General features: G+C 32.2%; 3 long non-coding RNA genes across 3 annotated transcripts; 2 read left to right on the forward strand and 1 right to left on the reverse strand.

The window, feature by feature from the left end:
• The first annotated feature begins 1,097 nt into the window (after positions 1–1,097).
• LOC143074527 (uncharacterized) lies at positions 1,098–15,931 on the forward strand. Its single transcript, XR_012977912.1, has 6 exons — positions 1,098–1,232; positions 5,454–5,619; positions 6,177–6,479; positions 10,617–10,671; positions 12,076–12,149; positions 15,749–15,931. It is a non-coding gene; the product is annotated as an uncharacterized LOC143074527 (long non-coding RNA).
• A 2,831-nt stretch (positions 15,932–18,762) lies between these two features.
• LOC143075851 (uncharacterized) lies at positions 18,763–36,332 on the forward strand. The gene is made up of 4 exons (XR_012978435.1): positions 18,763–18,819; positions 23,510–23,800; positions 25,113–25,250; positions 33,979–36,332. It is a non-coding gene; the product is annotated as an uncharacterized LOC143075851 (long non-coding RNA).
• A 27,477-nt stretch (positions 36,333–63,809) lies between these two features.
• Positions 63,810–66,055, reverse strand: LOC143074528 (uncharacterized). The gene is made up of 4 exons (XR_012977913.1): positions 65,985–66,055; positions 65,227–65,366; positions 64,551–64,689; positions 63,810–64,303 (listed from the first exon to the last, which is right to left on the reverse strand). It is a non-coding gene; the product is annotated as an uncharacterized LOC143074528 (long non-coding RNA).
• Positions 66,056–72,089: the final 6,034 nt, after the last annotated feature.

A 72,089-nucleotide genomic window follows, 5' to 3' on the forward strand; every position in this document is an offset into this window, starting at 1 on the left:
AAATTATACGGATGGTTGATGATGAAACACGACCTATTCGCTGTGCATACCATGTCATGGAACTGTTTTGTGTTATACAGTCATGTATGTAGGTTCTAGCAATGTCTGAAACTGTCATTCGGTCACAAATCCCTTTACATTTGGCATACAATTCATTAATTGTTTTAACTTCTGGTTGTCTGATGAATACAAACTGTTCAACGGTATTGGCATTTTGGCAATATTGGGGGTTGGTCTTGTCTCAAAGAATTAGTCGGAAACCTCATTAAATGAGAGAAAGCAACTGGCCTTGTTGAGCATGAGTAACGTGTATTTAAAAGTTTTTGCTGCTGGTCAACTGAGGACGATGAAAACTTTATAACTGGTCTTCTTTTAGTTTCTTTGGCTTTCTTCACTCTGGCTGCTTTATAGAACTTGGTTTTACTTAAAGTTTTTGGGACATCTTTTTTTACGAAGTCTGCATTCCACTTGCATGGTTCCTCCGTACATGCTGTCTTGGTGTAACCAAGCTTGACAGCTGCCTCTATTTTGAAGGGCAAATCACCTATGTGTGAGAAGGACTCTGACAACCTGATGTCAAAAATAATATCATAAGATTTCAGTATCCCAAAAAAAGAATTATGATCTATTTACAATTGTATTGGTGGAAATATTTTAACACAATCAACATGAATTGTATTTACTGTAAAATAAGAAATATTCTGATGTTTATATTATTGTGAAAAAGGCGACGGTATACTTTAATCGAAGCAGGTAATAGTCAGTCTCCATGGAATAGAAACAATTTCTTTGCGAGGATTTGTTTTCTCTCAATCGATTTTCGACTTTCGAGCAGCGGTATGCTACTGCTGTTTTTATTCATCGATGGAAAAGCAGAAAAGATGTAACAAAAATATTTAGATTACAAAGTGATAAAATGCACAATCTATATGATTTAACGAAATTGTAAGCCTCTTTAAAACTAAATTGTGAACTTTTTTTTATTTCATACTTAAGCTTGTTCTTACATTGTGTTATTGTTTGAATAGAACATATCCAGGGAGGAAACACTTATTACATGAAAGCAACAAATAATGAACACATTGTTGGTATATGCCAGTCTCTGGAATAGTTAATGGTATAATTACTGTACATATTTTATTGATCTATTTTAGATGGCATGCATCAAGTAAGCCCAGATAATGTCTTGCCTAATGTTCAAGATTATCTTTGTTTTTTTTACTGTTTCTCAGGTATGTATATTTGACTTTACTGTAACAGGTAGGGTAAAATCTATTACAGTTATGCATACATGTAATTAAACACATTAATGATCGCAAAAATGTATATGATAATTTGCTTACATATAACAAGATATCCGATTCTTGAATCCTATTACTGAGTATGACAATTTAACTAAGTTTGAATTCGCATGGAAAAATGACTTATACATAGCAGGAGAAATTTACCATGTCGTCGCTCCTTGTTTCATTTATTTGGAGTGTATATAATTCCCTCAGTGTCTGCTTTTTATATTAGAGAGAGAGAGTTACTAAATTCATATATTTGCATCATGTACTTCAATTTGCGACTCCCGAAAATGATGATAGTGGCTTTGAAAATTCTATCAATACAATATTCCTTAGAAAAAAAATACACGGCTCTCCGAAACCTCATTTGTCCTTTTGTTTTTTTCACTTCAAACTCGTTGAGTGGACCATGCAAACGGGGAAACCCTTACTCTGAATTTACGCTCGGTTTATGGTGAGGTTTTGTTAAGCTTAATCTTTGTAAAAGTATCGTTACATTTGTTTGTTATGGTTGTTTGTATTTTGTTCGCTTCTTTTTTGGATAGATTAGATTGTTTAAATTGGACTTTGTCAATACAAGTGATACAGATATGCTTGGTTAAAATTATTGGTCTTTGTTGATTGCGAATTCATCTTAGAAACAAATAAAAATTCATCTTTGAAACAAATAAAAAAAACTTATATTTCATGTGTTTCCCTCAGTTTTAGTTTGGAACCCGGATTTGTTTTTGTTTTTCTTTCTCAATCGATTTATGAATTTCGAACATCGGTATACTACTCTGGCCTTTATTGTATAACATAATTAGTTATCTAACGCGACAAACAGTTTAAAAAGCGTATACTGATGGATTGCACTTGGTAAGTAAAGCTGTTCCACAAGCATTTTATCTTAGGACATATTTATTAAAGAAACATTTTGCCTCGTTCATCAAATTACGACAGCTGCAAACAAAATCCTTTGTTTGATTATTTAATTTTTGGTTTAAAACCACTAATTCATAGCCCCATTACTTTCTAGTGCGTCTAGTGCGTCGCAAATACAAAATGTCACTCCTGGTATCTATGTTGCGGTTATTGCCTAATTTCAAGAATTAGTGACTTTGTTGTAATATGTTCAAATTTATACCTTATCCTGACTTGTGCTGCAGAATTCAACATACCTTGAAATAAAATTGAGAATGAGAATGGGGAATGTGTCAAGGAGACAACAACCCAAAGGCCACCAATGGGTGTTCAAGGCAGCGAGAAATCCTGCACCCGTTGGCGTGCTTCACCTGGTTTCTACAAAAATGTATACTAGTTCAGTGATAATGGACGTCTAATTAACTCCGAAATATACATAAGACACTAACAATTAAAATCATACAAGACTAAATAAGGCCAAAGGCGCCTGATTTAGGACAGGCATCAAAATGCGGCGGGGCTCAACATGTTTTTTTGATATCTCAACCCCCTGTCCTTCTAGCCAATGGAGATATCTTACATGCGAGTGATTTGGTAATAAACAAAACTTTTATGCATAAACATGAAACAACAAAAGCAATTTTTGTATCTTCAAGCTATACAACTTATCATGTCGTCGCTACTTGTTTAATTTCTTTGAAGTCCATGCAATTTCTTCAGTGTCTGCTTTTTATATTAACTATATTTGAAAAAAACAAATTAAGAAAACTCAAACCTTTGAAAGAAAGAGAAAGAGATTTTGATATATTTGCATCATGTAAATTAAATTGCGACTCCTGAAAATGATGATAGTTGTTTTGAACATTCTATCAATACAATTTTCCTAAGAATCATCAGTTGTGTATTTGCTTTTTGGTATTGACCACTAATGCATAGCCCAATTACTTTTAAGTGCGTCTGTCGCAATTGTGAACTTTCCATTACTATGTAGCAACATTCCAGCAGCGCCTTCATACGGAGTATATATCTCCTAATTGATACGATATTCCCGGGCTTGTATTTCCTATCATGATTTCCTGGATAGAGAATTGCTGCACACAAGGAAACTACTAAATTAAAAGTTCCAAATGGTTAAGGTGAAGTCATAATTTCTTAAATTTGACGTACGCAATCACGAGTTGGTTGACCGTAATGGAATATCAGTTTCACAGATGTGTCTGATGTTGTAAATACAATACTCTTACCTTTCCAGGGATGTGACCTACCAAAATAGACATAAGCAACATGCCTACACTTCCGGAGCACCTGAGATCAATTCCAGTTTTGGTGGTGATCGTGTTGCCTAGTCTTTAGTTTTCTATGTTGTGGCTTCTGTGCTTTTATTTGTCTGTTTGTCTTTTTATTTTTAAGCCATGTTGTTGTCAGTTTATTTCACTCTAGGAGATTGGCTGTCCCTCTGGTATCTTTCACCCTTTTGTTACTAAACTGGCTATAAATCGTATTTCAAATGAGATTTTGAAATACAAAATATATGTATACAACAATTTCCTTTGACATGAATGATACCAAAAAATACAATGAACATTGACCAAAAGCTATAATTATACTACAGTGTAACCTGTGTTATCCGACACACTGGGGTAACAGAAAAAAGGCGGAATAAGCAGGATGTCGGAATACTCAGGTGGTAGATTAGGCAGGTTACACTGTATATGCCAGTCATAATATAAATATTTTATTGGTTTCAGTCTAACATTATGCAAAACGTTAACCTTTAGGTAAGGACTTAAAACATAGAGGCAGAAGTACCCTATTGTAGCAGTTTTATGGCTGTAATTTGACAACAATATATTTGATGCTGTACAGAAAAATGAAACATGATTACAAACAAAAAATATGACCAATCATCAATGTAATTGGTAAAGCTGTGGTCACACCTTACCGGATAGCACCGACGGACGACTAACGGATAAAAAAAACTTTTCCATAGACAAAAATGTTATCCATTGGAAGTCCGTTGAAGTACTGAACAAATAAGATTGACGCGTAACAAATGCATAAAGGACACACACAGGATATGCAACGTACGAGAAACGGAAACGTACCGGATAGAACGGATATCGAACGCAAATCCAACGAACGAGTATCGCACAAAACGGACACCTAACGGAAGCGTACCAAATAAGATGGATGAACCAGATAATGCAGAAAAATTGATGGCGACAATAATAATACATTTAAATCGCATAAATATTCAAAAAGTTTCCGTTTAACTGGTTTTGGTTGGTTCTTCAAAATACCTCGTAGTGTCTGGCCTGAATAAGAGCTGCTTGATAGAGTAGACGTGCTCTCGCTCTATAATTAATTCTGAATAATAAGCATTCATGACACTCAAGAGATCTGACATACAAATAATTGGCATTTCTGACAAGACATTTTCCATTGGCATTTATCTGTTTCAGATCCATTCATGATCCGTTCCATACGTTATACGTCCGGTAGAAGTCCGTTTTAAATCCGTTCAACATCCATTTTATCCTTTATATGTCCGGTAGAAGTCCGTTGGGTAATTTGTCTACCGAACCTCTAACGGATAAATAACGGAAAAGTAACGGATACAAAACGGAATCGGAAAGGACGAGTTCCGTGATAAAACGGACGCCTACCGGATGTACAACAGACACTTCCTCCGTTGAACGTCCGTTTAAAGTTTTGAACATGCTCACAATTTTTCACTGGACAGAACGGACGTCGACAGATAAAACGGTCGCTAAACGGACGTGAAACAGAAATGAATGGACGTCTAGCGCATAACAACGGACGTCTAACGGACATGAACGGATTGAAAAAAGTTATCCGTTTGGGGTCCGTTTGCGCTATCTGTTAAGGTGTGACCGCGGCTTATGATTAAAAAAAAGCCTTTTAGTAATACATGTAATAAAACCACTAACTAGTAGCCCAATGCTTTGAATGTTAAATTCTGGATGTCAAGCATAAATGACTACTTTGTCAATATTCAAATAAAGTGGCAGTTATTTAAGGTGAAAATTATACGTTATCCTCACTTGTGCTGAAAAAATCGACAACTTTTAATTGCATATAAGAGCGCACTGAATTCTTGAAGTTTGATAATACAAAAACAGGAGCATGTATATTCAAGTCAAACTAAAATAAAGAAAAGAAGGAAATAATGTTTGCTTTGAACTATTTGGTATAATTTTTAAACACATTTACAACTCTAACCGTCTACTTTTCTTTCAGGAGTTGTTTTTGAATTATGCCTACGAGTTTTTCTGTCCAACACAGGCACTTTGGTCACTCCGGGCAAAATCTATGTGTATGACTCAAAGAAATTATTCGTGCTTATTCGATGTGAATGTTGATGTTTACAGAGATAAATGTATTCGACCTAGAATTCTAGGACCTGGTAAATAATCTGTTATATTTGATTTGAACGTATGAACATGTGTTTTTATAAGAATCGGAGACCATTATACAGTATATTCACATATGTGATATATTAATTTAAAAAAAAAGAAGAAAGTAAGGGGGCACTTGCAATCATAGGTCCAATCAAAATGGTCAACACCACAGAAAATGATAAACAATTAAAAAAGGACCAACAACAAAAGCAAAACATTACATAGAAAACAACAAACACAGATGCTTCGACTTAAACATGTTAAAGTGAGAATTATAAAAGCAAACCAATTTATGCAGGTTTTTATTATTACCCTCAAAATAAGTAGCAAACATGGTTTTGGATTCAGTTTTCCTCTTTGAATTTTCAATGATCATTTCTTTTAAACATTTAACACCTGTTTATCTCACTTGAACTATGTCAAACTTAAGAGTTACTGTAGTTTTTCACTGAAATCTAGAGAAGAATGTCACTATATTAATGAACGCTACAAATAAGAGCATGGTTTAATAAGCTTTTCATTTATTATGTCACAATTCATTTTTACGTATTAATAATTTTAGGTTATCAATATGTATTTCAACCAAATCCAAACAGAGAGAGTTGCAGTCTGTCACGATATCAACCATTTATTTTCAAAACAACTGGTTATAGCAAGTGCGTTTTTCTAAAATCACTTTGTAATAGCGAAGGTCAGACAACGTATTCAAATGGCACGACAAGGTCTAACAGAATATGCACCTGTAATTCAAAATCTGGATTTCACTTTGTCAGTAAACTGCATCATGAATGTCACTGTAACCCCGCAAGTGAAGATTGTACCTGTGTTATTGTTTTCAATTCAAAAAACAAAACAAGCTGGAGAGGTAATTTATAAAAAAGAAAATGTAAATGTATGTAGCACGTTTGTGTTCAAGACTGTTAAACGTTTCATTGAGCAAATAATATTTTCAAAGCGACAAAAGAATGTTGGTTGTTAAATTGACAATTTATTGATTTGTCTTTCATTTTATTTAAATACCTTTTATTTCATACACTACAGTATACAATGAAATATATATAGAAACTTTTACACAAATATCTAAATATCAATATATATTTGATCTAAAATATGTATCCTTTAAAAACATACAAATATCAAAATATTGAAGACAAAACATACCACTGTGTCCTCTGCACACGATGTTCATATCAATACCTTTAACAAGAACAAAAAAGATATCCGACGTATTTAAATTTGAGTATACATGTTTGTATGTTTAAAACTATCATTTCGATAACCTTCAGAAGCACAATGACTTAATGATGCAGGACCTCTTTAATTAAATCTCCATCTGAATGTAACTACAAGAAGGCGATTGCAGTGTACTGAAAACCTGCATAGTTTGACACAATTTGTCCTTGGTGGCAACGCCCGTTCACTACCTTCATCTTGTGAACAACAATGCTCTTACTATCTAAAAATCAATGAATTACCAACAAAACAACGTTACAAATTGTTTTGTGAATATTCCGATGATATTTAAATAAGTGATTTACCATTTGAATAACGTTTTCTCTGTTTGCGTTCAGTATTCTCGGTCCTCGTATCTTTCTGTTTACATTCACCAAAACCCCGCGAAAATCTCACATGCGTAGGTGCGTTCTAAAAGTCATGTACGTTCGTACAACAAAGTTTACATTAAAAATTATATAATTTTCCCGAATAAACAGCTGTCATGGATGCAAAGAGCTATTGGAGAAACAATTATTTTAATAAAAATATAAATCTTTGTAAGATCTAGTTCAAATATTTATAGTTTTTCACTTGCTTTCCATCACGATATAATTAACGAGACGTTTTTTCAAACACAACCAAATCACATACCATGACAGCATTTTGTCCAATCACAGAAAGGATTTTCGAGCATGCGTATTCTGTTGCCATAGTTAAGCGTCCTTAAGTTCAAAGGGCACAAACCGAAACTATACCGACTACGTTGGAAAAACCAAAGTTTCGAAACTATTTGAATAGAATACTACAAGAATATCTTAAGTCTTTGATACTAAACCCCTAACGGGAAGGATTGTGCCTGATGTTCATATGATGAAATCATAATCTTTCAGTCAGTTTAATTGAAGTATGGAGCTGGCATGTCAGTTAACTGCTAGTAGTCTGTTGTTATTTATGTATTATTGTCATTTTGTTTATTTTCTTTGGTTACATCTTCTGACATCAGACTCGGACTTCTCTTGAACTGAATTTTAATGTGCGTATTGTTATGCGTTTACTTTTCTACATTGGTTAGAGGTATAGGGGGAGGGTTGAGATCTCACAAACATGTTTAACCCCGCCGCATTTTTGCGCCTGTCCCAAGTCAGGAGCCTCTGGCCTTTGTTAGTCTTGTATTATTTTAATTTTAGTTTCTTATATACAATTTGGAAATTAGTATGGCATTCATTATCACTGGACTAGTATATATTTGTTTAGGGGCCAGCTGAGGGACGCCCTCGGGTGCGGGAATTCCTCGCTACATTGAAGACCTGTTGGTGACCCTCTGCTGTTGTTTTTTTATTTGGTCAGGTTGTTGTCTCTTTGACACATTCCCCATTTCCATTCTCAATTTTATTTACTGTGACGTCAGCTTACTTATCTACAATGGTGTCTTTTTTCTGGAATCAACAATTCCCAATAAATCTGTTGAAGTAATAGACTCAACAAATTATATTCAATTGTGTCCTATGTGTGCCTAATTTGATTAAGCTTTAATTTGCTATGTCTGATTCTTTTGTTAACACATTGTTGTTCATGTTCTTCGGTTTATCACCTTTATCATGTATGTTATTTTCGATATTTTAATAATAGCGGCCTTTCTCATTAATTCCCTGATGATTATCATATTAAAAAAAAAAGATGTGGTATGACTGCCAATGAGATATCTCTCCACAAGAGACCAGAATGACACAGAAATTAAAAACTATAGGTCATCGTATGGCCTTCAACAATAAGCAAAGCCCATACCATGAGAGTACTTACAGTTAACTGACAGCTTGTTCAAAGCCACTTACAACTAATAAAAAAAAAATTATGCATCTAAGACTTCATTAGCAATCCGTACTCATCCAACTTCCAATGGATTTAGTGTAAAGACGTCAAAAACAGTCAGAGAAAAGCATGACCTTGTGCAATGCCAAGATACAGGTATTGATATATTGTAGATCCATGAATGTGTATATGTATAAACCATACTAGTAAAACTTAGTTTGCTTTTAATTTACCGATTACAAATTTTGGTAACCATTTAGAATCAGTTTATTTAAAGGAGCGATAAGTTTACCAGGATCATTTCTAAATTTCCGAGCACGGTTAACATCCTTTAAGTAAAAATGAGGATGTGCTATCCCGTTTGAAATAAGTTTTCTACAGGTACAACCAAACTTCAAAACCAAATCTTTATATCTATGGAAAAATTTAGTGAAGGTTTTACGTAATTTATGGTAACGAAATCCCTGGTTTAACAATTTACCAGTAATAAATAAAGTACGTTCGTTAAAATCAAAAACGTCACAACAGACACAGGCATAGCGAACGAGTTGTGATATATAAACACTGTAAGATCGTGCCAATTAAACATCACTATCTAAGAATGGAAAATTAACAAAAGGGAACGACAAATTGTCCCTTTCGTCGTAAATTTTAGCGTGGAGTTTCCCGTTTCAAACCGATATATCTAAATCTAGGAAAGGACAGTTATTAACTTTTTAATTATAATTAGTTGAAGTAATTTCCTTTGGGTAAATTGCAGCAGTATATTGAGAAAATTCTTGATTTTTTTACAAAAAAAATATCATCAAGATAACGGTAAGTGTTTTTGTTTTTATCAATTAAATACAATTTGGACGTTTCTTTACGGAGTTTGGTAATAAACTGTGATTCATAACTGTACAAAAACAAGTCTGCTATTTAAGGGGCGCAACCAGTTCCCATAGAACATTTCACGAATTTGAAAAGACAATGATTACATTCATTTTCCCATGAGTATAATAGTAGTACGATTATATCTGTTTTATTTAATACATGTGTATCTTTAAAAATATTTATTCACCAAACCATATACGAGCGAATCGTGGTGTGCTGAAGGTTTCTTGCTAGAAATTTCGGAAACATACTTATTAGGTTTTGTAAATCTAATCACTGGTATTATTGTAAAAGGCCCTTCACTCCAGAATGAAAACATTGTAGCTGCTGGTGTAAATATTTTTATTGATAAAAAGCGAAGTTTTACTACAAATGTAATCCTTTAATACATGATAAGATGACAAAATTTACCAAAACTAGGCAATTATTATTTATACAATAATTCAAACACTGCAGCAAATATAGAAAAAAGAAAAACAAGAAAACAATAATAAATAAACATGCAACATGCAAGATGAATAGAAGAACGTAATGTATTATTTGTATTACATATATAAGAGCCGATGTTCGGTTCTCTACATTGCAATTTTACAAAATAATTCAAGCTTTTCAAGTTATTTTTACCTTTATCTATAGATTAGCAGGTTGAAACAATCTTAACATTTTAGTGCAGACATGTCGTATGTTATTTTTTTATGACATCATAACATATGAATATTTGCATTATTTTAAACTTGAATTGTGCAATCATTTTTTAGGTACTAGCTATAAATATAGGTAAAAAAAAAAACTTTGCCGAAAACAAAACAATCATTGACATAATATTGTGAAGGATACTGTCATATCAATGAAAGCCTTTGTTCATTTCTAAATTTAAATTTTAAAAATGAGGCTATTTTGTTAAATAAACTCCTTACAAAAAAATATGCCCTATCATATGAAGCAAGCATGTAAGATACAAATGAAAATGTTATACTGATAATACACAGTCGTATGTCTTATTCACATCCGAAGTATATCAAATTTGATTAACGGAATCAAGAATAAAAAGATTGACTGATCGTACATTTTCCATTCAAACTACATGTTTTGATGTCTTTTGCAGATCTGAATTGCTCCGACAAAATGCAGAAACCACGAAAACAACTAGAAGAAAAAACGTAAGTCATGTACTCTTCAATTTAAACTGTAGAACTTCTCTTTGTTTATAAAATAGAAGATATGGTAAGATTGCTAATGAGATAAATTCCCGCACGAGACCTAATGACTCAGAAATTAGCAACTATCGGTCACTGTTTGTGTACTTTATTCGATTATTGTGTTTTGTGTGTTAATATCAATTTACAAATACAACTTTTAATAATTTCAATACCAAAATGTTACATAGATGTGATCATTATTCTAAAATGAAAATTACACCTACTTACACACCAAAAAAAAAAGGAAAATGACGAACCAAAATTGCAAATCACTTACCAAAAGATCAGTATTCCTCATCACAAGTACTGAAATGTAAATAGCTTGGAAATGCTGCATACATAGCTCCTCTTATACTTTGGATTCATTTATTTTCGTTATTATCATTGTTCGTAAAATTGTTTTCGTTGAAGTTTTCTTGGTGCTGTTAGCCATTCTGCATACCATCGTATAGAAAATATTAACTGCAATGAACATATAAATTTGAGTTACACCGGTAACGTAAAATCCACGAGCATCTGAAACCCACGAATAATAATGAATCCACAGGATATCTAAACAAATTATCATACCAATTTCACATATTATGTCTATTTTGTTTACATTTTTTTGTCAATATAAAAGAATTTTATGTGAATGTCGAACAAGTGATAGGTTTAGCTAGCTATAAATTAATCGACAATTTTCTACATAAGAAAATACCTATACTAAGTCAGCGGATATGACAGTTGATACCATTTGTTGATGTGTATGATATTTTGTTTTTGCCATTTGTTTATGATTTGTCCGTTTCAATTTTCCTCAGAATTTACTATTCTTATCATTTCACTTTTCAGTGCACTTGATTAATATGAAAAAAGGATTTACTTAATTTGCGGAAAATGAAATGTTTGAGATATGAGATTCACAAATCATTTGATCGGAATACTATGCTATGATCTATAGACGGATGTACAACTATGTTGTCTCTTGAACTGAATTTTAATGTGCGTATTGTTATGCGTTTACTTTTCTACATTGGCTAGAGGTATAGGGGGAGGGTTGAGATCTCACAAACATGTTTAACCCCGCCGCATTTTTGCGCCTGTCCCAAGTCAGGAGCCTCTGGCATTTGTTAGTCTTGTATTATTTTAATTTTAGTTTCTTGTGTACAATTTGGAAATTAGTATGGCGTTCATTATCACTGAACTAGTATATATTTGTTTAGGGGCCAGTTGAAGGACGCCTCCGGGTGCGGGAATTTCTCGCGACATTGAAGACCTGTTGGTGACCTTCTGCTGTTGTTTTTTTCTATGGTCGGGTTGCTGTCTCTTTGGCACATTCCCCATTTCCATTCTCAATTTTATTGATTACTCTTGTTTTAATAGGTTGCATGTATCAAAGGTATTACATATGTATCAGTTCGACCGCTACAAATACAACATTGCTCGTCTTCCTACAAGTAAGTTTACAATAAATAAAGTCAAAAACATGCAGACAGTGTAGCAATTTTTTAAAACCTTTCTGTAGATATAGACAACTCAACTGTCTATAGGAACTCCTTTAATGACTTAAAAAGGTCAACCTTTACTATGAAGTTTCGTTAATTGTGGACATTTTATATGCACTATTTTTTTTTAGATGTAAATATATGACGATGCGTCAAATTTGGAGCTTCGATTATATTGAATTCAATTTGACCCATTTTCACGCATAGTTATACTGGTAACATGTGTAAGTTGTGTCTTTAACCGATGAAGCATAAATACCAGATCTCCGAACTAGTAGGTAAACAAAATAAAATACAATAACTATAATTATTACTTCAGTTGCAATGAATTTCATTGATTTCCATTTAAATAAAAACCGATAATTTCACATGTGAAATAAACATGGTTATTTCACTCTCCTCTGATGTCACACAACAATATGCGTTGTCAAGACGTCGATAACGGCGGAGCGAAACAAATTGTGAATGCGTAGAAAAAAGATATAGTTCCTTACATGTTTTATATTAATTTCTTTTAAAAAAAGCCATTTGCCAATTTAAAAAAAAGAATAACTAATTGAAGAATTCAAATATCGAAAAACTCGAGACCAAACAACACTGATAACTAACTCATGCGCTACGTGCATTCTCGAATTAATGTGTTGTTCGGTCACTCGTTGAATATTTTTCTCTATTTGAATTCTTCGATTAGTTATTTTATAAATATTAAATTATTCTCAAAAAGAGGCATAGTTTGTTAACAGCTGTATTTACAAAGTGCAACAGGCTTTCTCGTTTCCTATTGTTAATTTCCCCCTTTTTGGATGGTGATTTTCCTTTGGCACCATCTTACGGTGAATATGTTTCACAACTCGTTTGCTATGCCCGTGTGTTTGTTTCATTTTTTATTTAAACGAACGTAATCTTTGTATTACTGGTTAATTATTATGCCAGGGATTTTGTTACCCTTTTCAACTGATTTTTATAGTTCGTTCATATGTTGTACAGTTACACCACAGTCCCAGGTTAGGTGAAGGGTTGGGATCATGCATAACCCCGCCACATTCTCTATGTTTGTGCATGTTCCAAGTCAGGAGCTTGTAATTCAGTGGTTCTCGTTTGTTTACGTGTTACATATTTGTTTTTCGTTCATCTTTTTGTAAATAAATTAGGTAGTTAGTTTTCTTGTTTGAATTGTAATACATTGTCATTTTATAGCTGACTATGCGTTATGGGTTTAGTTCATTGTTGAAGGCCGTAGTGTGACCTATTGTTGCTAATTTGTATGCCATTTGGTTTCATGTGGAGAGTTGTCTCATTGGCAGTCATACCACATCTTCTTTTTTTATATCTGCATATAATTTGCATGAAAAAAATTGCACAAATGGTAACATGACAATGTATTGTTTCTAAATCCTACAAAAAATTAAATAGGGGTGTAGGGTATTAAATGTACTGTAAAAGAAAGGTTAGAGTACATGCAAAGTTTTATTTTGGGCTGTTGTTCTGATATAAAATTCGGGCTGTGAGAAAAAGGTGTTTTTCAAGATTTAAATGTCGTTTGAGGAATTTGTAGGTTTCATATTTTGCTTCTTATATCAAAACTGATTAACTATCAAGAACAACTATTCAACTATGAAGCAAACTTTTGAATTATGTTGGTATCATTGATGTCAAGTACACTGGTATAGATTTGATAAAAGCATCGCAAGTAAGAGCTTTAGCTGGCTATAAAACCAGGTTTAATGCACCATTTTCACCACACGAAAATGCATGTACTAAGTACGGAATCTGACATTCGTTTAATGTATTTGAGCTTTTAATTTTGGCATTTAAGTAGGGACTTTACGTTCTGAATTTTCCATGGGGCTCTGTATATTTGTTACTTTACTGTTTTAATGTGCACTGTTTCCTTATTAAGGCTAAATAAAGGCAACAGTAGTATACCGCTGTTCAAAACTCGATGGACAAAAAACAAAATCGGGGTAACAAACTAAAACTGAGGGGAACGTACTAAATATAAGAGGAGAATAACGACACAACATTAAAATGTAACACACACAGAAACGGACTTAGTATTTATAACATCAAAACCAAATACATGAATTTGGGATAGAAAAGTACCGTGACACGTCTTATAGTACTAAGGGTATTGTTTTTAGGATGTAAAACTACCAGTCCACTTTGAGTTTTGCTAGATGTATTTTTATTTGTCTTCATTGGATAAGTTAAGCCTTTTTCACAGATTTTTATAGTTTGCTTTTATGTAGTTCTGTTAAACAACCTTCCCAGGTGAAGGGGAGTTGGGGGACCAGTTCTCATGAATATGTTTAATCTCGACACATTATGTATCATCCTGTCCAAAGTCAAGAGCCTGTAGTTTTGTGGTTGTCGTTGGTGCATGACTGTCATACTTGTTTTTCGTAAACTGTTTTGTTATAAATAAGGTAGTTTGCTTTCTCACTTGAATTGTTTATATTTTAATGTCAAAGCATTTATAACCGAGCACACGTTTTTCATTTTTAGCTCACCTAGCCCAAAGGGCCAAGTGAGCTTTTCTCATCACTTGGCGTCCGGCGTCGGTCGTCGTCCGTCGTCGTTAACTTTTACCAAAAAAATTCACCTCTGAAACTACTGGGCAAAATTTAACCAAACTTGTCCATAATCATCATTGAGGTATCTAGTTTTAAAAATGTGTCCGGTGATCCAGCTAATCAACCAATATGGCCGTCATGGCTAAAAATAAAACATATGAGTAAAATATAGATTTTTGCTTATATCTCTGAAACCAAGGCATTTAGAGCAAATCTGACACGAGCGAAATTGTTTATCAAGTCAATAGCTATCTGCCCTGATATTTTCTGATTAATCGGACAACTGTTTGTTGAGTTCAGTTGGTGTCCCTGAAGGAAATTTTGCCGTTTTTGGTTATTATTTTGGATATTATTATAGATAGAGAAAAATGTAAACAGCAATAATGTTCAGCAAAGTAAGGAGTTAATGCCCTTTATAGTCAAAGAGAAAATTGTAGCAAGAATGTTCAGTAAAGTAAGATCTGCAAACACATCACCATCACAGAAACACAATTTTGTCATGAATCCATCTGTGTCCTTTGTTTAATATGCACATAGACCAAGGTGAGCGACACAGGGTCTTAAGAGCCTTAAGTTCTATTTGTTCACTTCATTTGAACTTGGGTTAATAGTTGTTTAATTAGCAATTGTACTACATATACTTATCTTTATACATAATTATTCACTTTGGATAAGTCCAACATTTGAATTCTGATAGCTACTTTTGTTAAGTGTCATACTTATAGATGGTGACATTAACGTTGCATTTAAGATTGTTTGTTACGGAATTGACAAATATATAAATTACCACTTAACTTGGTGCTTCCTCTTTTTTCCGTGATGAGTTATGGAAAGAGCCTTTTACCGTATGAATATGTGGATCTTTTTGTGTTACCATTTATCTAGAATATGTATATCACATAAGCCTTTACAATTTTTTATATAATTTAAAAGTCCATTCACAATAATATATTTTCAATCTATTTTGTATAATTTCAGATGAATACCGTTTCAAAGCAGGTGTACTTGTTCTTTTATTGGTTTTATCATACCCTCGTAAGTAGATAAAAGGGATGTATACTATAATAGAATTCTGTTTATTTATTATTCTATTCTTGAATTTTAAGAGATACCTCTCATTGCATAAGCAAAATGTAGTAAAGTTAAGATCTGTTCAATAATGTTCAGACTGTTTACCTGAACACAGCAACAGAAAACGAATGTATGAAACGCTACTTAGTAAGAGTTAACTGACTGCAAGCAAATTGCTAAACAGAACGTGATCCATTGAGGTGGGTTAATGAATAAAAGGCTGACAATAAATTTATGATTTTGTAAAACTTTTCATATGAAGTTAGGGTCGATATTTCAGTTTTGCTGGCGGATAGAATTTGACAACACTAGTAAAAATTTGAAATCTTCAGTAATATGATAACTCGACTGTACTGAATGAATCTAATTTTAATTAAAGTTCATATTGGGAATATGTCAAAGAGACAATGACCTCATCAAAGACCGGAAAACAGCTGACGACCACCAACAGTGAAAAAAATCCTGCACTAGAAGGCGGGCTTCCGTCGGCCCCTAAACCAAAAGTATGTACTACATGTACTAGTTTAGTAAAAATGGACGTCTCTTAACTCCAAACATATCAATACTCTTGATAAAGTGTATCTGATGTTTTCTTCATAAAACTGATAAGGAGGAGGGGGGATGGGGCTTGGATGAAAGTTTTAAAAAAGTAGGACAGGAGTTTTGATAAAAAAAAAAAGGCAGGGCCGAAAAGAGTGTAAAATAAAAATGCAGAAAAATTATTTCACCTAAAACAATGCAGGACAAAATTATTAATCCTAGCCCCCTATTCTTAAAATCAAATGGTAGTCTAAGCGTAATTTTAATATACCTTGTTTTCATTCCGGGTAACTGTTTTTCACTAGAGAATTTTGGATGTAAATAGTGTAAAAGCGTTAATCTTGATGTCAGTGTTTTGTTTACATTGTACCGGTTTATTGTTAACATAAATAAATAGGTTAAAATTAGAATAGTTTGCAAGGAACCAGTTTGATTTAAAAACATATTGACATAATATATATTTTTTAATATCGAAGTCTACCAAAACCCAAATGCACAGAAAAACTTCGGCAATCCAGTATATGTGGATATTACAATATAAAGTGACAATTCAAAAGCATATGATTTGATCGAGGTGATCAGAAAATAATAAAACAATAAGTTGTAAATAAAGCATTATATTGTGTATTCATGTGTTCAAAGTGAGTATGGTTCAAAGTATTCCAGAAACAAAATAACTAGCGTAATAATTTCTGATTCGAAACCACTAGACAAGTGTTATCATTCCTGGTTCACAACATTTGTGTGTACATTCCATGGATGAAAAAACACTAATTTACTTTGTCCATTTTTATCATAAATCAGCTATGTAAAGTTTTGTTAAGTCAAATACCTTCAAAAATACCAAGCATATTATTATTATGAGGCTGACTTCATACAGGAACTTCTTAGGAAGAAAGATAAGAAGTTAGCAATATGCTTTAACTCTACCTGCTCTATGGTCGGGTTGTTGTCGCTTTGACACATTCCCCATTTCCTTTCTCAATTTCATTTCCGCTATATAGATGATGTTCTTTCACTAAATAATTCAAAATTTGGGTACTATGTCGAATACATCTATCCCATTGAACTAGAGATAATAGATACAACAGATACAGTTAAGTCGGCCTCATATCTTGACTTACATCTCGAAATTGATAATGAGGGTCGATTGAAAACAAAACTTTACGACAAAAGAGATGATTTCAGCTTTCTAATTGTGAACTTTACATTTCTAAGTAGCAACATTACTGCAGCACCTGCATACGGTGTATATATCTCCCAACTGATACGATATTTCCGTGCCTGCATTTCCTATCATGATTTTCTTGATAAAGGGTTGTTTCTCAAAAGGAAGCTATTAAATCAAGAGTTTCAAATGGTGAAGTTGAAATCATCTCTTCGTAAATTTTACGGACGCCATCACGAGTTGGTTGATCGTTATGGAATAACCGTTTCACAAATGATATCGGATATGTTCCTTACGTCATAACTACAATACCCTTCCCTTTCATAATAGTTATCAAAGGTACCAGGGTTATAGTTTTGTACGCCAGACGCGCGTTTCGTCTATATAGGACTCGTCAGTGACGCTCATATCAAAATATTTATAAAGCCAAACAAGTACAAAGTTGAAGAGGTCATTAATGTGACCTACCGAATTAGAATATTTACCGGATTTGTTATCTCATAAGCAACACGACGGGTGCCACATGTGGAGCAGGATCTACTTACCCTTCCGGAGCACCTGATTTCACCCCTATTTTTTGGTGGGGTTCTTGTTGTTTATTCTTTAGTTTTCTATGTTGTTTAATGTGTACTATTGTTTGTCTGTTTTTCCTTTTCATTTTTAGCAATGGCGTTGTGAGTTTATTTTCGATTTATGAGTTTGACTGTCCCTCTAGTATCGTCCCTCTTTTCCAACAAATCAATGGCTTCCATGAATTATTTCTTGAATTGCAACGCATGTTTATCGAAGGTAATACACAATGTATGCATACATTGTTGCGAAAGTTAGAAAATGGTATAGATGGGCTGAATATTAAGTGGTCAACGTTACGGGATAATTTACTGTAACTTGTAGTCATTGATGCTTTATATTTATACTACTTACTTTAGATAGCATATATGTTTCTCACATAATATAAACATTGTATTGTATTGTATAATTATACAATAAAATTACCCCTTAAATATCATAACAGTTAAATCCCTTGCCCCGCTCGTTGATAGATTGTACAGAAAGAAGTTTGTTAATTTCTTGAAGAAAAAAAAATCTTGTATTCTATTTTAAATGTAGTTAAACGGTTATCTCATTTACATATGCTTTTCAAATGATTGATTAACAGTATTGTTGTAGATTATTTCTCTTTAATAATCGTTACATGCATCTCTCTTTTCAGTCGTTGTTTTAGGAATATATATTCTAAATATAACACGACGATGGATCAAATTTCAAAGTAAGTGCATATACCAGCTTGTCGTCTTCTTATAGCTCACAGTCTTTTTTTTTAAATGATGACTCAAAGGAAAAATGATGCTTTGTTTAACAGAACGAGTACGTGTGTAGTGAAAACTTCGATTAACTCACCCGTACTTGCAAAAGTATTTGAAAAATCATTCTTCAAATTATGTTTACTTGATCGAGTCAGAATGGTTTAACCACGAAATTAAAGAGTATGAAAACGAACTTCATTGGCGATGATAACAAACAATCATGCCAGAGTTATATTATCATACTTTGTTTCAAGAATAACACTTTGAGTGCCTTTAATCAAATGATATAAAAAAAAAGAAACAAGGGAAGAAAAGGGATTGGTCGAAAACAAAAATATTCCTGAATTCTTCTATCTAAACTTTACTTTAAATTGAAAGGTCACATCTAATTGCTTTTCGGACGTATACTAATTTAATATAAAATAGTTTTGAAAGATTTAAAATAAAAATGCCAGCTGAGTACAGAATGATCACTTTTATGAGCTGTCGGTTGTACATTTGGAATAAAGTTAATTAGTTTTCTAATAACATTTTAATATTTCAGTGAAAATTACACGTTTGTCGTCAATCGCCGTTGTAAGACACGTTTGTTATATCATGATTACTGAAATAAAATCACCAGTGACTGGGAGTAGTCGTCATGTTGGAATTGAAGAACGTTGAACATGAATTATAAAATTGAGAATGGAAATGGGGAATGTGTCAAAGAGACAATAACCTGACCACAGAAAAGACAACAGCAGAAGGCCACCAACAGGTCTTCAATGCAGCGAGAAATTCCCGCACCCGGAGGCGTCCTTCAGCTGGCCCCTAAACAAATATATATACTAGTTCTGTGATAATGAACGCCATACTAAACTCTGAATTGTACACAAGCAACTAAAATCAAAAATAAATACAAGACGAGCAAAGGCCAGAGGCTGCTGACTTGGGACAGGCGCAAAAATGCGGCGGGGTTAAACATGTTTATGAGATCTCAACCCTCCCCCTATACCTCTAGCCAATGCAGAAAAGTAAACGCATAACAATACACACATTAAAATTCTGTTCCAGAGGAGTCCGAGTCTGATGTCAGAAGATGTAACCAAAGAAAATAAACAAAATGACAATAATACATAAATAGCATCAGACTACTAGCAGTTAAATGACATGCCAGCTCCAGACTTCAATTAAAAGATTATGTCTTCATCATATGAGTATCAGGCACAATCCTTCCCGTGAGGGGTTTAGTATCATACTATCATAAAATATATGAGAAGAACATAACCCGTGTCAAGCCAACAACTGGTTTTTAAATAAATATGTTTAGTTCCGATGCAAAGACCCTATAAGTGAATCAATATTAAAGCCAAAATATGCATCCTGTAATGACCTGACAACGGTTTCGTAACTATATCCCTTCTTAATAAGTCTTTTTAAAGGTTTTGTTAGCTTCTGAGGTGAATACTGACATTTTTGTGCTTTATAAAGAATATTTCCAGAAAATATCGGATGTAAAATACCTGAACGTATAAGAAGTCTGCATGTTCAGCTATCTTTACGAATGATGTCCTTATACCGATGATAAAATTTAATAAATGTTTTGACTAGTTTGTGATATCGAAAACCCTGGTGTAATAATTTTTCAGTAATGCATAAATTTCTCTCGTTAAAATCTAAAACATTGTTACATACACCAGCGAATCGTACAAGTTGAGATATATAAACACCGTAAGATGGTGAAAAGAGAACGTCACAATCTAAAAATGGATAATTAACGATAGGAAATGAGAAATCATCCCTTTTATCATAAATTTTAGTATTCAGCTTTCCGTTAATGATATAAATATCAAGATCGAGGAAAGGGCAGTGGTCATTGTTAGTATTAGCTTTATTTAAAGTAAGTTCAACCGGATAAATTTCTTAAGTATACATACTGAAGTCGTCATTATTGAGAGCCAAAATATCATCCATATATCTAAAAGTATTATTAAATTTGTGTATCAGATGTTGTTTCGATGGGTCTTTGCTGATTTTTGTAATAAATTGTAACTCATAGCAATACAAAAATTGGTCCGCAATAAGTGGTGCACAGTTTGTCCCCATTGGAATTCCGATAACTTGGCGATATACAAAATCTCCAAAGCGAACACAAATGTTATCTAGTAAAAATTCAAGGGCAGATATAGTATCAAAGCATGTCCAATTGACATAGTTTTTTTTTTGTTTATTGCTACTAAAAAATGGCCTAAAAGAGTTTGAACATATATATTCACATTCTGACTTTTTAAATGCCCAATTAATTAGGTGTGTGATTTCTTTCTTAATGAGAATGTGAGGCAATGTGGTATATAGGGTAGAAAAATCAAAACTTTGAACAAATTCAAAATCACCAATATAATCATGCAATTTATCAAGTTCTTCCAACCAGATTTTGATACTACAAAAGTAATTAATTCCACTATTTTCGAAGGCCTTATTTGAACAATTTATTATCAGGTTTTTGATTGTACCAAGTGTACTGGTAGGAAGAATAGATAATTTAGTCGTGGAACAATGGCTTGAAGACGAAATAAATCTATATTTGTAAGTTCGAAAGCCAATACATAGTTGGGACTTTCATTGTTTTTGGTTCTGCTTGTAAAGCGTTAGCTAAAAGTTTATGTTTGTTACATATGTCGTTTTCTGAAAATGGAGTCAGTTGGAATGTTGGTGAATTGGTGATTTCTTTTTTGTAGAACCTCAATGTAAAATTTACGTCAAACAATTATAATATTATTAGCAGCTTTACCGGCGGGGACAAACACAAATTCCTTGGCTAGTTCTTTTAGTTTATGTTTGATACGCGAAATAGGTTTATTGTGGTAATTGTTAAGAGTAATATGTTCTTTAAAATGTTGAATACGTATATCAACTATGTTCATTACTGTATTGAAAAAAGAGTCAAAAGATTTTTTGTCAGCTTTTTCCCGTTTTATCCATTTCAAACAGTAAGTACTGAGTGAGTCGTGGATGATATTACGACACTCATTCCAATTAATAATTGACGGGGGATGGTATTTAGGTCATTTACTGAGGAATGATTTTAACTCTCGGTCTTGAACGATGTTAAGATCTCCTGTTATAACATGGGAAATGGGTTCATAAATGTATTCGGAATTACTGCAATTATATGAAGTAGGTGTATTTTACTGATATTAACATCTTTACGCAATTGGCTATAATTAAACAAAAATTTCCGGGTAGATTTCTTGTAAATATAACAAATAAGAGGGAGCCCAGTATTATCAAAATATCCAGGAATTTGTTCTTTAACAGAATGGTCGGCAATATTTACAAAATCAAAACCTTTATTGACATACTTTATTTTAATAAAATGTTTTTTTATGATCTTCAGGGCAATCAATTTTGGGAAACAGTTTAGAATAACAATATGCCATTATATTTTGAACGCTTTCATACTTAGGACTGCTATATAAAATTGTGTTGCAATCCTCTAAAATTTTATTTAACTTATTAATCGGTATTGAACAGAGCTTTGTTAGCAGATACATGTAGTGTCTGCCGTTGTTTTTTGAAATAGAAATTAGGTCCGAAATATTGATATGATTAGTCCGAAATTTTCTTTGATTGCGATTTTGTCTACGACCATGAGAACGTTTTTTTCGAACAGTTTTAGAAACTATATCCAAAATGGTAACAGAATCGCTTCTTGATATATTGCCAATTCCCATGATATTATCATTAAGACCGAGAGGGTAGACTGTCTGTAATTTTTTAATCCAATTTGATTCAATTATTTTCCGTGATCGTAAAAACTTTGAATAAGATTCACCAGGGTGCTTTTTTACTACTTCCAAAGGTTGAACTGCTAAATATTTAACCCGAGATTGTTTGGTCCACAGATTAACCGTCACCATAGATGATAATTGTACCATAAACATGTCACCGAAAATGAATGCATTCAAAAAGCTACAAATGTACCATTCATTGTAGAAGCGATCTAATGAAATAAGAAATAACAAGCCCTTAATAAAATATTCATTTTCCGTATGGGAATTATCAGGATATAAAATGAGCATTTCATCATCGAATATGATCACCCGAAGTTTGACTTTTATCGATGAAAACTAATGTTTCGTGAAAATTAAAATGTTAAAAGTCGTACAGTGAATGTTTTTAAAAGATTAAATGGACAGAATAATGTATGAATCTCATCTTTTGTCTAAAGTAAGTTATCTGATTTTCTATGTAGTCATACCTACAGTAATTCTGATTTTTCCATGTCCAGATTTAGACAACAGTTCTTATTTGTCGTTGGACATTTACATTCCTGGATAAAGCAATCCACTAAAATCAAGAAAATTGGTACCCAGAAATATAAAAGTATTTTCACAGTAAGATAATTTGAAAGCACATATATCATGAATTATTTATTTGAGGAATTGCTGCATTCTATATTTCTCAACGTACGTGATAGATAATGCGATTGAAAACAGGTTAAGAAATACAGTTTTTGCACCCTCTATCACATTCTAAAATAAAGAAGTTTCTGTTTTACTTAAATAAATTTGTATGTTTTCTATTTATTAGAAAAGGATCACGTGATATATTATGTTGCATGTTTTGTGTGGTTAAGTGTTTGAGAATATATGTTCACTCATTGCCTTACAGGTAAACCAAACGTTCCTCATTATCTCAAAGTTGTTGCCCGGACAGATACAAGTATCACCATCAGCTGGCTGTTTGTTAAAAAAAATAAGTTGGCAACAAATTTTACTATTAGCTATCGAAAAAAAAACGAATTCTGGGAGTCTTTAGAAACTGATCCTCTTATTGGAAACTTTAAATTTACTATACAAAGCCTTCAACCTGATACTGTTTATGAGATTAAACTGAACTCTCGGAATAGAAATGGACAGAGCAAATGGACGACAATATTGGATCAACGAACACAACAATCAGGTTATAATAGTTTGTTCATATTTTGGTCATTTGTTAAAAAATGGATCAATCGTCATGGTTAAAGTTGTCAAGTCACATTCCAATTTTATAACGGTATATATGTATCAGTAAAATAAGATAATTTCCTTTTATTGATTCAAGAAGATCATACAAATATTTCGGAGAATGATTGAAAAATTAATTCCATGTTTGGTATCATCGAGACTCGTAATTGCTTCATCATTAGAAAACAAAAAAAGGTCACATGCTTGCAAAACAAAGTTACCCTAACGTTCAGAATATTTATAAAGTTCCACAACAACAACAACCACGAACATACAAAAAAAAGAAGAGACAGAAAATAAATATTTTAGAGAGAGGTTTACATTATTTCATTAAATGCATAGATAGCATTTAAACTTTCTAACATTAGACACGAAACAATTGATGACGATTTTCTTTTCTGATCTTGCACACACAACAGGTCCAGGATCTCACCGTTGTTGATATGATATTTATAAAGTAGAATAAACATTTGTCCTCTTTTCTAAACCTTCATAAGTATTTCAAAAAAAAAAAAATTCAGAAAACGCCTTTTAACAAAAACGGGATCCTTAATCATTGACCTTTTTTTTGGTTTGAAGGTATATCTTCTTCTTACTTTTAATTGAATTTGCATTTAGTGACGAAAAAGATAGTTATAATACTCGAGACCATAATACTGTTTTGAAAATTGGTATTACGTATTATAAAAGGGAAGGGCTAAATAGGCTTGAAAAGAAGTTTGTTAAATCCTATTCTAAAGCATTTATTAAGATACAAAATATGAAAAACTTGATAACTCAGAAAAGGTTTTCTGTCTACTCCTCATTGTCACAACTTTGACAGCACCGAAAGGAAACCAGTTTTAAACCGGATTTTCACATTATTATATATTTGTAAGTTCTATTTAATTTTTCAAAACAACGGCCTCATTCTACGACTAAAATATATTTATTATAAAAAAGCGTATATAGGTCATATACACAAATATAACATTTTTCAAAAGAAATAAGTAAAAATATGATTTTCATTATACTTGCATTAAAATGACGTCATAATGTCATCATAAATGTTTTAAAGCATTAAAGGTTTGGTTTGCTTTTATCAGACATTTTTACATATTTTGTCATCAAATATTTTATCGTAATACTAATGTTTTACTGAATTAGAGGTCAATAATGACCCTTCGTCATCGTACTTATTAGTAATAAACGTTTCAAGTATACAGATGAAATGCAATTTGCCAAAGCCTATTGATTATTTTGAAAGTAGATGTATATTTTGATTGTAGTAACTGGTGACGTTTCGAAACTTAAAGAAGAAATGAATAAAATAAAGATAGAACGACAGATGCTGTTTCCGAAATATCAAGGGGAATTACATAGAGTAAGGACAAAACAGCAAGAGTGGATTCCTAAGAATAACCAAGGTAAATATTTTACTTCACGTCACCAGCTTGAGATTAGATGTCATAAAGCTACTTAATAGAACATCGTTTTAAGGCTTTGTTACTTTATGTATCGCCATAAATAAGCTATGTTATTCCTTTGTTTTTGCTTTTTTTTAATCTAGTTTGTCTTACATATGTCATATTTGATTAACCCTAATTTACCCAAAAACAAATACAATTATGTAAAATAAAAAAATAATTTATAATACAGAATGCTTCTTAAAACAACATCATTTTAATGCTTTACAATTTGATATATTGAAATAAATAAGCCATTTTCTTGAACTGTGCAGCATTTAATATACTTTATTTCAGTTGACATAAGCGTTATTAAGACAAGGTAAATCTACGTTTAAATACTGATGACAAATTTTATTTATAAGTAAATGGCATTCAAAATGGAAACCTTAATCATGTTAAAGGTCTTAATAATCTAAATATTGTTTGTGCTCTTCAACATTCTAGTAAAACATGTATTTCATCGTCAATATTATTTTTGCAATTGTTCATTCTCAAACTTCTACGTTTAGTTTATGTTCATTCAGTCGTAATTGAAAAAAAATCAAAACATATTTCAACATGAACATCTCCGAAAGGTGATATCTCATGGTCCTTAGTTAAGCTCGAGAACCCCCACAAATCAATTTGAACCACAATTTCTAAATAATTATGGATTTCATTGAGGACTACCCCAGGGCATGGGCTAAACGAGAAGAAGTTGACATTGACAGTTTGAAAGCATGGCTTAAAAGAATCAGGTCTCTGATAAAACGTCGCATTCCTCAGTCAATGTGGTATTGTGCTATGGCAAATGCTTGTGTTTGTGTCTTTTATTTTTGCGTATGTGCTGTGTCTCTTTACATACATGGTTTAAATCTGCCCTATTATGTTTCTTTGTTACATATGTGATAGTTATTAAGATTAATATAACACAATGATGACTGTTGTACCCCTATTTTGACATTTTTACCTATTATGTCTGTTTGTTTCGTTGTCAATATAATGGAATTGTACAAGTGAGAGGTGTAGCTCGCTATAAAAATAGGTTTTAGCCACCAATTCTTCAGTAATTATCATGTTTATGTAATTGTTTTGAAGACACGTAATTTGCCGAACTACCAAAGTTAATGTGCTTATTTGCTAGAAAAGCCTAATAGTGCCGTTAAAGGATGTTTCATATAAAAGTTTAAAACGACTACCATCTTTAGAATTATTTAAGTTTTTTTCTCCAAAGTCTCTAGTGTAGTAAACATGATTAACGCTCAATTTAAAAGAAAGGAAAAAATATATCTTTGTGTATGAATTCTAAATGAAAACACACATAAAAATAAAAAGGGGATATGTGACTAAAGTAAATATATCGATCAATTCAGTGAAAAATTGATGATCATGATTAAGAAGATACTCATCGGTTAATAATTCAATAAAAAATAGATACCTTGATTGGTTGGTGCTTTGTTTGACCTTTGGAGTTAAAATTGGACATGTATATTCAGGACATAAAAACAAATAAACAATTTTATCTCATAATAGATAAGTTTGCTAAATGCGGTAAATGGCATATAATTTGGACTGCCACTGGAAAATATTATATGTCGAATAGAAAACAATGTTTGCTTAAAAGCAGGCATTCTAATGACACTTGAAGTAGATATGCAAAGTTCCTTGTATATCGCTGGATAGCTTGACACTGTCCAGGTACAAACAATAGTCAACAAGTATACGACACAAACACGAGGCTGATAGAATGTGACAGCTAACCCGATTTATTTTATATTTATTTATGACTAGCTATTTATTACCGGCTTTTCAAACCAGTTATGCATTTAAGGCTGTACTACGGACGGGCAAGAACTTATGAACTTTTCATACTAAGTTTTTCATATTTTTTTTACATTTATGATTTACATTTACACCATAATACAAAAGGATTACTTTATTTTGAAATGAAAAGTTAATCTTGATAAGAAATGTTTATGAAATGTTTGAGCCATTGATTGAAACAAATACATTTACTGGGAAAATACATTATAACTTTAAATACGAGAAAGTCAAGATCGGAAAACCAAATTACAACAAGATTTATCATTTTGTTCCGAGAGAAGTACCAGATTGTTTAATGATAAAAAAATGAAAATCGCCCGTCCCATTTTTTGTGTGTGTAAAAAGCTCAAAATTGCTATTATTTACGTTTTTTAGGTAAAATTTTACTTGAACTCTTCTTAATAAATAATATAAATAATATATGCATATGACAATAAAAATATAAAACTGAAAAAACATGTAAAAATAATTGTAGTCCATTCATATTTAAAATACTCTTTAATCCAAAAATTCATAAACAAGTTCTAAAAACCAAGATTTAGTTTATATTCCTGCTATGGCAACTAAAATCAAAAATTTTTACGGGTCCACCGTTTTTGTAAAAACAAACGGGAACTTAAGGATATAGTTTTATCGTTATAATGAGCTAATACAATTGATATGTCTCCAAACTCGTTTTCACAGGAATCGGCGTTATATAAATAATACGGTATTTCTTTGAGCACCTGCAAAACAGATTTCACATTGAAAGTCATCTTTGATACAATCTCTTTAACACTTTGGGATTGATAGTAACCAATGAGAGAAAATAGTGTTTAACTTACCTTTGATGCCGACATCTATCAATTTGATGGGAATGTGTTTAAATTTAGCCATACTTGTTTATTACATGTACAAGTCTCTAATTTTGAAAGAAACACTTATTTTCTCTAGTCCTTCAACCTAATATTTTGAATCTTGATAACATTCTGATTGCCATCACAAGAAAAGAAATTTATGTTTTTTGTTTGTTTGTATGCAGCAATTGGATGAAAAGTCATGCACAACAGCGGGTTTTATTCCATTCATTTCAATCTGGACACCAACAAATGTTGATCAAATATTTATGAATAATCAGGAAAATGCCCTGCAAGAGAAAGATATATTACGGGTATGATTTGTCCATTTTTTTACACTTTGTCCGATGTGGAGTTTTTGACTTAACACACAATATACATGCTCCTATACATGGTCATATACATGCAGATAGATGAAACAAGAAATTAACCAAGGCACACAAATGGCTTGCTGTATATGTATTGTTTATATATAAAATAAGTAATGAGGTTATGTAGACCTATAATATAGAAACTTTCAAAGAATTTGATAAATTAAAATCAGTTCAATGAGGTTAATTCAAGGACTATAAGTATTCTAGTTGAGGAGTTGCCACCATCAATTGGTGATTGTTGGCCGCAAATGCAGTTTTACATCATACTTTGAACGACAAAATTATTTCATTTATTAATATTACTTTTACTTATGGATCTTGCCATACTTTGAAAGACAAAACTATTTTATTCATTAATACTACTTTTTCTGTTAAGCCACTTTTTATGATATAAATTTGACGTGACTCTGTACTTATCTATCCCGTCATACTTTGAACCACATAATTGTTTTATTTATTATTATTACTTTTACTTTTATGTCTGTTTTTTGTTATATCTACTTCACGTGACTCTGCATTTATGTATGCCGTCATACTTTGAACGACAAAATTATTTTATGTCTACCTGTGCGAATTTCAAACGCGCAAGTTTACACCAGTACTGAATATTTTCCATCCTTTACGGGTAGACTTTACATAGATAAATAAAATCGTATAAGATAAGCAAAATGAGGATGTTTAATTTGATGCTTACTATTTGTTTACGTTAAATGCGAGTGAAAAATGTTTTTTTTTGTATCATCAGAATTACTAATCCAAAGTTGTTCCTTGAAACTTTTCAGATCAGTAATAAGTTTTTAACAATGTTTAAATGATTATATCACGAAAAGCAGTGCCTAATACCTGGATTTTTGTTGGTGATATTATCTCAATATGATATATCAGTTTGTTCAGGGAGGAGCACCTGCTTATCTAATGAAAAAAATTCGAACAAAGTCCATCCCGTTTTAAAGGTAAAATGCTCGAAATAAAATTGATATGTCTCCAAACTCATTTCAATAAAACTCAAATATACGTTTTTTTGTGGATCTGCAAAGAGAATGTGACATTGAAAGTCATCTTTAACTGTTATGCCTACATCCATAAGTCGGCAGGGAAGGTGTTTTACTTTGGTCATACTATTGTTTTATATTCACAAGTCTCTGATTTTTAAGGAAAGACTTATTTTCTTTCAGTGTTTCAAACTGTAATATTTTGGTCTTAGGATAGCATTCTGAATGCTATTGAAAGTACTGAAAAAAACTTGTTTGTCCTATTGTTTGTATACAACAATTGGATTAAAAATAAATCATTTCTGACAGGTGATGTCATGTGTACATCAGTTATTCCATTCATTTCATTCTGGACACCAACAAATATGACACAAATATGATCAAATATGTATGACGACATTTGTTAGAAGGAAAAAGCCCTGCTGAAGAAAAAATAAACTATTGGTATGATTTGTCCGATCGTGGCGACTCTTCAACAACGGTATTGGTATTTCTGTGAACTCAATTGAACTGATTTATATTTTATTGAAAGTATGTGAACGATTTTCATATTACAGGTCTACATTACTATATATGGCTAATTGTATCTATGAACAACACATATACAGCTGATCATTAGTATTTTCTGACCATCTTCTACTTCGTCTTCATTTATTAAACATAACGTATACGTTTCATACATTTGATTGAAGCAAACTAGATAAAGAGAATGGAAATGAATTTGTATTTCTTTTAATTTTGTAAAGGATCATGGTAAAGACCGTTCTTTGACCTATAGTGGTTTACTTTCGCAAATTGTAACTTGAATGGAGATTTTATCCATTGACACTTATACCACATCTTTTAACAACTCATTTCTCTATCACGGTAAAAGTCACGACATTTAACTCAAACTTGATCTTGTTTTGTGGCAATAAGCATCGTGCATAAGTTTCATATAAGTTGATTGAGGCAAACGTATTATAAAAGTAAGAGAACGGAAACGAAAAATTAAGCATTTGGTTCATCTGTAAAAGGACTTGATTCTAACACGGTACAAGTGACGCCATCGCATTTCAAATTTTGTCTGTGTTTTGCTGTATGAGCAATGAGTATAGGTTTTACAATATTTGATTAAGACAAACCAAAGTTAGAGAACGGAAACACATTTCGAACGAACAAACGTACGTACATTCTACGTACTGACGGATGGACGGACAGATGTAGAGACGGACAAGGAGAAAACTCAATGCCCTCTAAGCTGTGGTAGGGGCATAGAAATGTTTAAATTTGAAATAAAATAGAATTCCGCAAAACTTCATGAATTATTTTTGCGCGAAGACGTCACAGCTTAACGTGACGTCATACAAATGAAAACTTACAAACTGAGGTGATTATGTTAGTTAGTTGATTCTAATTTCGATAAACTCACATCAAAACGGCGATTTTGAGTTAAGATTTTTTTTTTATTTCGAAAATATTGTAGTAATCGAACATTGGTTGATCCAAGCAACTAAAAATGGCGGGTCTCTTCTTAATTAAATTATTCTAATTGGAGAGACCCTCCTGTTCATGCAAATCTGTCCTTAAGTTTGAATTGAAATAAAACATTAACAATGCTAAATATTATAAGTAATACTTTCGTATTCTTTCTAACAAGGTAGACATAATCAAATAACCATTTACTTTAATAAACAAAAACTCATAATGCTGTAAATGACATTTTATCAATTCATTTCATATTTGACATGTTCATCTTATGTTTTGCACTTACTTAATAAAAATTATATTACGAAAAACTTAAAGATGCAATTTCTACATTTGAAAATGCCTGTACCAAGTCAGGAATATGACAGTTGTTGTCAATTCGTTTGATGTGTTTTATCGTTAGATTTTGCAATTTAATTAGGAACTTTCCGTTTTGAATTTTCCTCGGAGTTCAGTATTTTTATGATTTTATTTTTCATTGCTGCACAATTCTATGTTGGACATGGTACGAATACTAACGATGGGATGGTACGAACACTGTACACCAACGATTATAGCATATAGTCATATCCCATTATTTAAAGCACACAAACTGAAAGTCTTTAGGAAAATTGCTTAACAGTAATAGTTGATTAATATAAATACCATTGAATCATAATTGAGAGAAAATGTCTAATAGAGTATTTAAAAATTTGACATACCTTACTGTAATACAAAAACAAAATGTTCATAAAGCGTGGATACAAAGCGCAACAGTAGTATACCGCTGTTCGAAAGTCATAAATCGATTGAGAGAAAACAAATTAAAACCGAGAGAAAGACATTAACTATAAAAGGAAAACAAATAAATAATTTAACACTTAAGTGCAACAAAAACCAACAACAATGCTTTAACAATCCAACATACATATAAATGATCTATAAGATAACCACTGCCGAATTCCTGGCTTGGTACACGACATTTAAAGAAAAAAGATATAAACCCGTATGCCATTCATACACAAAACATAAATATTCATTTATGTTTCAAGAATTGTTTTTTACGTCTACTGTCTATAATGAGAAAATAACACAATTTTTGGATAGTCAAGAGTGCCCACTCTATATGTGACACCCCTGTGATACTCTAAAAAATATCGATGGTCATATCCATATATAAAGACATTGACCTTTGTTTCAATATTGCATAAAGTTCAAGCATTTTGCAATACTATCATGAGCATATATCTGATCAAAATAAGCTAGCTACATTGCGTTAAGCAAGTCTTGATTCTAATGTTAGTACATTCGAATAATTGATTATCAGATTCAGGATAACGTTTTTGGTAACAGTGTTTTCTTAATCGCAATTATGTGTTAAGCGTTACCAAAATGTCGATATTTTTTATACCCCTATCGGTGCAAGGACTTTGCGGAACTATTATGATAATCCATTGTAAATCTGTTAGAATTAACCTATTGTTATACATCTACATTTTGATTTAAGTACTTTCATTTTTTTTCTTTTGTAGACGAAACGCGCGTTTATTTATTTACTATATTAGGCAATTGCCTTTATAGTGACGCGATTTATCATTTTCCGAACAAAGATTGGTTAACTGATTATTTATTTGTCTTTTTCTCATTTGCCTTTTGCCTTTTGCCTTTTGTTGTGCCTTTCAAGAATTTTTTTATTTGTGTTTAAGAAGTATGTTCTACTAGTTTTATGGGAGTAATACCAGCATTGATTGTTCTCTGTTAGTCTTTGTTAATTTTGCATTTTTCAAAAAAGTGGGCAGATTACATTTCATTTCATATAAGATATTACATATAGCAGCTAACCAATCAAATGTGCACCCCCTTTTTAATTGTGTCAAAGCTTTAGTAACCATGAAACCTCAAGTTTCCAAAATATTAAACAACAAATAAAAATAGAATTATAATTGTAAGCACCAAATCTATATGTTTTTAATTTAATTTTTTCTGCAATTAAATGCAGGGTAAACTTCAGACAACTGTCGAATTCAAGGAATTTTTTTTTGACTGTTTTTCGTAGTAAACCAGATATGACGTACGATGGTTTGTTGGTACTACAACTACAACAGTTTCATTCGAAAACTCCACTAATTTCGTTCCAACATTTTTACAAAATTAAATCTTCAGTCTTAACACCTGTTTATACGAGATATAGTGCACATCAAAGCAAAGTCTATATAATATTCAATAATGCAGCAAGGCTTATCAGTTTTGCGGTTCTCTCAGGGTAAGCCTGCTTCCTCTGCCAATAAAAACTGGCAGCCCGGAAATAGCCTGCAGTACTTAAATAGTTATCAAAGATACCAGAATTATAATTTAGTACGCCAGACGCGCGTTTCGTCTACACACGACTCATCAGTGACGCTCATATAAAAATATTTATAAAGCCAAACAAGTACAAAGTTGAAGAGAATTGAGGATCCAAAATTCCAAAAAGTTGTGCCAAATACGGCTAAGGTAATCTATGCCTGGGAAAAGAAAATCCTTAGTTTTTCGAAGAATTCAAAGTTTTGTAAACAGGAAATTTATAATAATGACCACATTATTGATATTCATGTCAACACCGAAGTGTTGACTACTGGGCTGGTGATACCCTCTGGGACGAAACGTCCACCAGCAGTGGCATCGACCCAGTGGTGTAAATAGATATTAAAATTACCAGGATTATAATTTAGTACGCCAGACGCGCTTTTCGTCTACATAAGACTCATCAGTGACGCTCATATCAAAATATTTATAAAGCCAAACAAGTACAAAGTTGAAGAGCATTGAGGATTCAAAATTCAAAAAAAGTTGTGCCAAATACGGCTAAGGTAATCTATGCCTGGGAAAAGAAAATCCTTAGTTTTTCGAAGAATTCAAAGTTTTGTAAACAGGAAATTTATAATAATGACCACATTATTGATATTCATGTCAACACTGAAGTGTTGACAACTGGGCTGGTGATAATCTCTGGGACGAAACGTCCACCAGCAGTGGCATCGACCCAGTGGTGTAAATAATTATCAAAGATACAAGAATTATAATTTAGTACACCAGACGCGCGTTTATAAAAACAGCAAAAGAATATCAATCATTTATTATCACAAGGATCTATTTAGATATTTAATTATACTTCTTCTTTCCGTTTTATTTTATTTGAATACAAATCATAAGTTATATGTGCCAAATGACAGTGAATGTCTGTTATATTTTATAGATCAAATTAAAAAAGAAATAGACAAATGGAAACAAGATGATATCAAATATGTGCCTACTAACGCTTCAAAATATGTTATCAGTCGTTTAAAAGACGAAAACTGTGTAACTGTTGTTGGCAGTCCAGGAGTGGGAAAAACAGCTGTTACAAGACATGTAGCTTTGCAGATGGAAGTAATGGGATATACTGTCATTCCTATAACAGTTCCGACAGATATAAGAAACTTTTATCAGCCTGGTTGTCAAACTGTGTTTGTTATTGATGATATGTGTGGTAATTTTACTGCTAATAAACAGCTGATTGACACCTGGAAACAGTTAGTAGGTGTTGTTGATAATATATTATCAGATAATTGTAAAATCATTGCATCATGCAGATCACAAGTATATAAGGATAAGAAATTCAGCGCTTTAGCCCAATTCAGATCATGTGAATGTAATTTGATTTCAGACGATTTACTGTTATCAAAGGATGAGAGAATACAAATAGCCAAAGTTTATTTAGGTAAACAATATGATATACCAGAAGCTTTGTTGTTGCAATATGATTGTTTCCCTCTGTTATGCTTTCTTTATAGTAGACAAGAAAACACGGACATCAATAATTTCTTTAATAATCCTTTCGTGGTATATGAAAAAGAGATGAACCACCTTTGGAATGAAGGAGACGTGGGTCAGTGTAAAATTTGTGGACTAGCGCTTTGTGTTATTTATAATAATAGATTAGATGAGAAATACCTGACAAATATGGAACCTGGTGTACGTGATGTAATAGATGATGTGTGTGAAGCATGTACAATTAATAGAGGAATATCAGGGATCAAGATAAAGGAAGAACTGGATACACTTGTAGGTACATATCTTAAGAAGCAGAACAATGTTTATATAACAATTCATGATAAGCTTTTTGATTTTCTCGTATATTTCTATGGAACGAAGATGTTAGACTGCCTTATCAAACATGCAATGGTTGGTATTATCAACGAACGTTTTCACTGGAACAAGTTACGTGAGAAAGATGACACAGATGCAAATGAGTTTATAAACATAATTCCAGATGATATTTTAACCTTGTATTTAAACAGACTTATATTAGACTGGTCACATGGGAAACTTATAGATATGTTCAGAAATAATTACAATATGGAAAGTGAACAATTCAGGGACTTATTACTTACTCAGTTATTGCCTTGTGATAAAGCAGAACAGTCACATCTTTCCCGCATTACAGAGATGGATGAAAACGGTTTAGAAATCGGTTCTTTAGAAGCCTGTTGTTTGGAAGGATATGCTGATTTGTTACCATGGTTTGTTGATCAAGGTGTAGATATAAATCGATGTATTACTTGTTCCCTAACACCATTGGCTTTGGCGTGCGTTCACAGTAGAAAAGAGTCAATAAATAAATTATTAAATTTGGGGGCAGATATTAACAAACAAGGATTACTTGGATATACACCTCTTCATATAATGGTTGAATCCAATGCCGACCCAGCTGTCTTAGATTTATTGCTGAAAAACAAATCTTGCATACATAAACGAAGATATGATGGTGCAACTCCATTACTCGGTGCATTATATGAAAACAATAGAGAAGCAGTAAAACTACTTCTTTCTCATTCTGCTGATTGTAATATTGGTTTATATGACAGTCAGGCAATTAAAGATGGACTAAGGGAAGCCGCAATATTAAGAGGTGAAACAATTAAAAAAGGTGAGAATGAATGGTTACAATGGCTTAAAGAACGTTGCGTATCTTCTGTTGATGATTGTGTTAATCAAGAACCAAACACAGATATAGAAATTGTAGGTGGAGCAACACCGCTTCATCTGATGTGTTTTACAAATGATATTGATATGATTAGACTATTATTAGAGAGAAACCCTGACATCAACAAATGTAAGGAAGACGGTTCAACGCCTCTTTTTGTAGCATGTATGTTCGGTTTTATTGATATTGCAAACATACTTCTTGAACACGGCGCCAGTAGAGATATTCGCAGAAATGATGGAACAAGTCCTTTAGAAATGGCGAAACATAAGAACAATACCGTGATGATTTCATTGTTGGAAAATCCGAAATTGAAGTCGGCTAAAAGTGACAAAACAAAGAAAAAGGGAAATGTACTGTTTCGTAAAATGATGTACTGTAAATTCAGAAATTATTGCGAGGTTTTTATTATTGCGAATAATGCGACAGAGTTGTAAACGCAATAATTAAAACTCGCATTTTGTAATATTTTAACTGAATAAAGCATGACTTTTCCCAAAATCGTAAAAATTAAAATCGCATTTAAGTTGAAATTGACAAAATCGCAATAATAAATGCACGCAATAATTTCTGAATTTACAGTATTTAAAGTTATGAAATTTTCCGCAAATGAATGTTATTAGTTATTAGTTATTAATACTCATGTTTTGTCAGTTTCTTTCTGGCTAATGCGATTTAAATGTCCTAATATATTTCGTTGCCATATTTTCTCGGACTCCGTTTCAATAAAATCTTGTTTTGAATGCTTTTCAACTCCTTTTCGGATTTGGCATCTACACAGCTACTTTTGCATAAGTACTATTTCTGTACTTAAAATATGTAGCACTGGGAATTTACTTTTAATATTTAGTACTATTTCTTTACTTTAGATATGTTGTAATATTTAGGTTCTTGTATTTTCCAGTACTTGATTTGAACTTAAAATATTGGTACAAAAATAATACCAACAATGATCACAGTATTCTATGTTTGAACACCATAACTTTATGAAATTTGAAAAAGACAAACTTTCAAAATGCTGAAAATGTAAACGTGCAACTAAAAATCTGTAGTACTTAAATTTCAAGTATCAAAATATCAAAAGTAGATTTCCAGTACTACAGATTTTTGGTACAGAAATAGTGCCTATGTAAAAATAGCTGTGTAACTGTTTGAACACGGATAAATCCAAAGTATGCAAAAAACGTTTGGTGAACCAAATTTATGTATGTGCTTGGTATTTTTTATATTGTTTTTTGGTAAATCATAGTTCATATGATAACTTGCTCATCATACTAAGTACATTTCATGTCAATATCATTTTTCGATAATAATATAATTTCTATCTAATTGAACCACAATGCATGTAGATTAATACATGACTAAACACATAATACTATTAAAAATGGTTTACATCCTTCGATACATATAGTAAGCATTGCAAAAGGACTTTTTTTCTCCCACATAGTTCATATGTAGTATTATCTATTTTAAGTGTACTATTGAAGAAAAGTTAAGAAACTGATTCGAACGATAAACACTGATTAATACCAGACCCACACGCTTTTTCGTATATTAGACAGACACATTTTGTAAATTCGAGGCAACCATGCAATTTTCTTACTCCATTATCAATGTTTATGTCGCGCAACTATCAATGTTCTAGACTTTTTTTTCGGCAATGGATCGATACCACAACCTCCCGCATTAAAGGCGTCCATTGTACCACGAGACCGCCATGGTTGTTAAACATATTGATGTTTGACTACAGAAATCTTATGATAACGTGTTTATTCAATTTTAATAAAAGATTTAACATGATACAGTATTTGTTGATGTGATGATTATTTCTATTTTATCGGTTTTTTTTCAATATTAAAACAATATTCATGGACTTTGAAGCCAGCCATACAAAGCGTTTGATAAGTTTTTTATAGTGTTATTTTTTTATCACACAACTCTGTAACTGGATAGAAGTGTATTGATTTTTTATAAAGTTTTCCCTTGTTGTCACATATCCATGTTCATGAACATATGAAGTTTTAAGTGTCACCAAAAAAATAATTATTTTATTATGTATATTCATATTTGTAAACTAAGTTGCAAATACATTTTGTTTTGCATTTTTCATCTTGACAAATAAAATACGTTAAATATGAAACAGGGTTTAATTATTAACTAAGATATCGAGCTCCAAAGTAAAATATATCAGCCTGACAAAACCAAATGCTCGACTATTTCATCAATCAAAAACAACAAATGCAAATGAACTGTCTCTGGAACAATGGAAGGTCAAAAGGCGTCTCTTGCAAACATCATTCGCCATTCAAAATCAAACTCAATCAATATATATATATAAATTGCATTTACGAGACTTAGGTTAAAGTTTAGACAATAAAAGACAGTGCAAAGAGTATGCTACTGCTACAAAAAGAGGCTAAAACGTGTTGTTATTAAATCATCACGTTTGAAATTTTATTAACAATGTAGTTTATATGCGTACACAGCAAGGCAGAGATTATAATATGAAGTAGGCCTTCTTATTTTACTGGAATTTGTGCAATGAAAAATGGGTGATTTGGCAACAGAATATCATCAATATATCTGAAAGTTAAATAAAAGAACTACGCACGACTTAATTTCTTTTTTTAGCTCACCTGGCCCGAAGGGTCAAGTGAGATTTTCTCATCACTTGGCGTCCGTCGTCCGTCGTCCGTCGACCGTCGTCGTCGTCGTCGTCGTCGTCGTAAACTTTTTACATATCGAACTTCTTCTAGAGAACCTCTGAATAGAATAAAACCAAACATGGCATTAATGTTCCTTATGAGGTGCTGACCAAGTGTTGTTACTTTGTAGCCGATCAATCATCCAAGATGGCCGCCAGCGGAGGACTTATTTTAACATAGGACCCTATGGGAAATGCAAACAAATGACCTCTACTAGAGAACCACTGAATGGAATGAAACCAAACATGACATGATTGTTTCTTATGAGGTTCTGACCAAGTGTTATTACTTTGTAGCCGATCCAGCATCCAAAATGGCCGCCAGCAGGGAACTAAGTTTAACACAGGACCATAAGGGAAATGCATACAAATGACTTCTTTTAGAGAACCACTGAATGGAATTAAACCAGACATAGTATTAATGTTCCTTATGAGGTGTTGACCAAGTGTTGTTACTTTGTAGCAGATCCATCATCCAAGATGGCCACCAGTGGGGTTACTTAGTTTAACATAGGACCCTATGGGAAATGCATACAAAAGTCTTCTTTTAACCACTGAGTTGAATGAAACCAAACATAGTATAAATGTTCCTTTCCTAATGAGGTGGTGGCCAAGTGTTGTTACTTTGTAATCAAATTTTATCTTTTTTTATATGATTTCAAAAACTCAAGTACATGTAGAGTCAGGTGAGCGATACAAGCTCTTTAGAGCCTCTAGTTTTGTCTGTGAGGAAATTCTATTTACATTCTTCTTCATTTGAAAAAAAGAGGGCACACGCTGAAATTCACCTTCTCTAATTACCACTGCTATTATGTTGATAGTCCTAAATAGAAAGCGTAACTACAACTGTTGGAGAAACTTAACATGATCCATAAAATCAAATAAATGTCACTTTAACCAAACGAGAAATACATGAACACCTTACAATGATTCAATACACTAAATATGGTTTACCTTTTGCTGATAGTTTCTAAGAAACTGGCTTAACCAATAAAACTAAACATTAGTAAATGAACTAGGTAAATGATCAGATGAACCATGCCTGACAGACATGTACAACTTCAAATCCTACCATATAACAAATATAGTTAACCTATGACCTATAGTTAAAAAAACCCAGACCAAAACACTTAAACTTAAGACTGGGCAATGAACTGTGAAAATAAGGTAAAGGTAAATAAAAAATCTGCGAGACGCACACTTACATCATAAAATATGTCCATACACAAAATAGTGAACATATTGCCTATACTATTAGCAAAAAAAGACCAAAACCTCAAAACTAAACTTGACCAATGAACCATAAAAAAGTGAGGTCAAGGTCAGATGACACCTGCCAGTTGGACATTTACATCTAACAATCCTTCTATACAACGAATATAGTAGACCAATCGCATACAGTATAAGTAAAAACTGACCAAAACACAAAAACTTAAAGGAGGGACAAAAAATACCACAGGGACAGTCAAACTCGTAGATCGAAAATTAACTGACAACGCCATGGCTTAAAAATAAAACGACAAATAGAAAAATAATAGTACAGAAGACACAACATAGAAAACTTCTGACTAAGCAACACGAACCCCATTAAAAAAAAGACTGGGGCTATCTCATATACCCCGGAAGGATAAGCAGATTCTGTTCCACATGTTACATCTATCATGTTGCTCATCATATTCTATGTAGCGGAAAGTAAAGTTTAAGGATATTGCTTACTTCCTATCTGTCTTCCTAAAAAGTTCTATAACCACTGAACCATGAAAATAAAAGGTAAAATGACACCTGCTAGTTGGACATATACACCTAACAATCCATCCATACACCAAATATACTAGATCTATTGCTTATAGTATCTGGTAATGGACTAGTACTTGACCACCAAAACTTAACCGTGTTCACTGATTCATAAAATGAGGTCTAATTCAAGTGAACACTGTATAACGGGCATGAAGACCTTGCAAGGAACGCACATACCAAATATAGTTATCCTAAATGAACATTACAAAATATATTTTTCAAGTAGTAACTGAACCATGAAAATGAGGTCTAGGACCATGACTTGTGACACTTCGTAGCATAAGACATTTACATACAAAGTATGAAGCAATCAGGTCTTCCACCTTCTAGAATATAAAGCTTTTAAGAAGTTTATTTACACCGCCGGCGCCGACGCCGAAAGATCACTATTCCTATGTTGAGCTTTCTGTGACAATAGTCGCAGGCCTGATAATATAATCACTAGTCCGCTAGAAGTGGTGCACCATAAGTACGTTCAATCGTATTTTCAAGCGTAGATAAAAGTGAAGGTTTTGATACCAGATTTGTAAAGATTGTTATTGAAGATTTAAGAGAAGCCTTTTACACGCTAAATAATTTGTAAGGTTTCATATTTGCTTGAAACCACTGGTTGAGTATAGTTTATCACAATATCCAATATTTTTTAAGGTCCTCGTATACAGTAGAAAAAGTGGTGTGAAGAACATAAGAAAGACATTTAGTCAATCATCTTGACATACCGGCTATGTATCGTTATTTGAATATTTTTTTTGTCAACTGTAACGATATATCTGTTTAAAACTAACATTGACAGTTAAATACACAATACATTATCGGATAGTTTCACGATGTTCAAATCGTCGTAACACAAAATACTGGGGTAATCACATGAACTTTAATCAGAGCAAAATTTGGTGCAAAGACAAGATGACCATCACTGGTTACGCATGCAAATGTATATCGATAAAAGTATACATGTTCCTCTTTCCTTGGAATATTTTTTTTGTCAACTGTAACGATATATCTGTTTAAAACTACCATTGACAGTTAAATGCACAATACATCATAAGATTATTTTGATTAAGGAGAAAATAGTTTCACGATGTTCAAATCGTCGTAACACATAAGACTTGGATAATCACATGAACTTTCATCAGAGCAAAGTCGAGTGCACAGACAAGACGACCATCACTGGTTACGCATGCAGTACTAACAACGTCAATTAACACTCAGTAAAAATATCACAATTGGAATAGAACAAAATTGGTTAAAAACTGATTAAATATTGATTGTAAATATTCGAATCCTCTTACAAAGATCATAGACTTCGTTAACATTTCTTTTGTGAGTTAAGACACCAACATATCGCATTCGTTTCTATCAACTATTTTGTGAAAGTGACTGTAATACATATGAATTGTCTATTTTAGCCGTTCTTCTTTATAACTCAGGTTTGTGAAATGAGCACACCTTTGTTAACGAAATCTGTATTCATATTCGAATTAATTTACAGTATTTGTACAAGCCATACGATCGAAAAGAGTTTAACTTGAGACATATGTGGAAATAGACGCAAAATATATCAAAAGGATATTGAATTGAGTGGAAAATAATCTTGCAATGTTATGGAGAAAAAAAAACAGCAATTCACAGAAAAAAAAAAACAACTTAAGACTGGGCAACACACATCTCCTAACGGCTATTATAGAAGTTTCCTCACTGTTGACGTTAATTAAGTAGTGTACGAGATATATATGCGTATCAATAGTTCAAACAGTTGTAATCTACAATCTCCAATGTAATCTATGTGTAATCTGTCAAAACGGATATCTTATCAGGCCATCAGATACGTAACTATTTGTATTTTGGATAAATCATTGCATTGAAGAGTAATGCATTTACTATATTATATTTCTAAAATAAGTGTTTTTACAAATTACTTTGAACCCATGGCTTGTTTGCCTTCTAAATTGATTCTTATTATTAAGAAGAAGTATTTTGGATCACTTGGATGACTCAATATTACAACGTTGTTTGTAAGAAATTTATGCAATTAAGATATCCAAGACACAAAGGTAGATGGTTAAGCTCTTCATCTTTGGTCGAAATTCAAGAGGAGCATACATACCAAAACTTTATCTCAGTGTAGCTGTTTCCGCAACGTTGCTTATGGTAAGCGTCCACAATTAGTTGCAATTTCCTAACGTTATTGAAAGCAGCTACGTGAATACGAAACTGGATGCAAAGGAAAACCAACATGTATATTTCAGCACATGAAATCCACTGCGAATATAAAATGCCCAAACAAATATGGCTATAAACATTGTTCATCAAGATAATAAGATCAAATATATAAACGAAATTTGTATATACTTTAATGGACGGTGGAAATAATGATGCTTAAAGAATACGCGCTGGAACGTAATATAGCGAATACGATGGAAAGTAATATAGCGCTAAAAAGGGAAAAAGACCTTTAATTTTTCTTTCAAATGTTTCAGATTATGTGTTTTTTTGTGTTTAGCACACATAATACAATTTGTTTATAAGCAATATAATGTGTACTTGTGCACAATTTTACATTCTGTATGTAATTGACGAGACAAGATAGTTTTCTTTGATTTTTATGGCCAATAATAGTATTACTGTAAGAGAAAGTTTATGAAAAACAATCAATGTTTAGTACCGATAAAAGCAATACTTATTCCATTAAACATGTACCTTTATGTATTTTCCTAACTAGTGACTTACAAAAAAGTTCGACGATAAGTCTACAATAATCTTTATAGTGACGTTTTTTTTCTATTTATAAAACTTCACGACTTACTCGTTTTCTTTTTGAATATCATTAAATAAGATTGGGTTTACTTTTATGCATTTAGGAATTATTCACTTTGAAATCAATTCAGTAGATAAAGGACGTTTTGACAGGCCCACATCACTATTGATAAGTGTTTACATAATAAACGTTGTGCAGTAATCGCAATTATAACGATAGGTCTCCTGGTAAAGGCCACTACAGCAAGATTAGCAAAAAAATCAATATGGGACGACAACAGTTCAGTAGACGTACATTTTTGTGGTTTCTTATATCAAAAAGGTCAATTTGCAATTGGTTTATAAAAAAAAAATCAAGTATATAGAAAAAGTTCCAAATTTTAATAAAAATCATATGACTTAAACATTATTCGGGCTTCATCTCATTCTATCGCTTAATGATGCTAATTAAAGTACATAAGGCATAAACGCCGGAGTTATAAATAAAGGCAACGGTAGTATACCGCTGTTCGAAATTCATAAATCGATTGAGAAAAAAAAAAAGAAATCCTGGTTACAAACTAAAACTTAGGGAAACGCATCGAATATAAAAGAAGTACGACACAACAGAAACACAACATTTAAATGTAACACACACAGAAACGAACTATAATATAATAATGGCCATTTTCCTGACTTGGTACAAGACATTTTATGAAAAAAAAATGGTGGGTTGAACCTGGTTTTGTGGCATGCCAAACCTCCCGCGTTAATGGCAATGTTAAATATAACATTGAAATGACAATATTACATGACAGGACTACAATACAAAAAAATGTTAGAAAATATAGGACAGAGAAACACACAAATAATAGCTAACAAAAGATATCAGGTTTAAAATTTAATTTTAATAATGCGTTACGTTAACACAAGACTAACTAGTGACGCTCAGATGACAAAAGTGTGAAAACCAAAACAAGTACAAAGTTGAAAAACACTAAGGACCCAAAATTTCAAAAAAGTTGTGATCAATACGGCTAGTGTTTTCTGCCTTGAATAAGAACATCCTTAAATGTGTAATTCAAAGATGAATGGACAACATCATTTTGACTTGAGTTAAATAAATACTTATTGTGTACATAGCAGGTTAAAATATGCCTTTAACCATAAAACGTTATGTGATTAAAATGAGAAAAGACAAACAAAACATTTCGAAACTTTCCGATGATACGTTGGCACTGTTAGACTATTAGAATATTGTTTTTGTTGTAATAAAAAGATAAATGAAAGGTGGAGATTATTGCATATGAAAGGGAAACATTATTTAAAAACAAATTGGTAAAAAATCTTGCATAAGAAAGTGTTAAAGATTTGAGATGCTATTAGTATTTTAATTTTTCTAGGCGTCGATGTTTTTGTAATTTTACAGTTTCATTTTCACTATCTAGATTCTTAAAACAACTGACCCTTAGATGATTTCCTTCAATTTATTGCTACGAATTTCTCGTGTTCTGGAGTAAGAATAAAAATAAAAACACCTTCCAAAGTAAGTCGCTTTGTATTGAGGTATACTTCTATAAAAAATAAAATCAAATAATGGACTACACATGTAAAGAGTTCATTGATTTCAATTTGGTAAATCGAAGAACTCTATTATTCTGGATTACTCTCTAGAACGAAATATTAGGGTTTTAAAAAAATAGGTGTTTAACGTAAAAGTGTTCGCAGCTAATTGTCATAACTGAGATTTGTAAAATAAAGAGAAGAGCCCACGAAAGCAAATTCGGACAGAAGTACTTTTCAGACTTCAATTAACATCAACTGACACAACAGTTTTGTTAAGGATTTTGGTCTTTATTGAAAGTGTTATCTTTACTTTTTTTTATTTTGGGTTCAAAGACAGTATATATTCCGGCAAGGATTTTTGTTACTGTTGCTGATGTCAGATTCAGATATATATTCTTTTTTCTTTAGTGATAATATATCCAAGATACTAGTACTCTTACACATTCTTGCTATTTTTACATCTTTATTTTTCTTTTTCGTAGTGTCCTTGTTTACATTCATAGTTATATAAATAAACTCATCATAGATACCAGGACTAACTTTTGTATATTCGCCAGACGCGCGTTTCGTCTACAAAAGACTCATCAGTGACGCTCGAATCCAAAAAAGTTAAAAAGCCAAATAAAGTATGAAGTTGAAGAGCATTGAGGACCAAAATTCCTTAAAGTTTTGCCAAATTCAGCTAAGGTAATCTATGCCCGAGGGAGAAAAGCCTTAGTATTTCAAAAATTCAAAATTTGGTAAACAGTTAATTTATAAATGTAACCATATCAATGATAATTCATGTCTGTACAAAAAGTGCTGACTACTGGGCTGGTGATACCCTCGGTTAAATAAATCTCCACCAGCAGTTGCATCGACCCAGTGGTTGTAAATAAACTCATCATAGATACCAGGACTAAACTTTATATATACGCCATACCCGCGTTTCGTCTACAAAAGACTCATCAATTACATTTGATTTTCTCATCATAAGATTGTCAAAAGAAGAAGATGTGGTATAATTGGCAATGAGACAACTCTTCACCAGAGACTAAATAACAGAGAAACTAACTACTAAAGAGGACCACTAACACTAACAGCTGAACACTTGTTTTCATTAGATGACTTATATATATATATATCTATAAGGATAAAATCCTCCTGTGTTTTCTTGTTAAAAATAATTCATCATTTGCTTTTTAATAATTCATGTTGAAATGTACTTCCTATTTTGACATGTTAATGACATTTTATTTTTATCAAAAAATTTGATGGATACATACCTTAAAATAAAGGGATGAATACATTTCCCCATTAAATCATTATTCGAATATCTTTATTATTTGACCGGACAGTGGTTGTCTTATTTATATGTTAATATTTTATTATGTCATTTGGGTATTAAGTTTGAATTTAGATAGATACCATCATTTTAATTCATTCACATTTTTTATGACACATGTAAGCGTGGTATATTGATACGATAAGATAACAATTTTTTTTAACCAATCATGATGCCCAAAATATGAGCTATTTAATAAATGAATAACAAAATAAATCACAAAATTAGAATGATTAGAATGAAAGTACATTTCAACAAAAATATGAATACACATTTAAACAAGGAAACATAGTTATAAACCGTATTATATCATTATCAAAACATGAAGTAATTTTGTAATCCACTGTTACCAGCTGGAGAATTACATTTCTTAATCACTGTATTGTCCTTGACCTATTGACATTTTAAAACAGAGGGGCCCACGAAGTCGTTTTCAAGTTAAATAAGTTTGAATGATAAACATCAGTCGAAAACTGCATCTTTTCCCGATAAGTCATAGTTTGACGTTGCAAAATAACATTTTACGTAAGCAACGTCATTTCCTCCCCCGTAACTGTATCGTATGCCCTCAACTTGTGCCTGCTCTTCTCTGTAGTATTTCCGTCGACACGTATCACAGATAACGTCATCCTTATTAGGTAAAACAAGGAAACTCTAACTGAAAAAATTGCGCAGATTTTTATTTGCTTCTCCACACAAAGGTCTTCTTTTTCCGGGTTTTGTTCTTTATTCCCACAATATGCTTTAAAATCTTTTCGTCTCCTTCTTATGTTGTCCATTCTGAAGAAAAAAAAACAACATAAGAGGATACAATTTATATTGGGTACATTCAATTGCAAAATCTATTCAACTCCTAAACAATTTCATTGCAATCTGTTTTTGTTAAATATGTATGTGTTAACTGTATTTCAAAATCTAACGTTAGCCTGTGCTATAAGAATTTTGGTAAAATAACATGATTACATTTAATAATTATAATTGTAAAGATGAGAATAGAAACAACCCTGTTTATGAATATAGGAGGAATATATTTTATAATGTGTTGTGCAGAATAGCCATATTAAATGGGAAGGCGAATGAATAAGACAGCAAACAAACTACAGAGAATACCAGCACTCTTTCGACATTTGACAAGCCTGACATTATAATGCCTGTTCATCATTAATTGGTTTTTTGGTAACAGTCATATTGGGGTTTGATGATTGTTATTCACATACCACAACATTTGGATTCAAATATAATAAATTCCTTTTAATATGAAACTCTGTCTTAACCGCTTCTCAATAGCGAAGATTGTGCAAGCCAGTGCATCACATGAAATTCTCGTAAGATTTTCCATAATAGAAATAACATTCTAATTGTCAAATTTATTCTGTGTTTGCTTATATGAATATTAAATGAATGTATTGATGTTTAACATCCAGTTGCAAATAGTTCATACATTTTCATACTATAACATAATGTAAAACATAAATGTACCTTTACTTCTGGATGCTGCGCATAAATATCTAATTTAAAATCGCAATGCTTTTATTTAAACTATGAATCTTCTGCATTCAGATTCAAATAATCGATTGCATAACATTATATAGATACTCACTCATTTTTAATTCTACAAGGAAATTATCATGTAATAATCGAGGTCCACTGTTTGCAGAATCTTTTTATGTATACAAATTTAAAAAAAAGTCATGTCTTAATGTTAATTGGTGCATGTCGATTTTTTTCTTATTTATATCTATCATCAAAGTCAACAGACGGAAGTTCAACTTTCCCCTTTAGCACATATACCATTTCTTCATGGGTAAAACACATGCAAATCTTTCGATAATGATACTATTATATACAAAATGTATACGTAGCTTGAGAATTAACAATGAACAAAGTTTGGATATATACTTTTATTTATCTTTATTTTTTGTTGTTTAAGGTGTCTTTACAAAATTATTGATAATGATAATATGATTTAAAACGACAAATGTAAAAAAAAATACTAAACGATGAAGGAAAAAAAAGGTCAAGATGAGACACGAACGTAAATCCTTTTCTTTCAAACGCAGCGTGCAGGCGATATGAACCACATCGAAACAGCAACTGTAAACGTCTGCTGTGCCGCGAAATTTTTTACGTGTTTAGTATTTTGTGTTCCGTTTTAAGTACTTCATTTTGAATAACGTTGAAGCAAATAAAAGAAAATGAATCATAAAATTAAAATTTTGTTTTTATTTCGCTTTTTCTTCACAAATAACAACATGAAAAGAGGGAAGAACTTTTTACGTGACAATGATGTTCATGGTAGCTTATGCGTAACTTACCTTTCACGGAGTACGAATTCCACCATTTTCAAAAATATGATCACATCTTTTAAATTATACTAGATTCTTTCAATTCTATCTGGTAATATCAAGTAATTAACGAATCATACGCTGATTTCTATTCTGCTATAAAAAGCTTCTTAACAACAGCACCAGTGAAATTCCGTGCGTCAGTTCCGTAACCGCTTACGCAAGTCTAGAGGCTTAGCTTGAGAGGCTATGTTATACTTTAAAATAAAGAAAACACCTATTTACTATCTATAGCCAAAATTTATTGTTATCAACCATTGAAAAAAAAATTCTGTTAAAAAATACATCCGTTCCTGGTCAACCTTTAGTGTAACACCGGTATATACATATATATGAAAAACAGACGATAATTTTAGATTTTTGATGCCGGTGTCCTATAGCCATTCTTCCCCAATGCCATTTTTTCCGGGGTGTGTGGGGGGAACTGGATCAATCCTATTTTCCCCCCTGAAAAATTGGCATGATCAACAACTTTTCCCTCTCAACGTTATGGGGGGGGGGGGGAATCAGGATCAGACCAATTATTTCCCTTTATAGCACGAGAAGCTTATGTTTCCCACTTGAATGATAACGTCGCCGACGTCAGTTCCAAATTTTTAATCTAAAAAGAAAATAGCAACATATTTTTTTTAATTATTTTCCTGGCGGGACGAAACCTTCATTAAATTATCATACATGTGTTATATATACATGTTTATATTGTATTGTTGTCTGTTTGGTATTCAGTTAATAATTAACCAGTTTTAACCAACAACATAATTGTACTTCATGCTCCTGGCTTCGGAATGGCTACCCAAATTTTCTGAAACTATTTGTAGAGAATTGTTTACCTTTTTTTAATAGATGGTTTTGTGTTAAGGTTTATAAACAGATAGTCTCAATCTAGGAATTTAAATATATGTTTAATTTTTCCTATCCAAGATTCATTGTTAGGTTTAAGATGTGTCCTTGGAATGAAATGAGATATATTTATGGCTTCCCATCAGAACATATTTAAAGATTTACTATCTTTCATAAGATGAAACCAATAATTTGTCTTATTGATAATTGCATAATGTAGGGAGTAAGCCTTGTTCTCCTCTACATGCCATATTTGATATTTCTATGTCAGCTCCAAGTCCAAATTTACAAAGCTTAGTATGAATTCTTTCTAGAAAAAGATAATAAGTTTCTTTTGATATAAAACTATTCAAATATTTGTGTTTCTTGTGTGGTGTATGACCCAATTTTCAGATCCACACAACAAGATTAGTCCGAATGTATGGTTAAAAATATGTAATAAAGTTTGGACTTTCTTTCACTGAAAAGGTCTGCCTTAAATTAAAGTACGCTTAAGTAAACTTTCATTCCTTTATTAAACAGTTCTGTCTTTGCTATTTTGATCTACCAGATGCTGAAAAAAAAACAACATTTCGAAGTATGTGTACTTCAAACAAATGGTTTCCTACACAGCTACTTTAGTACAAGTAATCTTGGTGTAAAGTTCTAAAGATGCATAGCAACTGTGCATCTGAACTGGTTAATCAACTGCACAGCTGTAAAGCTGTAGATAAACTGTACGTCTGTATAAACTAGACATCTGTAAAACTGTAAATAGCTGTGGATAGATATCGTATCACACAAGATGCAGTGGTAGAATCTATATGTTTAGCTTATACACAGACTTAAAAACGTGCGCTTACTGTACATTGTTACAAAGCTGCAATGTATATACAATTTTTAAAAATGTAGAGTTTATAAACAGGTTTACAGATGTACAGTTAATGTACAGTTAAATAGAGGTACATTTGATATACACTTTTACAAATGTGATCAATTCAACCTCTATTCCTTCAGGAATAACTATATGTTTTCTCTTCATTTATTCAAATTGCTTCTCTTCATGCAGAATTAAAGGAGTAAACACCGGGTAGCTTTGATTCAACGACGGCTGAAATAATCCAAATTATATACATTGCGCCATCAATGGTCATTAGTACTAGCATTGGTTACGAAGGCTGGAATTATTCAAATTATATACATAGCGTCACCAATGATCATTAACACTACCATTAGTTCCCTATAATTGTCCGCTTCAGGTTCTATTTTATTAACGTAAATTGTAAGTTTAACTCGCCAAGTGCAAATGATGTCTTTTTTATGAAGGACCGTCTTATCTTACCAAAGTGATTTGTTTAATTACAGAGGTTTATACATTATGTAGTAGTTCATCTGTTAGCACGTATTTAATTTTCAACGCCAAGAGACTAACCTTCGGCGAAAAAGTATGTGTTTTTCTAAAACTAACCCTACGAATACTATAGTGTCATAATCAACTATTAGCAATGGCGAATGTATAATAGCTTACCATGAAAGAACACAATAACTTTTATAATATGTTTTAATTGAAATGTAATGGTCAGCTTTCCAAAGATTTAAAAATACAAAATCTAGAGTGGGAGGTTTTTTTCATGTATTATTGACTTTTATTTATAAGTTTTATATTAAGCTTTTGTTTGTATAATTTTAATCACATCTAAGAGAGTACGTGTGTTTTGTTGTCATTCGTATTATTGTGAAACGTTTTTTTTTTATGCCTTCGAGCTAAGTATTTTTGTTAAACTTTTATTTTATATGGATATGACATTCATCTCAACATTTACATCAAAAGCAATAAATAAAGTTACATAAAACAAAGCACTAAATAAGTAACGTTATCAGTAGCGCAGTCAAAATGTGAAAAAGGATAGCTGCACTTTGAAATTCCTGGTACTGTACTTAGTTAGTAAAATATCATAAGTCATGCATATCCAACTATAGCAGTCATCACGTGACTTTGGCGACGTCACACATCACCCGTATCAAGCCCAAGTAAAATGTATAGAAATGCACAGTGGCTTCCAGGAATTGATAAAATACATTACTTTAAGTTCATGATAACAAAAGTGTGGAAATGTATAGTAATTCCTAATATAGTTAGAAATATATTTATGTCTTTTGGAAAAGTTTAAATTTTGTTCTTCTCCCTTCCAAATGCTTATGAAAATTTGTCTTGTTGCCTCGATAAGCTCACATTGTTAAATGGTTGGATGCAGCAGTAAGCTGCATACTTTATAAAAACATTTAATTATTCTTAATATATACTTGCAAATAATATTACTGCTTAAAATGATATGCAACATGCGCATATGTGTCAGTGCTTTGAAAATAATGTTGCTTTAGATGTATTGTAATATATGAGCCAGTCCATGCGAAAAGGTACAAAAACGAAAAATTTACGAAATTCTAAAAAGTGTGCATAATTATTGGTAGTAGACTTGTGATTTATAAAACACATTTACTTTCCCTCATATCATCAAGCTGTGAGCTACACGCACCTGCGAGTGTTGAGACCCCCCCTTTAGTTTTATCAAGATTTTTAGTGAATTATTTCATATATTGCAATCATTTTCAAAGTACAGTTTAAATGGCTTGATTTGCCAATTGATAATGTTAACGCCGGTAGCAGTGGGGATAAAGCTCTCGCTTACGATGCGGATTTCAATGCAATCAAACCGGGCAACGGTTCGAATCCCGTGCAACTAAGGTTGATTTATATAATATTAAATAACTTAACTTAACTTCAATTTCAATTTCTAAAACACAAGATGTCATAGTTTTTGTATTTTCCCTCATGTTTTAATGTTGTCTTACTTTCTTTAAACCTGTAGAACTGACAGAAATTATTGACTTTTGTCTCTGTAGTGTCAAAAATTTTTAAGTTTCTGGTCGGTAAAGCATTAGTCCGGGGAACAAATGATTTTACACTTGCTCAAATACCAAAAATTCAGATATTTCTAAGTCTTTTTCTGTTTTAGTTGACAAATTCGGGATAGAATTGACAATCTTATGAATGTTTACATTAGTGTAATTTTTTTCGGATAAAATCGTTTTTCAAAAATACTATAACAAACTTTGATAACGTGTCCTGTAAAATTTACCAAAAGGACTTTTTGTACCTTTCCGCATGGACTGGCTCATTATTATCATTTTCAAAATCACAAAAAAACAAAAAAATCGAAATTGCCAAAAAGCAATGAAATATCGAAATACTTATAAAACTTCGTATCCAACGTTATAATTTAATGCAAATATTGACATATAATTATCCCTAGCAACTAAAATTCTCCCCTTAGCAACCATATACCAATCAACAAAAAGTCCATATTCCAAATATTTTAGCAACGATTTGATGTTTCAAATGGATTCGGCATCTATCAAAACATCTAGTTTGCAAAAAACACATCTAAAATATGTTGATTTTTTAAAAAGTTAGGGCGAAATCACTCATTTGCTATACATAGGCTTTGCTTGGCATTTTCGCCGATATCACCTATATGAGCCAGTCCATGCGAAAAGGTACAAAAACGAAAAATTTACGAAATTCTAAAAAGTGTGCATAATTATTGGTAGTAGACTTGTGATTTATAAAACACATTTACTTTCCCTCATATCATCAAGCTGTGAGCTACACGCACCTGCGAGTGTTGAGACCCCCCCCCCCCTTTAGTTTTATCAAGATTTTTAGTGAATTATTTCATATATTGCAATCATTTTCAAAGTACAGTTTAAATGGCTTGATTTGCCAATTGATAATGTTAACGCCGGTAGCAGTGGGGATAAAGCTCTCGCTTACGATGCGGATTTCAATGCAATCAAACCGGGCAACGGTTCGAATCCCGTGCAACTAAGGTTGATTTATATAATATTAAATAACTTAACTTAACTTCAATTTCAATTTCTAAAACACAAGATGTCATAGTTTTTGTATTTTCCCTCATGTTTTAATGTTGTCTTACTTTCTTTAAACCTGTAGAACTGACAGAAATTATTGACTTTTGTCTCTGTAGTGTCAAAAATTTTTAAGTTTCTGGTCGGTAAAGCATTAGTCCGGGGAACAAATGATTTTACACTTGCTCAAATACCAAAAATTCAGATATTTCTACGTCTTTTTCTGTTTTAGTTGACAAATTCGGGATAGAATTGACAATCTTATGAATGTTTACATTAGTGTAATTTTTTTCGAATAAAATCGTTTTTCAAAAATACTATAACAAACTTTGATAACGTGTCCTGTAAAATTTACCAAAAGGACTTTTTGTACCTTTCCGCATGGACTGGCTCATATATGAATACATGCAGTGGAAATCCTATTAAACGAACACAATTCTACTACATCCGATGCATATACTGATGTTGTATATCTCTTCAGTGATGCTCGAGCCCAATGTTTTTTAAATCGTAAACATAAACTAAACATTAAAATGATAAGTATATTTTTAAAGGACGTATTGCCAAACCTAGCCAAGTAATCAGATCTATGCATGATAGAATATATTACCTTTAATGATTTTTCTACGATTGAATACTATTTCTATTTAGGTTTTGTCATACACATTAAAACACGTGTTGTATGTTTGTTCTCCTCGAAATAGTTGTAAAAATATTTAAAATTTGTTTCGATTACTTCTCATGCAACTTTGTACTTTGATAAAATAGGTCATTGCATAGATCTGTAAGTGTTGGTACTGGCTGACCGTCACAAATTTAGACGAACATTGGCAGTAGAATTTCATTAGAATTTTCTATTAGTTTGGAAATTCCAGTAAATGCAAAACTTACAGATCGATTTTCTGTGTTGTTTAAGGGAGTTGACTATTTTGCATTGTATTCATCTGATGAGTCAAGTTTTTTTTTACTGATTTTTATAGTTTGTTCTTTTGTGCTATGCTGGTGCACTGCCGCCCAGGTGAAAGTAAGGAGCGGGTAGGAGCTCGCTAACATTTTAAACACCGCGATATTATGTATATACCTGTCCTAAGTCCAAAGTATGCAGTAGCTGTACTGTATATCATATTTTTTTGTGCTTTTTCTTCTGAACGTGTATCAATTTGACAATTTGTTGTAAAAGTTTATATCAAATTTCAACAAATACGTTTTCAATAAGAAACATCAGCCTACTGATCACTTGTTCATCTGTGTATATATCTCATCTGTGTAGCATGTATTATCTGTTTGCTCACTATTTACCAAATATGCCATATGATATCCCAAAGTAATAAATGTATAGCGTATGCTGACATTTTTATGTTGAAAAGCATTGTGGTGTATTTTCTTTAGACGATTTTTCAATTTCACATTGGTACACAGGGTTAAAAATTTAAAAGTTTTGAGAGAACTTATTTCACAATAAGGTCAGCAAGTTAGTTCTACAAACTTGTTCCACATGTACTAAAGATAGAAATAGATAAAGAAAAAATCAAACTATAAAGGAATAAAAATATATATCTTAATATGTGAATCTCAGAGCTATCTGTATGGGAACAAAACAACAACATTACAAAATGGCGAAAATAAATTGCCTCAAAATATAATGTAATAGGTTAAACGCGAGAAATACAATCTGCGAAAATACTTTTTAACGGTATTTCAATAGTTTTCATAATGTCTGTTCATTTTGATCGTTACTCTTCCATCATACACGGCAGGACAAATTAACTGAACTGACCTTTTTTAATAATTATGTTAACCATGACACAATTAACCAAACCATGACAACAAATTTGCAGTAAACTGTAACATTGTGAAAATGAAGCTACTTAAGTACGGTGGCGTCGTGAAAAATTGTGCACATCCTGATTCAAGCATATATTTGGCACAAAGCTTCCTGTAGTAGAACTCTTTAACTTCCGATAAGGATGCATTACCCAAAAGAACTATTTCCGGTAAAATTCAAAACGTCGGACATTATACTTAAACATGTTAAATCAGCCCAATATCGAAGGCTGGTATGTGAACAGGTGTTCTTATCATTCATCTGTCAGTATATTCGTCACAAACCTTTTTTTCGTGCTACTTATGATTAGATGTCTTTGAAAACCTTACTTCCGGTAAAATCCAGGATGGTGCACACTGTACTAAAATAAACGTATTACTTTTCTTGTGTGCTTCTCATGGACACAATTTATAGAACGTGTTTCTTTAAACCCCTTCTTCCGTTAATTTCAAATATGGTGGACATAGAAATATCAATTGTTTAATGTTTATTTAAATGTAAAAAAAGAGTTTTTTTTTTTTATGCCGGTCATTTAACTTTTGGCTCTAAGTTAATATATTTAATGCAATAATTCACTACAGTAACTATGTTTCTAGTACTTTAAGACAAAGTGTGCATTTCCGATAAAAAAAACACTATAACTTAAATTTCAGAGATAAGTTCTCAATCTGTATCTTCGATGTATAGTAGAGTTTTGGATACTAAAACATCTTTTGAATTACTTATATATTGCCGTAAATGCATGTCTATTTTCAATCAAAACCACAAATAAAAAACAGTGCACGGGCGACCCGATTTTCCACGTTTACAACGACCACGGCATTTTTTCTTACATATTCAATGTACAAGCTCCTGACAATATGACGAGGCCGCAGAAAGAACTGCTCAAAAGGGTTCTCATTTATCATCTTTTCCATTTACTTTCCATAAGCGCCTGGACAAGGTACCAAAGAAACCAATGCAAAGCTCGTTCCCCATACGCAACCGTCTTGGTATATTGCACATCAGAGAACTAGACCGAGTCGGCAGAAAAAGCCTCAATTTGTCTTGTTTTTTGCGCAAACAGTTGTTTGCTTGCTTTCATAAACCAAATCTGACGGTTTTGTTTTGTTTATCGTGCACCAAAACCACGTATCGTCTTGCAATGACATAATCAAATCAATGTTCGCTTTTCAATATTCCTTGTAATTGCTAAAGTCACATCTACATGTGCCATCCATGTCTTCCAACACAACCTTTTTCCTTTTCCAGCAAACGAAGATACCGTATCGCAACCGTTAAAGACATGGAACAGAGGAAATGTGTGTGATCGCTCGATGTCTAGTACATTTAAAATGTAATGGATGCGTATATACCTAACGCTTTTCTATTCTTAAATGCTAATCTTCAAAGTTAACTGGATATTAAAAAAATACGAATCGATCACACAATAAGCAGAAATGAACAATTTATTCAGTGACCACTGTCCTTATTATTGACATAATAGTGTAAGAAACAAAATTAATAAAATACTTTCTGCTTTCGTTATATGATATATTCAATATACACACTATATTACCACCAACAAAGGGTGCAATAATTTAATATTTTTCATGTTGAAAATTTCAAAAACAATACGATACACGTATCTTGGGTTATGCTGTAAAAGAACGAAAGTTAGAAAATCGTGAACCCGTTAACCTACGACAAAAACATGACATTATATGAAGATTTTCCTATAATTTGCAAACAAATTTAGTCGTGAATTATTTTTAACTTACTATAAGGGAGCGCAGTCAACGAATTTGATTGATTTTGGTAAATAAATAACACATAGCTATATGTAATTGTTATCCCATGATGAAGCGGTGTGTCAGTGTAAGGTAATCCCCGATGGGCGGAGGCCAGAGGATGATCTTACACCAACACACTAAGTCCGAATGGAATAACTATTTTACATCCAACCTGTTACAGATTAGATGAAAAAACATTTGCTATTCATAACATCTGAAATATCGCCCAGCTCTTGTTTACCAACTCGTCCCACTTAAGAAAAAGGGTAAAAATACCATAGAATAAAGTTCTGCCAATTCGCCCCACTTAAGAAAAATAGAAAAACCACACTGAATTTAGTTGTGACAACTTACCCCACGTATCAGAGAAAGTCGTCACTTAGATCGTACATGCATAACAAGAGTGGGGCGAGTTGGTGACAAAGTGGGGCGATTTGGTGTTGGGCGATTTTTCTATTTCTTCTAAATAAGTTAAGTTACTGAGTCCTGTTATAGGGGTTTGATTTATGGGTTTATATTCGAAAGGTTTTGAGATCGAATCCCAGCATATACACTGGATTTTGTCGTCGCTAATTGTAAATGTTAGTCTTCTCCGTATACGTATATCTAAGTTTTATTGCGGATTTAACATTCCCGCCAAAAAGTTACAGAACAAAGGAACGCATGAAGAACAAGGAAACTCCAGCTGGGGTGATCTGGCTGGGGTTATCCGACTCAGATCACCCCTGGTAGAACAAAGGAGCTGGGATGTAATTGGTATGATTGGAAAGAGGAAAGCCTTATAGTAATATTGATATCGTCATTGTCTACAGTGGTTACACGTTTTTTTTAAACATGGGTCAAGGCGTAAATTGCAGGGAAGCGCAAATTCACATTTAGACAAATTTGACGCATAAACGTATACACATAAGAGCGATTTTTTTTAGAATTTTGTAAAAGATTATTACTATAGTTTCTATAGTAAGGACTATTTTAATATTTTTTTTGCAAAATATGATCGATATTGACTTTTGTATTGATATATGTAGGGTGCACTTTTACAATTTTCATTTATCTGGAAAAGAAAAGTGACTTTGACCTGATTTTACATTAGATTAGATATATTATGTATAAGGCATCACTTAAGATTTATTTTTATAGATTTTATAATTTATAAGTTGCCCTCACATAATGTTATTTTTTTCACGTCTTTTGAGAGGTATAACGCATAATGAATTGAATTTCAAAAGAGGTCTGAGTATATCGATGTCCTGTCTGTAGAAGTAAGAAATACTGCAAACGATAAAAAAGGGGATGGGTGTCTGTCAAAATTTAGAAAACAAAATCAAAATTGAAATAGGACGCTTAATTATTCCATCGTTCTCACTTGTAAAATTTATTCAGCGATATAATATAGTTTATCTACAAAACGGGGGTTATGTACAGCATCGATGTATTCTTCGAGCAGTTGTAGAAAAAATGTCGAAGCTAGCAGTAGATATTACGATTCATGTTCTACTGCTAGCTTGAAAGTTCACGGACCAGAAGTCGATTTCATAAAAAAAAACTTACGACTATGATTAATCGTAAGTATACTGATTCGTTCATGACTTAAGACCAATCTTAGTCGTAAGATTTTTTGTGAAACCGACTCCAGGTCTTGATCAGAGAGCTTATTTCTATTTTTCATGCGCATTCAACGCTTTTTGTAAATTGTAAGTCAAAGTAATAACAATCTGACGGTGGTGGCGGCGACAACAGCATTAACTATTTGTAGAGCTTTATATATATAAGAGGTTATAGGAACTGTATGATTCATACTTTATTTATAGATACGTTGTTTTACGAAGTACTAGTCTGTCATATATGATTACTAGTATTGTCCTTGAAATAATTGTCATGGTTCAGTGCCTGTTAAAAAGTTGCATCGTGTTTTTTCATCATATGAGTGTATCATTTATCATGAGTTCTATAATAACTATATTTGACAACTAGTATTATTCCAACCGTCAAACATGGTTTACTTGACCTCGATTGACTTCATTTCATGCATAAGTGAACAAGGTTTGTTCCTTGGTCAAGTACGAATCTCAGAAACTTAAAGTGGCTTTGTAGTTGGTCGAATATATTTATATGGAATGGTAGCAATGTAATCTTTATGGCATAGTGTTCGTGTTGCTTAGTCTTTAGTTTTCTATGTTGTGTCATGTGTACTATTATTTGTCTGGTTTTTTTTTTTCATTTATAGCCATGGCGTTGTCAGTTTATTTTCGATTTTTGAGTTTGAATGTCCCTCTGGTATCTTTCGCCCCCCCCCCCTTTTTTTTTTTATCTTACCTTAACTTATTAACATGAATACATTTTAAAGATAGAGTTATGTTATACTTGTTGTATAACCATTAAAACTTTCTTTAAGACTTTCGACATATCCAGTCATGATAATTAATCTAGTTAAGGTGGTAACAACACTACAAGAAAATAACTCTGTAAAATCAGCTAAACGTTTTGATTACGTTGTGTTGTTAAGAAAATATTAAGCTTCTCAATGATCAAATTTAGTGTTTGTAAAACTGCTATATAACCAGTGTAATTTTATTGATAAAATGGTTGGTTCAAATTTTGTGAATTTTTTTTATTTTTGTCAAAGGTTCAACATGTTCAAAGTCAATGTTTTGTCAAAATTTTATGAAAATTAAACAAGCCAAATTAATTTCACCACCTTAAGTTATAATATACTTTCGCCAGAAAACATAGAAAAATCATAGAAACAAAAATGAGCATGAGTGGCAACAAATGAAAACAAAAGTTCTGTTTGTGTTTTGTGCCGTTTTGATGCGTTGAGCCTTTTTTGTACAGTTTGTTCTTATTTTGTGTTGTTACATTATTGTCCCAGGCAAAGGAAGGGTTTACTGCAGACAAAAGTGTTTAACTCTGCTACACTATGTATGCGTCTGTTCAAAATAGGGCACCTGTAATTCATTGGTTGCTGTTGGTCGCTGTCTGTTATATTTGCTTTCTTTGATGTCATAAATAGGACCATTAGGAGTATTTTTGGTTGGTTTGATTCATAATTTGTTTTGTCGGTGACTTTTATTGCTGATTATTTAATTTGAAATTTTAAACTACCGAATTTGTTTAAAATGTATGTTTAGCATTACAATAAACAAATTCCAATTTTAAACAAGGTAGAAAGATTAAACATTCATATTAAGTTGTGAAATAACTGCAGTTATGTCTGCTGTAACGGTTGTATAACTTTTAGAAATAACGCACGGTGCTACATTTTTGTTTTCATGACACCGAGGGTGATTTTGGTCGACAACATCATGCAGGAACATAACATAGACTTGAGGTGCTATATTCCGTAAGAGAAATGAAACTGTCCGACTCTTATACCACACATATAAGAAAGAAAAAAATGAATTCAATGAAAAGTGTAAAGTTCTAAAAACTGATATAAAGCATATTCCTCCGAACAAAATAACAATCCACAATCTGGCCATACAAATAAATAAATTAAACTTACATCCAAGCTCATTTGTTCTACCGGATCACCCCATCAAGAGTTTCTTTGTTTTGTATGCTTTCATTTGTTTTGTAACATTTTTTGCGTGAACGTTTATTACAACAATAAAACTTAGAAATATATAATGAGAGAAGAGACACATTCAAAATTAACGTAGAAAAAATCCATTGTCTTTACTAAGATTCAAACTCAAGACCTTTAGCATATCAACCACGACACATACTCCTACACCAGAACGACTTGATACCTACTCTCAGTAATTTAACATATTTAAAGGAAGCAATATATTTTCATAAGTGGGGGCGAGTATGCAGACCTTTATTTAGTGGGATTTTTATCCTTTTCATAAATAAGGCGAGTTATCAGACTGATTGTTCAATGGGTTACCCTTTTCGTAGGTGGGGCGTGTTGATAAACAAGAGTTGGTTGATTTTTTAGAAAGTGGCGATTTAGTGTGAGCCGATTAGTCAGTTGGACGAGTTCCTGATGAAGGTAAATCCAGAAAAGCGCTTCGGACGCATGAAAATATTAAACGACTTGTTTCAATTTTTTTGTCATGGTTTCATATTTAAACATCGTGTTCGGGGGGTCATAAAGGGTGTATAGTATATCGTAACATATTAAGTATATTATAATGGTTGTGTGGCGTTATAAACTAGATTTTACGAATTGTAAATGTTTTTCCTCTAATCTTAAACAGCTGGGATGTTAAATAGCCTCTTGCCATCGGGTGATCTGACACTGACACACCGCGTCCTCATGGGATAACTATTACACACAAAAATGTATTGACTGACAACTATCTTTGTTATTGACCTTATAGTTTATGGAACACAATGGTTAACGGAACGAGATAATTCATTTTCTCATAATTCAACAGTGTTAATTGAATTTGTAATTTAATTTCTAGTTTCTTGAAAACGACGTATATTTCACATATAAAGAAACGTATTATGATAAACACACTAATTTTACTTTGGATAAAAATGTGGTAAATATCGAGTACAAATTTAATCTTACTAAACGTTCTTTTTTGGCGGACAGATGTGTTTTCATTTATAGACAACTCAATTAAAGAGGGACGAAAGATACCAAAGGGACAGTCAAACTCATAAATCTAAAACAAACTGACAACGCCATGGCTAAAAATAAAAAAGACAAACAGAAAAACAATAGTACACACGACACAACATAGAAAACTAAAGAATAAACAACACGAACCCCACCAAAAACTAGGGGTGATCTCAGGTGCTCCGGAAGAGTAAGCAGATCCTGCTCCACATGTGGCACCCGTCGTGTTGCTTAAGTGATTACAAATCCGGTAAATAGTCTAATTCGGTAGGTCATATTCATGAAAGGGAAGGGGATTGTAGTTACGACGTAAGGAACATATCCAATATCATTTGTGAAACAGTTATTCCATAACGGTCAACCAACTCGTGATGGCGTCCGTAAAATTTACGAAGGGATGATTTCAACTTCACCATTTGGAACTCTTGGTCTAATAGCTTCCCTGTGAGCAGCAAACCTCTATCAAGAAAATCATGATAGGAAATGCAAGCACGGGAATATCGTATCAATTGGGAGATATATACCCCGTATGCAGGTGCTGTTGGAATGTTGCTACTTAGAAATGGAAAGTTCACAATTGGAAAGCTGAAATCATCTCTTTTGTCGTAAAGTTTTGTTTTCAACCGACCCTCATTGTCAATTTCTAGATGTAAGTCAAGATATGAAGCCGACTTAACTGTATCTGTAGTATCCTTTATCTCTAGTTCGATTGGATAGATGCGTTCCACATAGTCACCAAATTTTGAATTGTTTAGTGAAAGAACATCATCTATATAGCGGAAAGTAGAGTTAAAGGATATTGCTAACTTCTTATCTTTCTTCCTAAGAAGTTCCTGCATGAAGTCAGCCTCATAATAATAAAGAAACAAATCGGCGAGTAGAGGGGCACAGTTTGTTCCCATTGGAATGCCGACAGTCTGTTGAAAAACACGTCCTCCGAACGTAACAAATATGTTGTCAATCAAGAAATCAAGCATCTTGATAATATCAGTTTCAGAGAATTTTTTGTTTGAATCAGAGTGATTCTTTACAAAGTAGGATTTATCCCTCCCTAAGACAAGATACTTGTATCTACGTTGGCCATTCTTTTTTATGAAGCAAAGTAATATCAACTCTTTCAATTTGTCTTTAAGTTTGGAATGTGGAATACTTGTGTACAGGGTAGAAAAGTCAAATGTTTTAATACTGTTACAAGATGAAAGAGAGTTAGATTGTATGTACTCTAAAAGATCTTTTGAATTTTTAAGGATCCACATCTGATTCACGCCACCTCTAGAATAGGCAGTTTCACAATAACTTTGAAGCCCGTCTTTGATTGCTGATAAAATAGATGTTAATAATTTAGAAAGAGGTTTCGTGGAGCACTTGGAAGACCCAGCAATATACCGTTGTTTGTAAGGACACTTATGTAGTTTAGGTATCCAATACAGTGATGGAAGATCCAGTTCTTCATCTTTGGTTGAAATTCCAAAGGAACATAGAACAGACCTATGATTATCCAGGATTTCCTCTTTGGTAAGTGTCGTGAGGGTATATGTTGAGTTACCAAGTGAATTGTCAATACCTAATTCGTTTATCAAGCAGTTGATGTAGTGACTTTTACACACAAAAACGATGTTATTTGGGGCTTTATCTGCAGGGACAACAACATATTTGTCATGGAGGTCGGATAGGTGTTTTGCAACATTTGGGTCTTTAAAGATTGACGTAGCATGGGCATTGATGGACCAATTCAGTTTCTTAATTCTGATTTGTATCAACGACCTCACTGCCTTAATCCATTCGGAAAGAGTGTCTACGTCTTCCTTCTCGCGCTTAGCCCATTGCCTGGCATAATCCTCGACTGAATCCATCAAAATTTTAAAGTTGTATTTCCAATTGATGGATTTAGGCTCACGATATTTGGGACCTTTCGATAACACATTTCGTAGAGAAGTGTTATTAACAATGTTAAGGTCACCGGTAATAACGTGGCCAGCAGGATTATATGTGAATTTGGAACTAGCACAAGTGCAATCAGGAGGTTTAGACTTGAAGTCGTCAATATCGAGATCCTGCAAAACGCGTTTGTAATTGAAAATTTTAGTTGCAATAGGTTTGGTATAGGTATAAGAAATTATTGGTACAGACTGGTCTTTGAAATAAGGAGGTATTTTCGATTGCACTAATTTATGATGAAGGATATTGCCTAGGTTGACGCCATCGAGACCTTTGTTGGCAAAGGAAAGATTAAGAAAAGATCTTTTCTCTTTTTCATCTTTTCCAATGCGAACTGGCTTGAAACGTCTGTGACTTGCAATATCCGAAATTATAGCTTCAAGTTTGTATTGGTTTGAATGAGGGTTTGTAACAGTGGATTCCAAACATAAATTGAACAGAGAATGAAGTTTCGAAAGGGGTAATGAATAAAGTTTCGTGCGAATGTGATGAATACCTAACGGCTTTTGTATGAATGGCAGCAAGTCATTCTTAAACGATTTTTCATTCGAATTATTAAATAACCCATCAAACAACATACATTGATTGTATTTTGAAACAAATATGAAATGGCAATAAAAAACAACAACAAACAAAACAATTTGTTTTTAGATTACATGTAATCATTGAACAGGAATCTAAATCTAGATTATCAATCATTGACAGAGCCAAACAGTCATCTATGCTCATTATTGAAGTAAATTAAACTAAAAAGGAACACACGGTACACTAAAACATATACGGTCAAAATGTTGGCAAATAAATAAAAAAAAAAAACTGTCCATTTGAAAAAGTGCAAGAATATAGGTCTTCGTGAACTTTAAATCAGAAAGTTAATTTTCAATGGTAACTCCAAAACTGCTTGTAACAAGTATAAAATCAAATTCAGTTTGATTATTGAAACGTGTGGCATGTAGTTCCAAGCTGCAGAACTAACAGTATCATCAGTAGTGGTACATGTATTTGGTTCTTCTTCATATGTTCTGTTCTGTCTTACTGGGAACTTTTTTGGTATTTCTGTGTACATGTAATGCCATTTCATCTTAGTCGAATTAGATTCAAAACACTCTACTGGCAAACGGACGTAGGACGAATGTAGCAAGAAATCATAAAATTCATCGGAACAGGAACATCCGAGCTCTCGTGTTTGATTGACAAGACATTGGATTATAAAAATCATACGACTGAAGAAAAAAAAAACATTGATAACATCGGTTTTGCATGATGTGAAAATATACATAAAACGTTATATATATTTTAGCTATACGAATAACTGGATGCGATTAGAAATTCACATTTGCTTTGCACTTTGGTAAAGGTAAAAAAAAATTAAGCGTTATTTTTCATTTTCTTTTTGTATTTTGTATTTTATGTTTTAATTGGTTTTCAAAAATTTACTTTGATTAAAGATAAATTATAAAGAGTACATACATACAATAATGTTGCATTTCTGTTCTAGGCCTTAAAGTGTTTGTCCATTCTGCTGCAGATTTGTCGCAGTTCCTCCTGGCGAATATGTTAAGCACATTCCCTCTTTTTGAACCAATACACCTTAATCCATCATCTAACGCTGAAAAATATAATTTTGAATTTATGTTTTTCATTAAAGAGTCACAAAGATGCCTTCAATTCGAGCGTCACTGATGCGTCTTTTGTAGACAAAACGTACATCTGGCGTAAATACAAAAGTTAATCCTGGTTTCTATCATAAGTTTATGTTCATCATGGAAAAACTCATGCTTCTTGAAACAAGGGCAAAGCTGTCACTTTCATTGTTTTAAGAGGAATTCTTTTATATCGATATTGTAGCATTGAAGAACACAGATGTTTAGTAATTACAATCAGTCATTAACGGCAAGTAATTCTGACAAAAATATCATCAATAGTTTTGCAATACCCAGATGTCTACTGAAATACCTTACATAAAACTTAGTAAGAAATACGTATAAATGTTGAAAAGAATTCTGATTGGTTCCCTAAAAATTTTGATGAATACACTGATAAAAAGTGAACAAATTATTTCTCCAAGCAAAGAACCTACTTGCACCAATGTTTCGCTAATGTACTAGTATTTAAAATAGTACGTAATATCAGGTCTTCAACTTACCATTAACATTAAAACAGGCGCCAATTATAAAGGTGTTGAAATGTTCAAGGTGGTTCCATCTAGTCACTTCCTGAGGTATCTTCCAATTTGAACAATGGTTTGTAAAATTGCTGACACATTCCAAAAATTCGGTCATTTTTCTGAGAAAAATAAATATTGTCAAAAAATATTCAATTATAACCATATTGAATACTCGATTTCCCTACAAACATTTCTGATGAGTATTAAGCAAAGGTTGAATTTCGAATACCGAAAATATTGATATTGAAGGTAAACCTATTTGAGGTGAGTCCCTACAGATACATGTATTTTGTTTTTACCTTTAATTTTTTCTTAATGGCCTCTATAAAAATTGATTTGCGAATAGTATGCTTCCAGTGATGTTTCAATTGTAACGTCCGTCACCAAAGTTGGTACAACACATTTATGAATATATACATACCTGAAGTAGAAACTCTGGATTTTTTAAGCTCTGAAAGTATCTCAGAAGGTTGGTTCTTTAGTTATCACACACATAGTGTTAAAGATATAAATAAAACACAATTTATGGCAGTTTTATACATATTTATTAAATCCAGCTCAAATTTTGTCAAGTTTGCTGCACACATGAATAACAGAATTTGTAAAAAAGAATTCAAAAAATTTGCTCCATTAATTTGTTTTTTATTTGACATGAGATGGTCAAAACAATGAGCTTTAAAAAAAAAACCATTATAGATCACCAGACTATTTCTTTTTTCAAAAAAACATTAAGTTACCCTGCCACAGTTACATGTATCAGCAGTAATTCTTCGTACAATGCACATCTTTCATAATTTGACTGAAAAACATGAGAAAAGTGTGACAAAATTAAAAACTTTTGAATCAGCGCGGACAAAATTCACAAAATTTTTCAATATATCTATATATATATATATATATATAAATATAGACAAATATTAATAAATGTTTAAAATAAGTCGTGTACAGATTCTTATATTAATATAAACACAAAAAATCAGGTAAGTAGATAATGAAATATTATTAATATTGTTCTAACGTTTTCATCATTCACGGGATTCATCAAGATATGTAACTAAGTGACGTGACCACGTGGGTAGTGTGACGTTACGTTATTGTTGTGCATAAATGACGTACTTCCTTTATGCATTTAGCTTATCTTTGAATGTTTTAATAAAGCGCTTCTTTCTTTATATTTCCTGTAATTATGATTTTCTTGGAATAAATGACTGTCAAAATTAAATGATGTAACAAACACTCTATCGCAACAGCAATATACACTTAAGGTAGACATATTGCTGTTTTCTGAGTTAGGTTGATTCTCCTTTATGCAATGTTGCTGATCATGAGCATCTCTATTTCAACTTGCTACAAATGTGTGAACTTTCCCACTGATGTTGGTCTTGTGGGAAAGTATACACAGCCTAAAATAATTAAAAACATTATTATTCTAACTATTTAAAATTGAATATTTATTTCGAGCTGTGTATTTACTTTCATGATTTTACAGACTGGTAAACTCATTAAAGATGGAAAGATACTAGTTTATTTTCTTCAATTTAACATGCCAGAAACTTTTTTAATTAACATATCAATAATTTGTTTGTACTAAGTGATGACATTTGACTGACTAAATACATACAAATTACTGGAGACTAAGAAACAATAACAGTCTGCTGCTTCTGACCAGGAAAATTATATTCCGACAAGTAAGTATTTGCAAAAGTGTGTTTGAGCACATAAGAACCACCAACTATTGATATTATGACCAGTAATTGTAATAGATTTGGATGAAGACTGTGATAAATTTTAACAAGAAGTTTCATTGATTTTGTTATACAAAAAAAAGGTGGTTGTAAGACAAATAAAAAAAAAAGTAATACCTCATCACTCTGGAGCTGCAGACAAACTTTTAAGTTTAAGTCTGTTTAAAACAGTCCAATATTATCTGGGGAAAGTGTGACATAAATATTTGTCCTATAAGCAGACAGATAGACAAGTTGAATGTAATATAGCTAGGTCACTGAAACAGGACATCACATTCAACTTACAGTTTAATTTTCCGAATAAATTCTAGTTGTTTATTCTACAGTTATTTAATAAATTGATAACGGGGTGCAAAATTCAAAAGCTAAATACAAGGTTAGGACTTTTATTTGACCACACTTGAAAACTGGGCCAAAAATGAAAAATCTAAGTTTTTGTTTAGTTTCAGCATATCAAAGAACCTCAAAAATTTAAATTTTCTTAAACCAAAGTAAGTTTCATTTTGGATCCTAAGGACCTTAGTGCAGATCAAAATTTTATTCAAGCCCAATATAAAATCGAAACACACAGTTAGATTCGGCAGATCGAAGAATCCAAATAATTTAATTCTTGATGAAATTTAACAGTTTGATTTTCGACCTTTTGGGCCTCAACGTTGACCAATTTAAAAACAGGGCACAAAATCCAGGATTTTTCTTTGCAGTTATATTTGGCATATCCAAAAATACATATATTTAGTACTTTAATTTTGAACCTTTTGGGCCTTGATATAGACAAATAAAAAAAAATACGGGTCAAAATCCAAAATCGAAATACAAAATTAGATTAACCAATAATAATTCAATGGTTCGAAGAAATCGAACACAGAATTATTTTAGATCAGTGTGACCTTAATGTAGACCAATTCAAAAGTCTCATTAAATATTCATTAGAAGAGAACAATATATTGAGCACTTTAGTTACTAGTCAAAAGTTCCTCAGTTTGGCCAGTATCTCAGAAACCAATTACCAATTTCTATATTTGGTGTATTGAATGAAAGTAAATTACAAACAGTTCTTTATCAATGTTTATAGTGTTAATTTTCACCTTAATTATTTTTAGAAATTGGCAATTTTGTGAGTTTCGTCACAATTAACTTTCAGAACTGTCAACGAAAACAATCTTGCTCGGCATTTTGAGGCATTAAGATATGATTGGGAAGAAAATCGAAACAAGCCTGAATATAAGCATTCCAATTTCTATATATAATAGAAAGATTAATAAATTCAGGAAGATTAGATTTTTCGACAATTTGCATAAAATGAAGAAATGACTGGCTGAGCATGATTTTTATGTTTCTGAGTTTTCAAGATTAACCATCAGTTTTCTAAGCAGAAAAATAAAAATGTATTCCTAAAGTACTATTGTGTAAAAGTTTTTTTTTCTTAATCATAGAAGATTTTCAAACGTATTTCTGGAAAGACTCATTTTGGTATTTGAAGACTGACATTTTTTTTACAATGGAGATCGTTTTCAACAATGACATAAAGATTCATCATACAAGTTACAAATAAATGAATTCATTTCTGTTTTAATTTGTTTGTTCATCAACTGACATCAGATTTTTGTTTCAACTTCCCTGTAGAAATGAAATATATATTATACAGTAATATTAGATAATGAAACTAAAAACAATTTATGAGGTATACGTGTACATTTTTAACTGACTTAAATTATCAGGCCTACAGTAATCCTGAACCAAAGCTTAAAGGAGTCAAACCTATCTTCATTAAAGAATCAGACTTCTTTGGCAACAAAACTCCGTCAAAAGAACTTTGGATAACACAAGTAGAAATATACAAGCACTTGGACATAAGATCAAACTACAGTTTGTAAGAGGCATACAACATGTACAAAGAATAAAACAAATGTGGAAAATCTATCTAGACAGTGAGGAAGACAGAATGATGTTGCTAACAGGAGGTATCACATTAATACGAAACAAGTCGGTACCTCTGTATTCCCAGATCCCATATTACCAAAAAGATGAGTGGTTAACAACAACAGTAAGAGTTAAAAACATCACACTATCAGCAGATGATGGTCAATTGACAGAGAATTTAGACAAAAAGCATAGATGTTTTTGTCTTAAAACAGAGAAAGACTCAGGGTTGACAATATGGTTACCCACTGCTGGACAGGAGACAAAATAGTCTCATGCAAAAAAATTGACAAACCACTTCCAAGGTTTTTTACAATCAGTAAATACACAGCAAGAATATATCACTTTGGTCAATTGAAAGATACAGACATTTGCTTGTGCAATAAATACTAACTGAAAAGACATGATATAAATAAACATAAATAACTGTTCAAATGAATGGAAATACAAACTATGCAATGAATATGTCCATAATCAAGAAAATTGAATGCCCTTCATTTGTGAAAAAGAACATGGAAAAACATACTGAAACAGAAGGAGAAGAGCAACAAGAAACAACAACAGTTAATGATGACGAAAATACAAAACATGAAGAAAACAACAAACTGAAGCTCTTACAGAAAATGACAAAATAGAGGATACTGATGAACAACCTGAATTAAAAGATGGAGATGATGAAGACAATCTCATTCACTCTTTGCAGAAAAGAAACTTTTGGTGAAAGAGAAATATATCTAGATCATTTTGAGTCAAAATTTACTTGTCTATGAGTTTGCATTAAAAATTGAGGATAAATGCGCTCCATAGTATACTAATTTTAGATTTCCAGAAAACCAGGTTTTTGTTTTGGAGTACCTCTGTTTGATGGTCAGTTATTTTGTTAGAAGGCTTTAAAGGTATGGTGAAAATTGGCATGTAGAAAGCTGATACATGTACATTTAAGGATATACCTGGTTTTTATGAAGTTAAACTTAAGGTAAAATATTTAGAAAGCTGTGAAAATTGCAAAATTTGGTTCAACAGATAGGGATTTTTAATTGGTGGTCTGACACCTTCAACACATTACAATAGAATGTTATGTATCATACTTTAGAATATTTTGGTTTTAATAAAGCCTTCATAAATTGGATAAAAACCTTGTATACAAATATAAATAGTTCTGTATCTAATAGCCAGTTGATTACAAATAACATTGAAAGTAAATTAAAAAAAACAACTGTTTATATCAAAAAAATAAAATACCTTACAAATCTAGCATGTTGGGCATTAAAGAGCTTACCTACCCTTTTAAAAGTGCTATTGTTGGCACTTTGCATGGCAATGAGCAACTGGTGCCAATAATTTACGTATGTCAATTCACTTGCTGTTTAAGAATAAGCATAAGAAGAAAAACACTAAGCATGGAAGGAAGTCTTTACACATGTTTACTTTTGTGTTTGGTCTTTAAATGTATATACATGAAAATCTAAAAATGAAATGCATGCTATTTATATTAGAAACATAATACATTGTCACTGATAATATAAACATGAAACTTCTTATTCCTACCTGCATTAACTGGAATAGAAAGAAACTAAACTTGTCATCCATATTTGTTGTTGGTGTCTGTACATCTCTTTCAACTTTATCAGTGCTGTTGTTCGGCTGGAATGTTGACTTGCATCTCATTTATTGACGTCTCTAATATATCCATATATTATCTATATGCTTTTGAGTGAAAACTGAAATCTGTACAAGATGAAAAGTCTCTCTGGTATTTGTAAATCTGCATCACAGGCTAGCTAACGATGATTCTCCGAAACTGTCTTCTAACATTTCAAAATGCAAGGGTGCATAGTATTGGAAACTCCCACAAAAATGATTATTTTTGAATGAACATTGTTGTGACATGTACTATCAGTTGGTACCGTTATTTATTCTTTGACTATATAAGATATCTTATTGCACATGTATATCACTATGATAAAGAATGACAGCTTTGACCTTCTGAAATAATCTGCTTTACGTTACTTCTTTTTGGAGAAGTAATACCAGGAAATAGAATACTCAAGGTAGCGCAGTACTATTTCCTGACCCACAGAAATATTAATAACCTTTTCAGAATTTTCACCACTTTCTAACACTGCCCAAAATTATAATTACTCAGGTAAATGAATTACTTTCATTCCTCAGTTTGGGAAAGTATCTTCAGCAGACACTGTACATTTTGTCCAATCACACTGTTGACTTCAGTGGGGTACGCAAAAGAGAAAACTAAGTTCCAGTGTGTAAATACTACCGTGCAACCTCTATATGATTATCATGTAGTAAGAATATCTTTGAGGTTCTTCAAGGAGAAAAGTATCAGTACAAATAATGATTTTACCTGTTTGTTTTTACTACGATTAACTATGATTACTTTTGTCAAGTTAAAACATTGGTTCATGTTTGAAGATTGAACGTTTTTTCTACTTTCAGTTTTGATTTGTGTATGCATTACTACTGAAAATTAATTTTAAGAATCAGTAACGGTAATACTATGGTAAGCAACCCGAAAACATTTATATTTGGTGGTTGTAAAGTTAACGGCCGTCATTCAAACGTTTTAGCAATAAAGGATTTAATAGGTATTTTACAAACACTCATAAGAAATAAGGAATAAGATTATTGCTTTCGTTTGAAGTAAATAGTATAGTCCTATACTTATTATAAAACCGGATATGCTGTCAGAAAAAGGTTATCTTAGTTGATAGTCAAGCTGAAAAAATGACTAAATGACTCTCATCATTTCAAATAAAGAGAAAATGTTCTTACCTTATTTCACACAATGGGATATAAGAACTATCTAAAAAAATGTAATTATGTAAATAGTATTTTCTAATGTAAAGGCCATTCCCTGCAGCTTTGTTTCCACAGTAGTCGAAGGTGAAAAACGGATAGTTACATGTATCATTGTAATACTGTAAAGCACCATATAGATCTGCAAAATAATTATTCAAGAAGATTGTTTACTATTTACTAAAACATATTTTTGAAAAATTGCTGAACATATTCAAGCTATACATATTCATGATATTTGAGACAATTGTTTTCAATAATAATCTAATGATAAAGAAACTGGTAAATAGTTTAGGAAAAATTAACTTAGACATAACAATACATTCCTTTTTTTTAATTATATTCAATTTTATTCTC

Source organism: Mytilus galloprovincialis, chromosome 5 (genome assembly GCF_965363235.1).
Source record: "Mytilus galloprovincialis chromosome 5, xbMytGall1.hap1.1, whole genome shotgun sequence".
NCBI lineage: Eukaryota > Metazoa > Mollusca > Bivalvia > Mytilida > Mytilidae > Mytilus > Mytilus galloprovincialis.